Raw genomic sequence first — 71,648 nt, forward strand, 5'->3', positions numbered from 1 at the left:
TCCGCAAAGGCCTACATGTTTTGCAGTACGGGTTTGGTCAGCCATTTTGAAGACCGCATCCCGCGCGGGCCTGACCCGCCTTGACTCGCTCAAAGATGAGCCCGCTGCGGTACGGGACGGGATGGGACGGATCAACCTGTTTGACATTCCTACTCACAAGAAACACAAGGGTTGAACTAGTTATGTTGTTTTATGTTAGCCAAACTTTGAATAATTTTTGTAAGACTTAGTAAAACTAGCTTTGTCGTTTGTAAACTACAAAAGTAAAACCTAGTGAAACTTAGTAAGATTTTGCAAAACGAATCTAATGAAAACTTGTCTTTGTTTGTTTTGTAGTTATTGTTTGAATTTGAATCAAATTTGATGGCATTGAACGGACAATATATATTTACCATTTACCAATTTTCATCAAATAGCTAGATTTTCATTACAGTATGTATACTCTTGTGGCTTATTTCTTCGTATTACCCTTATGAAATGATCAATTTTTTATATTTCATGGAATTATTTATATTTTCACATGTTTACATGAAATGATCATAGCAAACTGAATGTAATTGGTATAACCATGATATAAATCCTTTGAGTCCAGTCAAAACTAAGAAAATTGTGAAACAAATCAAAGTGAAACTTTGAAGATATTTTTAAAACTTCAAACTTGGTACCTCTAGCACGAAAACTTTCTCCCAATTGCTTTGGGAGGAAAATGAAAAATTTTCTGTCAAAAATACAATTTACGATTCGACTCTCTCTCGCAATTTCATTTCATCCCCAATACATAACTCAAGTTCTCTCTCTCACACATCCATCTTTTCCCTTTTTCTTTGCTCTCTCTCAAATCCGAATCTCAAATTTCAGATCCTTACTACAACATGATGAAGGCAGACAAAAGGGAGTGTGACTAGCTCTATGCCGTGGCGGACACAAACTGTGGCATTCCAATGAAATGTGCTTGTGGGCAACCTATCAAAGTGAAGACTGGCGAGCAGGGAAGGCATTACTATGTATGCAAACACGAGTATAAGAACGACGCTCGTGACGAGGCGATCAACTGCACGAAGCTGGAATCTAAGATTGCGCAAATTATCTTGGAACTTAAAGAACTGAAGAAATTAGTCAACAGTTAAATTATTTGTTAAGCTTAGGTTTGTAAAATTCTAATCCTAAGTTCTATCTAACTCGAAACTGGAAAGTCTTCCAAATCGAAACTTATCGGAACAAGTCTATGTTTATCTGTTTGTTTTTTATATCGGAACTATACTGCTTCAATCATACGAAACTGTAAAAGTTGGACAACTTCTACCAAGTTTTCCAAAAGATAAAGTAAAACTTGGGTAACTTTTGCAAACGAAAATGTCAAATTTGGGAATTTTTGGCTAACTTTTGCAAACGAAAATGTAAAATTTGGGAAACTTTTCCCATCTCTTGCAAATGCAAATGTAAAACTTTGAAAACTTTTCCCATCTTTTGCAAACGAAAATATAAAAATTGGGAAACTTTTCCCATTTTTTGAAAACGAAAACGTTAAAGTGGAACTTTTTTCTCATCAGAACATCAAGTTTTAAAAAAGTTAATTTCCCATTCAAAGTTTAGATAGAAATTAACCCTACTTGCGATTCCCCTGCTTATCTTTCTTGGTCTTCTTCGGCTTCTCCTTCGTCTGCTTCTCCTTCTTGTCCTTCTTCTTCTTGGCTCTTGTCTGAATGGGATTCTTCAATCTAGGCTTTTTGGACGGTTCTTCTTGTCCGTAAAATGAAGTTGAAATGTGTCTTCTTTAAATATGAGTGGTTCGACCCTTTGTTAACAAAAATGTTCGTTATAACAAATTTTGGTTGTTAATTTCAATGTTGGAAGAAAATATAACAAATTCGAGCTTTTCATATTAGTTTTTCAAGCTTAGCAAATTAACTTCACTCTGTACCCTCAGATCAAAGCTTATGGAATAGCTTTGTTATATGCTATTTAGTTTAAAGAGTAATAAATAATTATTTATTGTTATTATTTGTATACCAACAAAGATTTTGAACGAAACTAATTTCTGTTGCAATTTATTCTCAGTCCTTAACTAGAATTCATAATCTAGAAAAATTATTGTTTATTGACTTTAATACATCTATACAAAAATATTTAAATCACTAAACTAATTAAAATTATGTTGAGATTTGTATTTTCTACAAAACAATATTAGATGCTTTGTAATTTTTATTTTAAGATAAAAATTTATCAAAAACTATATGATCAGATTTTAAGCTATTTTCATAAATGGCCAATTTTTTTTTAAAAAAAATTAGTTTGATGGTATATTTTATTTTAAAAATATTTAAAATATTTGTATTTGTATCTCAAATATCTTCTGTTGTGGCGTGCAATGACTAAAAAAGTTTATAGCTAACACATTGATTCCAAACTTATAATTTCTCTGTTTCAAAATAATATATGTTTTAAAGAAACAATTATTTCTAAAAATACATTTGTTACATTTTCAATGCATATATTAATGGTAAATTGTTAATTTTGAAGATATTAATTGTATTCACTGAATTTTGATTGCCTAAAAATTATAGAAAATAACTAATTACAAAAGATAATATGTTTATAATCAAAATTTAACATATTTTGTAATATATGTGAAAATTTTAACATGCATTATTTTGGAACAAAGGAAAACATACAGATAAAGGAAAAATATGTTTTTCTCCCAGTTCAGAGACCGAAACTTGTACAAAGTCCAGATCTACAAGCAACTAAGACTCTAGATAACTACCTCTTAACTTAAATAAAGTTAATTATTAACCAATGACTTAAATTTGGCCACGAGTCTACACATCTTAATTATTCGCAATTTTCTATCATATATTCTCGAATCCCAAGACTCAATTAACACCAGTTTGCCTGAACAAAAGTCAATAACATTAGATTAATATATTTTATTTATTTTACTCTAAACTTGATTTATATTCAGATCTAATTAGCCAAGAATTAAAAAAGGCGATTAGAATTAGAAATACATATTCTTATAATCACGTTATATTTTATTTTTTTGCACAAACAACAACTCGATCCATCAAATTTGAGTTCTGAGTTCTTCTTTAACAAAAAAAGAAAATTGAGTTTGGCTGGTAACACGACTGCAAAACTATTACAATAACATTAGATTAAGATATTTTATTTATTTTACTCTAAAATTGATTTATATTCAGATCTAATTAGCCAAGAATTAAAAAAGGCGATTAGAATTAGAAATACATATTCTTATAATCACGTTATATTTTATTTTTTTGCACAAACAACAACTTGATCCATCAAATTTGAGTTCTGAGTTCTTCTTTAACAAAAAAAGAAAATTGAGTTCGGCTGGTAACACGACTGCAAAACTATTACAAACGACAATTAATTTGGTCTTAAAATGGGCATTGGTATAAATATGATAAACTCTGATTTTATTTTGTTCTCCTGCGTAGTTTTTTATTTATTTCATACTTATGATTTTTTAGTTGGTCCAAGGAATTTGGGATCGCAATAGTGAACAATAAACTTAATATTATCTAATAGAGTTTACCAATATAAAATTTTTCCATAAATTTAGATAGCTTTAAGTTTATGAAAACTGTGTAACCAAATTTATTATTATTATTTATAATTAAATTAATTAATTCTAAATTATATTTTAGTAATACTTTTGACAAAAAGTTATTTTCTTAATATTTACACAGTGAGGTAAAATATCATATAATATGGAATAGAAGGAGTAGGTTTTTATTGGTCGTAATGTTTCCGAATCACCAAGATAATGTTGATATGCTAATAGCCTAGTACCATATAGCATGGGCAATTAGATTTTTAATTTCCCAATTAGGAAAGTAGCTAATATCCATTATCCAGTAAAACCACTCCGTACTTCACCGGTGGTCTGCTTCACATTTATCTTCTTGTACTGAATTTAAACATGAAATGTAGTTCAAAAATGATTTTTCCAGAAACATGTTGAGTGTGAAGACTAAGCATTTAATTTTCTAGCATTGAGTACATCCTACTATATAAAAGGGATTAAATTCAAGGCTTTTGGGACTATCCACCTCACCCAAAATATTCTCATAAAAAAAATTAGAGATAAACGTCATTTAGAAGATAATTAACTAACATACGACTTTTGATATTTCTAGAAATTTCAAATTTGTAACTGCTAATTTATTAATAGAATCATATATCTATATTGAATTATGTTCTATTTTTAATCGTTAGACTTCAAGGGTTAATAAATTATTAATTTATAATATATATAGTTTATAACTTTAGATTGTAGTTATAAATAAAGAGAAAATAACCGGGGAGGGTGAAGAAGCTCATGTAAAATTATGTAATTAAAATGGTAAAATGGTGAGTATGATGAGGTGAATCTAAGAAAATTTGTTGTACAAATTATGGTGCTTTCTTCGTCCACTATAATGATTTAAAATAAAATATATATTCACATAATTGTCAATATTTGTTGTTTTTTTTTGGTAAGATGGTAAGATTATCATTTTCTAAAAGGTTACACTGTTGTTTTTAAACAACTTATTACAACAAGGAAACAAAAACAACCAACAACAACTCAAGGTAAAAAAAGTCTTAAGGAGGTCTTATACAAGAAAGATAAAAAGAAGTAAAGAAAAGGAGAAAGAAGAACTTGCCGGGTAAGAGAGGAGACGGTCGCGCATCATACGATTGAGAGAGGCAAGGATGACTGATGAAGGTGAGGAGACAGCTGTGAACACACGAGCATTACGCTCTTTCCACAGCAGGTAGATGGCTGACTGAAAGTAGAGCTTGATGACTGGAGTAGCATGCGCATCTGCGTTGACGCGAGGTTGATTGATCCAGGCTGCAACAGAATATAGATCAGCGGGAGGAGAAATCCAAATTTCAGCAGCAAAAGGCTCCCATATCAAGCGAGAGAAAGAGCACTCAAAGAAGAGATGATGGTGAGTCTCTATTTCTAGATTACAAAGGACGCACGTTCCTGAGACATTTAACCCCCAACGCCTCAAGCGATCCTTGGTTGGCAGTCTTCTCCGCAAAGCCAGCCATGATATAAACACATTACGTGGAATATGTTCCTTGAACCAAATAGTCTTGTGCCAATATTTGTTGTTGATAGTGTTTATATTATTTTTTGACATTAGTATCCATATTTTTTAGTAAACTGATCCAAAGAGAATAGTTTGTGGAGCTAACCAAACGAGGATTATAGTGTTTACTTTGGAAAAAGTAATAGGTTGAATGATAGATGGCGTGCGTGCTTTTTCACATGGAAATCTGCACATAGATTAAAATTGTAAGATTTGAATCATAGAGAAAATATAGTGTATATGACTGAAGTTGGTCCATTCCGAAACTAAAGATGGCTAAAATTCGTCTTTGTCAAAATGCATAGATATGAATTTTATATGAATAGAGTTCTCCATTGATTATAGCAGTGTAATAAACTCTGTGTGTAAAGGAGAAAAAATGTTATATAAGTGAAAACAAAAATTATGATTTTTTTTCTTGTGCCTATAGGCTCTTCGCAATTTGAAGAAGAAAGAACATATTGTGTGAAAATCTTTGGCTCGGTCAAATTTTATCCAGTTGTTTATAAAACTGTTGTTATGTGATTCATGTAATTTTTAAGTGTTGATTTAAAAGCCCAAAAAACCCATCTATACTAACTTTTTGATATTTTTTTCTGTGATTTGAATTTAAAAAGAGATAAAACTTTCGATAAGTTATGTAAACTCAGAACAAGTATTTAGCTTTAGAAAGCATTTATATGTTTCAAACTTATAATATATATATAATGTTTAAAATTATGCATATAAAACTTATGTAAAATGTGTCTGAATATGTTTCTCTTCTTTAATGTGTTAATCGTACTATATATAATATTATTTTAAAATTTCAAAAAGTTTATGTCACACACAAAAAACCATTAATAAAAATATAATTCTTCATCTACAACAAGAAAAATGAAAAATTATAAACATATAAATTTAAATTAAGAAAAACTAACATTGGAAAAACAAGAAGTTAATGTAAAAGAAAAAAAACCGACAAATAATATTATAAATAAAATAAATTTATAAGACACAATCCGCGCGAAGCGAGGAAAAAATCTCTAGTCTATATAACAAATGTCTTTATAATTGTTCCAAAAACTACGAAAAAAATTTATTGTATTGCGCTTTTTAATTTGAGTAACAGTTAATAAACGAAAAGTATGACTGAGGCAGATATATAAGACAATTTTTTTTTTGTAAATGAAGCATATGCGTCTAGTGCTCAAACCACAGTCACACTCACAAACAAGTCAATTGTCATTATAATTTTCAAATGAAACAATATCATACGTATGAATATTTAGTTTTGTTTTTACATTAGTGATTTTGATCTAATTCAAATAGATGAGCAAACTCCTATACTATTCACACCCAAATGCTTAAAAAAACTTGGGTAAAATTCAAGGCATCGAGCGGTATTCATTCTATTGGTGCTGATTATTACTGCACTAAAATCAAGATCAAATCTCTTTTTTTTTTATTTTTTTTTTTTTGAACACCTATCAAATCTCTTTATGACTATCAACAATGGTTATAAGTATTCAACATCGTAATTTACATGTATTTAACAGTTCACGTCATATTCTCTTTCTTCCACTTATTAATTTAATATTCATACAAATTTTGTCTCTACAATTGTTTTGTTTAATAAAATTCAACATCATATCTCACCATTTATTTTCTTTTATATTTTCATCTTTATATACTAAGAAAAATAATAAATTGTAATTAAATCAAAATAATTGATACTTAAACAAATTTTTTAAAATACACTATGTTTTTATATTTTGCAAATAATAACTATGATCAAATATTAAAATATCTATTATTGAATATGTTTCAAAAAAAAGAAAATTTTAATGTCCAAATAAAATGAAAAAATATCTATTTGTAGAGTTTTTTAAATAATAAATTTTGATATAATATAAAAGTAAAATAAACATATTTACTATCAAATAATTATCTTTAAACAATTGGGGTGAAAAAAACTAATACCAAATATACATATAGCCAATAAATAAATACCATATATTTAATTTATATTTTAATTAAAACATAATACTTCAATATAGTGATATGTGTCAATGTGGACTCAGATGTTTTGTTTTTAACAGGTTAAAAGTTTTCAACACAACTGAATCCACACATCAGATTTTTTTCTTTCAACTAGGTCATTGTGAGCATTCAATTTTGAAATTTTAATTCAACAGGTCCAGTGCAATAGTCTAAGAGAATATTTATATATCTTTTATTTTAGGTGTTGCCAGTCTAAAAATCCGATTAAAAGAAAAGCTTCCTAAAGAACGAGTAAAAAGAAAGAAAAAAACGGGTGAAAACTATAAAGTAATTGAGATACAAGTAAACACTATAAAGTAAACAACCTTTCGAAAGACAAGTCACTTATGTTTTCTCTTTTAGTTTGTTGCTGAGACCTATCCATATGATAGTGATAACGACTTCCTCTAATCCTCTCATTACACGTAAAAGCTTTATCGCATTATCGTCTAATTAATATTGGGGTATATTATTTTATTTATTTCTTATGGCTTTCACATGAGTTCGAGAAAATGATATGTGTCAAGTTAACATATAAATCATATTTTTGCGACGTGAAACAATAGTAATGATATTGATGTATATGTCATTATGCATCCATCTTTTCGCATACCTGAGGAAGAGTATTTTTGTTTTCCCTCTGTAAAGGAACTGAGAGTTTGGTTTAAAAAAAGAAGGAATTGAGAGTATTAATATGCAAAATGGCAATTACGTAATTTGAAGAAAATCACAAAAGAACTAAATGTAATACAAAATAAGTGAAAAGGTATAATCAAACCATCCCTTGACACCTACTCTACCTTTATAAATGATAACTCCTCCTCTTCTCCCAACACATCTTCTTCTTGTTGCAAATCAATTGAGACAAAAAAACATCAATCTATTCATTCTAAGAGAGAAGCAAAATTTAGAGAGAGACCAAGAAACATGAATAACCAGAATGTAAATGATAATAATCTTCTTCTCATTTCTCGGATGTACCCGAATGTCTATGCTTCATCAGTACCACAACAAGGTTTGCCCATTCTACAGTTCTAATCATTTTTATATCATTGTAGTTATTTTAGTCTTTTCACAAACTTGTATGATACTAAGAGGGCTTAAAGAATTGAGACTATTTGTTAAGTTATAACATTAGTTTTGATGGGCTTGTCCATGGTCTAGCAGTAGATTCAAAACCAGTGCGTCCGAGGAGGAGGAGGAAGAGCAAGAATGTTGAGATGGCCCAGGAAGGTGGAGATGGAAGCAATGGGTGGTTTAGGAAGAGGAAATTGAGTGATGAGCAAGTAAGAATGCTGGAGATGAGTTTCGGGCTTGAGCATAAGCTTGAGTCTGAGAGGAAAAACCGTCTTGCTTCGGAGTTAGGGCTTGATTCTCGTCAAGTGGCCGTCTGGTTTCAGAACCGCCGTGCACGGTGGAAGAACAAGAGGCTTGAAGATGAATACACCAAACTCAAGAACGAACACGAAAACGTTGTCGTTCAGAAGTGTCATCTTGATTCTGAGGTGCGTGATAGTCTTCTCTTTCTAAGAGAAAACATTATTTTGTCATAAACTATTTAAAGATATATGCTAGAGTGTTTTCTTCTTCTTTTTTGGAAAAGGGTTAAGATATATGATAGAGTTGTAGGTTAATGAAATTCTGGTTATACTAACATATAACAAAGATTTAGATATTTTTTTTAAATGAAATTTATTTTAAAGATAAAGGAAATTAATACCAAATATAACCGAAACACATTGTAAGAAATTGTGTGAGAGAGAGAGAAAGAAACCAAAATTTTGATTGAGTTTCAGATTTGTTTTGTTACCTTTAGTCTATAAAGTAGTAAATAGTACAAATTAATAAAAATATATATTATTTTTTGTTATACAAAAGAAACAAAATAATAAAGAAGTGACTTGCAAAAACCTAAAGAATAAATAAAATAAAGTATCATTTTATGTAATTATCTTTCCGTACAACTTTCTTCGTTTTCTAATGGTCACTCACTGGCTTGTCTTAATCACTGGGCCTCTAATCACCAGGCCCACAAATAACACTCATCAAATCAAACTCATAAAACTTTTTTTTTTTTTGGTAACATTCAAACTCATAGAACATTATTAGCTATTTATGGTAAAGTATTTTAGTTAATCAAATCAACTAATTATTTCAGGTTCTTCACCTAAAGGAACAGCTTTATGACGCTGAAATAGAGATTCAACGGTTGGCACAAAGAGTCGAAGGAGCCTTAAGCAACAGTCCGATCTCAACTTCTATCTCCGTCGAAGCCAATCTGACTACGCCCTTTTTTGGAGATTACCAAATCGGAGACGACGGTGAAGGTTACGAGAACTTGTTCTACTCGCCGGAATATATCGATGGATTAGAATGGATGAGCCAACTTATGTGAAAACAACTAGTTAACTTAATTAGTATAAAGTTCGTAAAATGATAGGGGTTATTTGTGATAACTAGGTTATATATATGATTGGTCGATATCTATAACGAAGCAGATTAGCAGAATGTAGATAGATCAATGGGTCTGATTAGATTGTGTAATATTGTGCATATCTTTCTCTAAGCATAATTGCTTAGTTATTAATTAGGTTGAAAGCTGCTTTAATTAGTTTGACAGTATGGTCAATGTTGGACAAAAGATGTATTATTTGTTAATTACAAATAAATTATGATTTATCTTTCTTGTAAGATGTTTAATACATAAAATTACTTGCTATTCATGGTTGTCGGCAAATCTTTAATTTTCTTTCAAGATACTATCTTTGAGAAAATTATACTCAAATATATGTGCATTGTTTAATAAATCATATACACAGTATATACAAAGAAATCATCAAGAGAGTATAAACTAATCCCTGATTTCTTATCCAGGAAATAAGTATCCAACAACAAGTTATCTATAATCAGAACAATTTAACTACTAAAACTCAACCGTAACATACTATTAAATTAAAAGAGCAAATTACAATTAGCAACTAAAAGAGCAAATTACAATTAGCAACCAAAAATAATTTGCCAGAAGAACCATTAAAACTGTATGACGACATATTTGATGATGGTTACGAGCACTTGAAAACAATAAATAGTTTGTTGTCAATTAATGCATTTTAGTTCTGTATATAAGTATTATAGATAGAGAAAAAATCCAAAATAGCACTAAATCAAGTTTTTGTTCCCAAACTAGCACTCAAGGCCAAAAGTCACAAAAATAACACTTAAGTGGTGGGGTTTAGGGTTTAGAATTTAGGGTTTAGAGTTTAGGTTTTAGGGTTTAGAGTTGAGAAGTGAGGTTTTGGGGATAAGATTTTAAATTTTAAAAAATAAAAAAATTTAAATTTTTCAAAAGATAAAATGCTATTTTGGTCATTTTAGTTTTTGAGTGCTATTTTTATGATATAAACTTAGAAAGGTGCTATTTTGAAGATTTACCCTTATAGATACGTGATAAGTTTTAACTAAGTAGTGAAGATTGCTTTTTTTTTTTTTTGAAGATTGCGTTGCTCATTATTGTTTAGTCGCATGATATGAATTATTGTGTTTCAAAAAAAAAAAGAATTATTGTTTCAAGAAAAATAATTATTGATTAGGAGGATTTTATTTTCTTTCTGCAGTGCACGACTTGATTGGCAAATTTAATATTTACTTACTTTACACCAAAAAAAAATTAATACTTACTAAGAAAACTTGGTTAAAAAGAGTTATATCTACAAATCCTATGAGATAGTGTGATACGTAAGTACAAGAAACAAGCACGTAGATAATTTATTGACAAGAATACGGACACTGGTTGTCATAATAATAATAAAAAAAAGGAATACGAACCACTGGAATCTATAGCCTGATAGAGCTAAAGCATGTCTTATGGTCAGATTGGTACGTACGTGTTTCTATATGAACTGTGGACATATATATTTATAAGAAAAACTAATACTTAATTTTCAATAGAAAAACCTTATTAATAACACCAATAATTATACAACGTAATATAAATATATAATAGAACCTGTATAGATAATGAGTTTTCTTTAAGAACGTTTTAATCATCATCTACCACATTTAGTGGCATGACTTAGAAAACTAACGGCTAAAGGTATCGCATTCGCACATCATATACAAACAAAAACAAAACGACGATAAAAACTTTAATATTTTAAGGGTCGAAGATAATATTTGCCAAAATTTAGAAAAGATATTCGGATAAAATGGAACTCAATTAGGTAATAAAATAAATGTGGGTTCACCTCATGTGACCACAAAATTGGATAGCTTATGACATTAGGACGGTCCAATATTGACTCTAGCTAGAATATATCTTGATATTCATATCTTACTATTATCAGTTTCTTATTTGAATCAAAAAGATTCAGACAATATATGACGTCTGTCCATGTCTAGAAACATGCATAAATATAAGCGCAAATATAATATATAAAACCTTATCACTAGTTTTTTTCATACCAAGCTAAACTGTAAACCTAAGAACAATTAAAAAGGAACATTTTCTTTGAGAATATCTCTCAAATTGGCTAAATGAAAAAAAAGGGGTAATTTTCTTACAAGTTAAGATACTCAAAACACCTGTGGTTAATATGTTTATTATAATTAATCACTGTTAGAAATCTTAGAGATATTGTTATTGATATGGGTGTTCTAAGAAACAGCAACTTAGGATTCATGGTTCTAATTGTCCCATGTCCCTTATCTCCTCAGCAGATCAAAGTTTTGTACCTGCTTGGTGTCTCTCAAGTGTGTGAGCTAAATGGTTACATAAAGTTCAGATTCTGTCAAATTAACCATGAAGAAACTGACAACGACATGTTTATATATAGGGATATGTTATGTGCGTATATATGTGTCCAAAGTTTGCAATTTATTCTTAACAAAAAGTGGAATCGAGAAGTGATAAAACGCGATTGGTGCAATTTTAGGAAATACGGATTGATATTAAAGTTTAAAGAAGCCAGTGTCTACGGGTACTTTTCAAAGTTGAAGTCGACATTGGAGTATAGAATGATATGTGTCAAGATATCATGGATTGATGTGTTGAAAGTCGGTCATCTTTTCTGGTATTTTAATTAAATTTTACATTATCTTGATACTTTTATCTTGTACGTTTAGATGATATTTTCAAAACGATAACAAATGGAAACAAACATATATCACAGTAAACCATCTAGATTTAGCTCAAACAAAATATATGTTCGGTTTAATTTATGTGATTGTACCTAACTCATAACTAATAAATATGATATATTTCTGTTCACAAAAACATAGGATATATATATATATATATATATATAGCCATGTTCGAAAACACGGGCGATCCGTATAATCGCTAAACGCAGGTTCACCTGGCTAGTGAACCAATACAGTTGCATTATACTCTAGACCGAGTTATGCACGTCCAGTCCGTATTTTAACATTATGCAGACGTAGAATAGGTAAAACGTTTAGATTAAAAAAAATTGATCATATTATTTTTGTACACAATCTGGCCCAATAAAAAAAACTATTAGTAATAAAAAGGTTCAAACCATTATCTATCTTTTCCGGCAGTGAAATTGGGGATTTATGTTAACCTAGTGTCAATTGCTCTACCTCAATCCAGTGAATACAAAGTAATTCACTGTGCATCAAGATTGTCCACTTGTTACAAATTCTTCTTGTACCGGATTCAAGGTAATAAACTTCAAACCATTCACTTCTTTAGTTATTGAAGTTTTTACTCGTACTGTAAACTTTTCAGATTTTATAGTTCAGTTGAGAAGTTTTTTTAAAGGTTAATGGAGTTTGATTTTGCTGAATGTTGAGTTAATAATTTGTAGGATTTACTTGAATGGAAGTGGACATGTACTGATTTTTTTAATTTTATTTGTTAGCTTGACTTTGGAAGTTTAAAATTTTGTCGTGTGAAACTATGTTTTGTCGTGTTAAGCTGACAAGAAAAAGAATTGTCGTGTGAAAGAAATGGTCACGTACTGATAGGCTTCACACGACAAAAAAGAAGAATCTTTGGAAACATCCTTTGATATACTCACATTTTTCTTTGGAAGCATCCTTTGATATACTCACTTTTGATATACTCACATGTGAAATGGTCACATGTTTTGACATGTTAAGTCGCTTGTCAATGATGAGAACATATACAAAAAAGAAGGATATTGTGAGGCCAGGAGCAACAAGGTTTGCAACATACTTCCTCACACTACAAAGTATTTATGAGAAAAAGGGGCAATTAAAGAACATATTCAACAGTGATGAGTGGCATGATTTTAAGCATTTCAAGTTTGTGAAGGGTAAGACTGCATCTGATACTGTGATGAGTTATATATTTTGGAATAGTGTCATGGTTATTTTAAAAGTATTCAGCCTTATGGTGAAGGTTCTTCGGTTGGCTGATGGAGAGAAGATACCATCTCTTGGGTTTGTTTATGGTGAGTTTTGGGAAGCTAAGAAGTTTATTAAAGAAGCTACTGACCATTTGGAGAAGAAATATCAACGTGTATTCAAGATTATTGATGAAAAAATGAAAGGAGTCTTGATTATCCTTTGCATATGGCTGCTTACTTCCTCAACCCTTATTATTATATAGTGGTATGGAACCAAAATACACGTGATGCATTCACTTGCCTCGATCGTTTCGCACGTAGAATACATAAGAAAAACAATTAGAAATCTATATCATATAACCTGCATAGGCTATTCGACCAAAGATTTGTAGTTAGTAGTTAGTAACATTATCACATTATTACTTTTGTTCAAAGAGTTCGATATTTAGTTTCTGTTCGGTTCGGTCCATCCATGATCTATCCACTTCTAATTAAAGTGGAGCCTGAGATTTCAGGTCCCTACTCGAAACAAAAATATTTACAATTGAGTCCGTATATTTATAAATTATAAACCTACACTTTATTTTAATAGTTATCTATCTTATTAAAACTCAAGTACAAAATGGAAATGTTTGGAAACATGGATAGGAGTTTAAAATATAAATGTGTTTGGAAACAGGGTTTGCTTAAATTGTTGTGTATGCCCGTTTATCTAAAGCCCATCGAAATCCATTTATACTAAAACCCATCGATTTGAATTTTGTAAAAATTAGTTACCTTAAATATCTCATTCTTATCGTATAAGATCTTATTCAGTGTAACACATCGATGATTACCTTCTCCCCACGTAAAAGCATCACTAGGAACAAAAAGTATATACCCTAACGATTTATGATGAAAATATTTAAGAAATATCAATGATTGATTAGCAAGATACTATAAAAATACAAATCCAATTAAATAGAACTTCCTTAATTTGAGAAAATATTTCGCGTGAACAAGATCAAAAGTATCTAAGTTTGAATAACATATATTACAATATATATGATTTCATCAAAAACAAAAAGGAGAAAATATCGGTGATACATATATCCTCGCCATAAATACAGCTTAATCTATATTTCTTCACCCATCTATATATACTGAGACTACATTCAAATACTTTAACATCGAGGTCTCACAGCAAACATGTCAAACGTAAGAAAAATGTGTCTTATTAAGGATCTCAAACCGTTCCGAGATGAATGGCGTCTCACTCTGAAACTGCTTCATTCCTGGAAACAAACCACCAGCTATGGAGGAGATACTCTTGAGTGTGTCCTGGTTGACCAAACTGTAAAATACATTTCCTTTTACAGAATATATATATATATATCGATTCTCATCTAATAGTGACTCATATTCTATTATGTTATTTTAAAAGGGTGCTAAAATCCAAGCATGTTGCAAGAGATCTCAAATAAATCGTGTTTAACGTTACCTACGTGTTGGTGAATGGAAAGTCATTGACACCGTGAAAATAACTGGGGTAGGAGTGGGTCAATATCGACCTACAACGCAGCAGTACAAGATGATAATCATAGGAGACACATCAATAACCCCTTCTGATTATCGGAATGATAATCACTTCCTTAATCTGGCTAACTACGAGGAGATTGGTAATGAAAAGCTGAAACCCCATTTTCTAATTGGTATGTGTACACAACGATTTTTACCTTTTGTATATATATAGTTGTTAACTATTATAATAAAGTAAATCTTTATTTGTTATTGAAACAGATATCATGGGACATGTTACTGATCTTGGACCAGTAGCTATGGTCCAAACTAAGGGAAATGACACGAAAGAATATCTATTCTAAGGCGAAGGTTAGATAATGCCATGACTGCTCCAGGAATCTCAACTCGAGAGAGAAATACCATCAAAGAGAATCTCAATCGAGGTTACTTGGATGAGGAGATATATTGGAAACAAAAGAGTATGACCATGTGGTTGCTGTCGGATGATCGTAATAACACATATTTCCATGGTATAACACAAGGAAAGCGAAATCGTAAGACGATCACTGCCATACAAGATGAGAATGAGGTGGTGGGCAGAGGACATAAAGACATTGCTAGTGTGGCCGAGTCATATTTTCGAAAGCTCCTCACCTCAGAACAAGTTGACCAGAGACATCAGAGACAGTATGATGACATTTTTCAAGGTTTCCAGGGAAGGGTAACACCAGCTATGAATCAGGATTTCACAGGTAAAATAACAGAGGAGGAAGTACGTACAGCTCTATTTCAAATGAATCCAAATAAGGTGCCGGGCCTGATGGATTTACTGCTGTTTTCTATCAAAAATTCTGGGAGGACATTAAAGACGATTTAATGCAGGAGATGTATGAATTTTTCAATGAAGGAAGTATGGATCATCAACATAACCACACCAATATTTGCATGATTCCTAAAGTCTACCCTCCTACTGGTATGGCTGAATTTCGTCCTATTGCCTTATGCAATGTGTCATAAAGATCTTCTCTAAGGTGTTGGTTAATCGACTGAAGAGTCATTTTGGCAATATTATTACTGAAAATCAAACTGCTTTTATCCCCAGTATAGTGATTTTAGATAATATTATTGTAGCTCATGAGATCTTTCATAGCTTGAAGTCAAGGAAAAGGCAATCAACTTCTTACATGGCAGTAAAAACATATATTACGAAAGCTTATGATAGGTTGGAATGGAGTTTTCTCAATGAAACAATGAAGCATATGGGATTTGATGATCGTTGGATTCACTTGGTCATGATCCGCGTTACAACAGTCAACTTTTCAATCTTGATCAATAGCTCACCAGAGGGACATAAAGGCCAGAAAGGGGTATCAAACAGGGACACCCTTTGTCGCCTTATTTATTCATATTATGTGCGGAAGTCTTATCTCACATAATGACAAAGGCTATGGAAGATCAGTCTCTTTTGGAAGTCAAGATTGCCAATCAAGCGCCACCAGTTAATCATTTCATGTTTGCTGATGATTCTCTTTTCTTCTCTTTGGCAAATCAAAACGCTGCAAGGAATCTAAAGAGAATTTTTAAGTAGTATGAAGATATCTCAGGGCAAGCCATCAATCTCAACAAGTCATCAATCATTTTCGGGAAAAATGTAAGAGCTACAGCTAAAACAAATGTGAGGAATATTTTAGGGATTCACAATGAAAGTGGCCATGTCAAGTATCTTGGACTTTCAGAACAATTTACAAATAAGAAAAGTGATATGTTTGCTTACATTGTTGATAAAGTTAAAGCGGTGGTTCAGAGTTGGAAGCATAGACATCTATCGCCTGGTGGAAAGGAGGTTTTGCTTAACTAAATTGCGCTTGCTATGCCTAATTTTCCATGAATGTGTTTACGTTGCCAAAGGAAATTAGTGAAGAAATAAACAGTGTTTTAGCGCGGTTCTGGTGGGGATCGGGTGATAAAAAGGGATTACACTGGTATGCTTGGAAGCGGATTTCTATTACAAAAAGTGAAGGTGGACTAGGTTTCAGAGACCTTGAGAACTTCAACAGGCTTTACTAGGGAAGCAGGTATGGCGAATCATGCAACATCTTACATGTTTGATGGCTCGTGTTTTAAAAGCTAGGTATTTTCGTGATGATGATATTCTAACAGTTACATTGAAGAAGAAATCATCTTATGCTTGGAAATCTATACTATATGGAAGAGATCTAGTACGTCAAGGGATGATGTACATAGTGGGTGATGGTTCTTTAATTAATATGTGGACTGATCCGTGGCTTCCTGTACATCCTCCACGACCTCCACACGCAAGAGTCCAACCAATACATGATGCCAAACTTAATACATTTTTTAATGGGAGCAGGACTGATTGGGATTATCAGAGATTGAGAGAGGCTGTAACGGAGAAAGATTGAAGTATTATAGTAATTCTCAAACTCGGCGAAAAGGTAAAGCAAGATTTATTGGGATGGCACTACAATGAGAATGGTTTATACTATATTAAGTCAGGCTATTGGTTCAGTACTCATTTACCCACAAATTCGGTGATTTTGCCAACATTTGGTGATCCACAGCTTAAACAGAAAATATGGAGAACAAAAATGCCATCAAAGATTAAGCATTTTGTTTGGAAACTTTTGGCTAAGTCGCTGGCTACAGGGGAGAATCTACAAAGAAGACATGTCATGCAGCATCCAATCTGTAAACGTTGTTGCCATGATGTTGAAACAGAACTTCATCTTTTTTTATGCAAAGATGGTTTGGAGGGGATCAAGAATAGCAAATACGGTTCTTAATAGCTCAATTGCTACTTTGGAAGAAAGGTTAGAAGCTTGTTTTGCCTGCTGTTTTGCTGGAATGACTCATCTACAGGAACTACCTTTCTGAATATTATGGAGGTTATGAAAAATTAGAAATCATCTTATATTTCAACAAAAACAGATGCATTGAAAGACATTGATCCAATTGGCAAAAAGTGATGCAATGGAATGGACGAATAATACTTGTGACGTTTCAGAGTGCAATAATTTTAGGATATTTTCTCCTTACATTAGATCAGGTCATAAGTTTTGGAGAAAACCACCGGAGGGTTGGATCAAATGCAATGTGGATGGATCTTTTTTGAGAAATACGATTGAGAGTAGAGTTGATTGGATAATAAGGAATGATGCAGGAGGATATATGGGAGCAGTCCAATGTGTAGGAAGAAGGGTTCAAAGTCCGCTTGAGAGTAAAATGCATGCAATACTTATGACATTACAATATTGTTGGGGTAAAGGATATAAGAAGGTGATAATTGAAAGTGATTGCAAAAAGGCTATTGACATTATTCAGAACAGAGTGTTACATTTTGGTATATATAATTGGACACGGGAAATACATTGGTGGCAGACAAAAATGGATGATTCAAAGATGCAATGGATTCCTCGAGAAACAAATCGTGTGGCGGATAAGTTGGCAAAGGAACATTCAAGATCTTCTTTTATTTATCATTTTTATGTTCCAATGTTTATTACAACTCTGCTTCATTCTAATCATGTACACTCAAGTTAAGTTTAATAAAGTACGATGTTATAAAAAACAATCTATTTTGGTCATTTTATTCTTTGTGTGTTATTTTGGTATTAAAAAAATATTTTATTTTGAAGAAAAAAATGGAGAAACTACTGAAGATGGTCCTAACCATAAACCAATAATAATTTGAACCTACACCGTAGAAGCACAATAGTTTAATGGTTAAGGTTTAAAGTTTTCTACATCCAGGTTTGGGGTTCGAATCCCAAAATATGCAATTTATTGCAGAATACAGGAAATCCAGGTTTCAAATCCCGGAGAGAGCGATTTATTACTGCAGACTACGGAAGAAATGCTTACAATGGATATTCAATATGGTACAAGGTAAATCCAGTCAGACGTGGATTTTCATAGGACGGTTCAGGTGATGCAGTTAGGCGTAGATCCTCATAAGGCAGGTAGTATTGTCGGTTGTCAAATCGTCTATGTAATATTTCTCATAATTATAATGTCATACTAAATTAGCGCTAAGAAAAAAAATTGAACATATACCGAGTACGAGAAAGAGAGAAATAAAGAAGTCGAAAGTAGAGTAAGTAGATCTCCGGCGAACGGTCGGCGCGTGAGCGTGCGTGCCGTCACCGGAGACCGTCATCCTTCAGCAAAAAGTTCCCGATTGTGTCTCACCCTCGATTCTTACGGCATCCGCCTTGTCTGAGCTCTGGCCAGCCACCTAATGTGGTGTTACTGTAACTGGAGTGAAGACGCGGAGGTTTGAAAGAGCGGAGAGGTGAAGATGTTTGTGTCTTCGGTTCCGGGAGGTGGAGGCTAAGTTAGCTCCGCCGACGCCGGATTTAGTCGCTGAGAGGCGGAAGTTTCTTCAACTTCGCCGTTGTCAGCTCAAGTTTCCGGGAGGTGAAGGCTCCGTCAGCCTTACGTCGCCGGCTTCAGGTTCTCGAGGTTGTTTGTTTGCTCGAGTATGGACTCTGGTCATGGAGCGGAAGAGGTTCTCGGCTTGTGATATCTAGGGTTATGTAGCTTCGCCGTTGGATGAGCTCTCTACAGTGGGATGATGCTCTCCGACAAGGTTTCAGTAAGGTGAAGAAGAGATTTGGTTTCGGTGGAGGCCTGAAGGGATTAAGAGCTCCGACGAAACGAGGGTTTCAGCGGTTGGGTACGGCGGTTTGGTGAGGCGGAGACCGTTAGATCGAGGCGGAGCGACGCGTGGTGCACTGACGGTCAGGATCTCCACACGTGTCTTGCTTCAGCCTCGTCGACGCACGCATACCAGAGCATGTCGGTGTTGGGCTCGAGGGTTTGGGCTTTGGGTGTAGCCAATTTGGACTTCGGCTTTTGTTTGTTTTTGGTTGTCCGTTAATAGTGTGGATTTTTGTAATTGAGCTTCGGTCGTTGGGCTTGGCCCGTTTCTTTTTATTAAATCAAAATTTGATGGGAAAAAAAAAGAACCTACACCGAGTAGATCCATATCTGAACAGTGACATTTCGATGTAACGCATATATATTGTATTTTTAAATAAATATTTTATTTCCATGCTAAAATCAGAGATTATTTTAATGTATTCAAAATAATAATAAACCAACCAGCCAAATACTTCTATACCGCTATACCCAACCTCCCGGTTCATTTTTTAAAACCGCCAAGCTGACGTGGCAACCAAAGGCCTTCCATGCCAACAAAGCACTAACTCTCCCTGTCGTTTCGCCACGTGGAACCCTCTGACTTGCGCTTTCTCCACTAAACACTCAGCTTGAAAATCGACAAACTGGCTTAACGGAACCATCCTCATCCCCGCCGCACAAAACGCCTCCCGCCACGTCATCTCTCCACCACCCTGTCTCTTGTTAACCGCTGCTGCTTCAACCGCCGCCGCGATTTTAGGCCGCAGCACAAACCCTTCTATGATCTTCTTCACCAAATCACCGTTCGGAGCGGCAGCGTCGAGAGATTCCAACACCATCGTGTAGAACTCGAACCCACTAACAAACTCTCTTTGAAACGATCCAGCTCCGGATATTCCGTTCCATCCTTCGCTGTCCACGAAAACGACGACGTTCGGTGAAACTCGCCGTAAGTCGTTAACGAAACCGGAGATTCCGTTTAAACGGCGGAATATCACCGGAGAAATCAACACGACGGTTCTTTCTCCTTCCACGAATCTGATCGCTTTGAATGATAACATCTTGAACGTTCGCATCAGAACGAAATCAATCTGAAATCGGATTTTCAAATCGGCGGCGAACTGAACGAGATTCTCTTTGACGAGACGCGTCTCCACGGCGGATTCCTCCGGTACAACCGCCGTGACTCTCAGAAATCCGCCGGTTGCTGATGATTTCTCGGCGATCTCTCTCATGAGCGACGCGTACTGACCGCCGAATCCGATCTCGAAGTCGACGATGTGAGCGAACGGCGAGGAAGATTGGTGGAGAGAGTCGAGGATTGCTTGATTCGCCGTGAAGTGAGAGAAGAGAGGTATCGGAGATATACCGGAGAATTCTTTGATTGCTCGGATTCTCTCGACGATCTCGGTCCATGAAGTTAACCGGTTTTGATTCCGGTTCGAACCGGAAAGAAGCGAACCGAGAGCCTCCTTGAAGTAAAACGCTGCTCTCAGAAGCGGCCTACCCGCAGGAGATCTCAGCCGTTGATTGAGCCGTGACAATATCACCTGAGCGTGCTGCAACTCGTCCGAGTCGACACAGTCGACAACTCGGATGAGATCTTCAATGATATCAAATCCTCCTCCTCCTTCGTTGTTGTTGTCATACCCGTACTCCGCAGGATTAAGCTGATCGGGAAAGCCTGGAAGCGGTGGATCAACGACGGCGAAATGGGCAGGCGGAGGGAAATTGGGTTTCAAGTTAGGGGTAGAATCGTCATCTAATTCTAATTCTCTCATGATTGAATCCCAATCCATGGAACGCATCGCGTGATCGTCTGAGGGAAATTGATTATCACCACCACTCGCGGCCGAGACGAGTGGCTTCTCTTCCACCGTTGTGGGAGTTGGGCTTCTACGGAGGCCGAGCACGGAAGTGGGCTCGTCATAGACAACAAGATTCTTTCCTCCTGAGTTACTGTCCGATGAAGCAGGGACTCTCATGTCTTGTGAATGTAGAATTAGTATTGTTTTTTTTTTCTTTCTCGAAGTTTGCGTGGGGGAAGAAGAAAGGGAAAGAGAGGAGGCTTTTTGCAAGGAAAATGATTCTTTGCTTTTATGAAAATGAGGTTTTGATCACCAGATGTTCGAGCTCCACTATGTTGATGATCAGAAAGACAATTTTTCACATAAGAAAATCAAGTTGTAGTTGTATTATATAGGACTCTTCGAAAATCACTTTTAAAATTTGGTTCCTTTGGTTTAAATTTTTTTAGTTAGTTTGGTTAGAAATTTGAGTTAATTTGGTTTGTTTAGGTTAGAAATTTTGGTTAAAATTGGTATAATTTTATCATTTTTTTTAAATGAACAAATCAACTGAAAGGAATGGACGACCAAACTTTTCAAAATTGTCAAACTAAACCGAAATCATGACCAGACGAAAAACTAAATCAAACATTTTGGTTCGGTTCGGTTTAAATCTGCAAACCTATCTATCTGCATAGCTCCTATAAGCAAAGATTTGTTACGGGTTACGGTGTGCTGGAAAAAGAACACAGTAAACGACCAAGACAGTGAATCTGCCTAAGTCCTTGGTCCCACTTTGTAGTTAGTTTTGTCGGCGATTTGCGTTGAAGGCGTATGGACCGTTAGATTCACCGATTCATGAACCAATTGATATCAGCGCGTAGGTAACACGCTCACTCCCACCTCTCTTCGTCTTTTTTTTTCTTTGCCTTTGCTGCGATGAGTGAGACAGAGAATATATTCCCTTCACTGATTGGTTTGCAAATTTTTAGTCTCTGTTGAGAAGAGGACTAAACTCACAGTTTATGCATACGTAACACGGTTGGTTAAACATTGCAGGGTTTTAAAGATTACAATGGCTGCCTAAGAGTCGTTGAAAGTAGTCGTCACTGTTAATTAACATGATAGGAATGGTCATATTCCTCGCGAGCATTTCTTGATTTTGAGAACTTATTTCTTTGGTTTATTGGATTTTCTGAATAACTCATACATACCCGAAAACACTGGGTAATCAAATCTTATGTCTCGTGTGCCCTATTTCTTTTACATTCTTTTTTTTTGTGTGTATGAATCTGTTACATTCTTTAATCTTGAGCTGTCGATTTTAGAGAGAGAGGGCGAAGGCGTGTGTTGTTAGAACGATCAAGATCTTGTGTTGAAAAATAGTGTTAATGAAAACACTAGTTACTGAAGTTTTGACACTATAATTTCGTTATTTTAGGAGATAGAGTAACAGGTTTTGTTCTATCTCAATGGTTGTATATTATCATTTCCCAAGTTTCCTCATATCTTCCGTTAACAACAATCCTAATTCTGAAAATTTAATGAAGCTTTTACCCGGAAACTCATAATACTTTCGGTGGATTTGAATTTTGTTTCACCAACATCAACCCGCGGATATTCATGTAAACATATAAAATCACATGTTCTATTTGATTTGATGGATTCTCCAAACTAATTTGCAAAGGTAATTAATTTTCAGGTTCATGGACTTGAGTATAAAAATATTTATACGTACACACCACTATAAATACTTGTGCTGTTGTGCACAAGCCTAATTGTAATTAAATAACTAAAAGTAAACTACTGTTTACATGCAAGGACTTCATATTGCCTTCTACTTACACAGTTTGGGGAGACTATCACTATTTTCCCATAAAATATTAGCAGTATAAACCCGTTTTTAGCACATGTAGTCAGAGTTTAAACAAACCAATCAATCATTGATATATAATATTCCCATTATGCCATTATTTATTTCAACAGACCTAATAATATTTCTACGTTGGATTCCCTCGTCAGCTTAAACGTGACATTAATTATATTGGCAAAGTTTATTAGAGCCTATAAGGGTGTCACATAGAGTTGATCGTAATCAACTTTAGTTTAGGTTATATAGTTTTATTTTACACATCTTACATGTCTGAAAAACAAGACAAAATAATGGAAACCAGAGCTTATTTGATATTATTGATATATAAAGATTTGTTATATACATTTTAATTTATTCTTAATTGTTATTATATAAAAAGATAACATCTATTTCAGTACAATAAATTCAGAACTTGAAATAATTAAATAGATAATCTCACTCAAATATATATATTTTTAGTTTTTACAGTTTCCCTACACAATATTTTTAAATTTAGTTAGTTATACTATAGAACAAATATTTGTTTAGGATCTTTTTTTTTTGTTTCAACAAATATACTTTAGCAACTACAGTTTTAATATATAGTAGGATTTTATGAGTAAATTTTATACATGCTTTACAAATTTTAACCTGTTTTAATGGTAAATGATTTTTTAAATGATTTTTAAAATAAAATAAGTTAATTTATTAATTTAACATAATTTTATATTTAATTTATATCATACTTCTATTTTAATATTATATAGACTATAAATAGAACATTTATGAAAATAGCATACAATTATTTTATAATACAATCTTAATTAATGTTTTTTTAAATAATATTATACTTTTAATTACAAAATTAATTAATGTATTATCATATAAAAATATTTAATTTTTATTAAGATTTTGTTAGATTTTTTTAATAGATTTTTATAATTAAAAGTAATATTAAAACAATTTATAGGTAAAGTTGTTATATGTGTTGATTATATAAGATGTGATATCTTAATGATACCAAAATGTTAATTTGAAATAAATAAAATATAATTTTTTTAGTGAAGTCCATATTTTAAAAAATCACACATGAATAGAAGTTGTGACTTATATTTTAATAGAATAGATCTTAATTTTATTAAAACGGATTTCAAATGAAAACAAAAATGTATTAGACGGGTCTATATTACTTGTTCAGTAATATTAAAAAACCAATATTTCTATCCAAAAATAAAATTTTATATAAAAATTGTCCATTTATTTATAGGTTTTAGTGAAGGACACATTCTCAATGTTTTCTTTGTTTTCGTTCTTTTCATTATTTTTCTATGGGTGGGCGTTCGGGTATCCGTTCGGGTTCGGGTCGAGTATTTTGGATTTTCGGGTATTTCGGTATAGAGGTGTAGAACCCATTCGGGTATATCTGTACTTCGGGTCGGGTTCGGATATTTTTAGTTCGGGTTCGGTTATTTCGGATCGGATTCGGATATTTAGATTTTGAAAAAAAAATAATTAAATTTTTATTTCTCAAATTTCTTGTATTTAAAAATATAAATTTCACTTAACTATTTTTTTATTTTTAATAGATTGAATGGTTAATAGATTTTGACATAACAATTTGAAAGTAAAAAGACATTAATTTGGTTATTGTTTTTAAATTTTGGATGTAACTTTTTTTTAATTCTAGAAATAAAAATTTGACATGCATTTTAAGTGAGTAGCAAATCATTTTCTCTATAATTGTACGTATATTATATGAACTTAAAATATGTGTAATATCAATATAAATATTTTATATAAAATAAGAGATGTAAACTAGAAATATAGAGTTAATTATACATATGTTCGGTTATTTTCGGATATCCATTCGGGTTCGGATATCCAATCGCTGCTAATTCAATACCCGTTCGGATATTCTGCTACTTCGGTTCGGATTTCGGTTCGGGTTTTTCGGATATCGGGTAAAATGCCCACCCCTAATTTTTCCTGTCACCGGGAGTCTTTTAAGACATTTTTTTGGTAATTCATTGTTTTCTATTAAAGCTTTTATATACACTAGAGATTTTGCCCGGGCTACGCCCGGGGTTAGAAAAAATATCAATGTATTTAATATATATAATGCACAATTACATCCCTTGTTATTAAAATATAAACCAAATATTGAATTAGAAATGAGTAAAACTGAAAAATTATCATTTTTACAATCTAAAAATACATATGAAAAGATATAAGAAAATGTGAAATGAATAAAAAAAAGTTAAACCTAAGTTACGATCCCAAAAAAGGTTATGATCCTGATATGTTTGACCTTATATATGGGGTTATCATGAACACAAATTATTAATCAGAAGTAAACATGAGCAAATTCTGAAAACATGCCACATCATTTTTCTAACATAGTAGGTATTCACCTATTTATATTTTTTGCTTGTAATGCTTGCACTTTTGATTTAATTGAGTTCTAAATTACGGTATTGAAAATTCTTTATGGTATTTAGAATCTATATAAGTTGATGCCACTTACAATGATGTTTTGATGACTGCTGCCCATTGTAGAACAATACTAAAAATGTGCTAGAAAATCCTCAAAGTTGTCATCAACATTTGTTTAATGCTAGACTTTAAGTGTTTATAAATTTTTAAAAAATTATGATTAATAAGTAGAAATGTATAACATAACAGATTCTATAAACTTTTTGGGAAGAAAACAGTTTCTATTATTTATTTTCACATTTATTTTGGTTCATATTACCAGTGATTATTAATTCGATTATCTTCTTCAGGAGTCTGCTTCATAATTTTATTCATAAGTATCTTAAAATTGTTTTTTTATCAAGTATCACTTGACTTTGTATTTTCTATACTATTTCAAAAAAAAATGAAAGGATTTTTGTCCAAAAAGTCAGTAATAAAACTATTGGAGAATTTTATATCTAATTTATTAATTAAATATTTTTCTAATTCACTATATACGTTTATTTATTGTTTTTAGTGTGTAAATTTAAAATAAACTAAACCAAAGATGTAGCCCACAATGTTGTTAGCGGCTAAACGTACCAGGTCACTATAAGTTTGAACCCTAAATTTCTGTAGAATGTATTTCTGGTATATTTTCTTTAATTGGGAATATATCTATCATTCAATTGATCTGAAAGATATAAGGATGAGCTGTTAGTCGATATTTCTTGAGCAAATGGGTTTTCGGAGCAAATTTAGTTACATTGGTTAACAATAAAAGACATTGTTTACATTAATTTATTTTCAAAAATAAGAACAAAAATATTGAACTTTTATTTACATAATACAAATCCAGTTCGAAAAATCTAAAGACGGTTCATAGTTATGACACCATTTACACTACAAGAAAACACAAGTTTTACGAGGGCAGTTTTCCTCGTTACTTCGTCGTAAAAGCAGTGTTACGACGAATTAGCGAGGAAACGCGTTTCGTCGTTATACGTTTGTCGTAACGCATATATCCTCGCTAATTCGTCGTAAGTTAGCGAGGAAATAATTTCGTCGTAAAAGCGAAGGAGGATATTTCGTCGTAAAGACCACGTAAAGATTCCACGTAAGGACGTCGCTAAGTTTCCTCGTAAATACCACGAAAAGCTTTCCTCGTAAAACCCACGTAAATAAATACTCGTAAAATTAACGTAAATACCTTGAGAGCTTTCCACGTAAAGAAAACGTAAAAACCTTGATAGATTTCCACGTTATTTCCATGTAAATGTTTCCTCGTAAAAACCACGTTAAGCTTCCACGTAAAGAAGCCGCAAAATTAGCTACGAATTTACTTCGTTTCATTATTTTATAGAAATATAAAAAATTATAATTATAAATATAATTTAAATTATTTAAATTATTAATAAAATTAAAATTCTAAAAAAATCAAAACCAAAATATTTTATATATAAATAAGTTTTGAATTCATAATACAATAACCGAAATTAAAAAGAACTAAGGGTGGTCGTTAATTAATCGCCTCGTAGAATTCATCACTCCTCGCCTGAACATCCGCCTCGGCATGTGAGTCGTCGGTCGGTGACTGGCCTGGGATAGGATTTTGTTGTCGCATGGTCCTCAACAAAGTCGCCCATTCCGGATTTGTGGCCGCTACAACGTCCAAGAAGCCCTCGAGTCCACCCATACGAGATCGCAGCTGAGTAGACTCTATACGCAGCTGAGTAGACTCTCTACGCAGCTCTTCGGACTCCCTACGCAGCTGAGAGACTTCTCATCCCGTCGCTGAACATAAGACGATGTCGCTCTCGGAACATCGTTGACGGAACCAATCCCCAACGTCCGTCCCTTTTTTTTAGGGACAACCTTAAAAACAAAAAATAAATTTTGTTAGTAAAAATTTAAAGTTAAATTAAATGAATATTTAAAAAAATTAAAATTTTAGAAAATTTACCTCCTCGTAAAGCTTATCCACTTCAGGTGTGGATAAGGTGACGGGTAATCCATCGGTGGACTGTTGGGTCAGCTGGGTCTGGCGTTCTTCAACCCGAGCAGCCAAATCGTTGTAGATTTGCTCGGACTTGCCATCTATAAATCGGCCCGCCTTGTTCTTGTGGGTCCTCTCGTAAAGTTGCATAAGAGACGGGAATTCTCCCGTCTCTTTGGCCTAAAAAAACATTTAAGAAAGTTGTTAATTAGAATATATATAAAAATATACTAAAAATTTAATATAATTAAATTTTTAATTACCATTTCCAAACGGACACCGGCGTGGGGTTTTTGGCCCGTAGTGTGAAGCATCGGCCCGTTCCCGTGCTCATCGACTGTGTTACGGGAGTTAGAGCAAGACTGGGCGATTCTAATGGAATCAGGAAGACGCCAATATCGGATGAGGCCATCCCAGACATCCGTGGTGAGCTCAGCGGGTTTGCCACGCTCATACCCCTTCACGATCCAGTCACCCTTCCAGTTGGAGACCGTGTCCAACAAGCGAACTTTCGCCTTCGCTTCAAACTTCTTTCTCACCCTCTCAGTGATCCCCAAGGCCCAATTATATTTTTGCTGTTGGAAAAAATAATTTATAATTAGTTTTTCAGAAAAAAATATATATATAAATAATAAAAAAATTTAAAGATATATATTTAATTAATAGAACTTACAGCGTAAATTTTGAACCACGTCTTTCTGACGTAGTGGGGCGTCATTTTCCAGTTCGGATGTGCCATGGAGAAGTAACCTTTTATCGTGTCGGTTACGTCCGATGCAAGACATCCGTCAATCCCCCACCTGAAAAATACAAATTTAAAATATAAATTATTTTTTAAAGTTATAAAAGAATTTAAAAAGAATAAAAAAATAATGAAACATACCATAAAGTTCCGTCCGGTCGGTCGGGGTCGATGACTGGTAAACCTTCTCTGCCTGGCAGACGGAGAATGTCCTCTACGGTGTACTGCGAGTAAGGAGCACTCGGAGGCACCATCAAATCGGGATGAATCTCGCCCGCGGGCATCGGAGGTGCCGGCATCGTAGGAGGCACAGGAGGAGGAGGCATCTGGGGAGGCACGTGAAGAACCGATGGTGCACTAGAAGAAGGAGATCCAATGACTCTCTGAGTGTACTGAGTCTCGGGGACAGTCTCCTGACCCGAAGAACCGGGAGCTGAAGAAGACGACGGGTCTAAACGACTACCCGGCTCACCGAACATCTCTCTGTAATGGGCAGTAAGTCTACCTTTTCGAACCTGAGAAAAAAATTTAATTTTTTAAATTTTCGTGAACATATACTTCCCAACATTATCCACCTAATCAACACTAAATAACATAAGATCCGTAAACCTATCTAAATTCCCTATACTAACCACCTAATCTATCCTAAACTAATCAAACTAGAGAGGAATTAGAGAGACTTACCATTGCTACGAATTAGGGAGGAAGTGGAGAGGAAGTAGAGAGGAAAGACGGAGCGAGCTCGCTCGGGATATATATAAGATTACTTGTCCTCGTAATTCCTCGTAAACTTACGAGGAATTACAGAGGCCCGCGTTTTCAGTTACGACGAAATAGCGACGAAATACAAAGGCCCGCGTTTTCGTTAACGACGTTTTTACGACGAAAAGGGTTACGTGGAATTAACGAGTTAACCAGTTACGAGGAATTAGCGAGCCTTTATTTTCTATAAATACCCACAACTTTCCTTCTCAAACCACACACACAAACTCACAAAACACACCCTATCTCAAATCACACTCCTCACCAAAATACTTTTCAAATTAGAAATATTTGAAAAAAAAAAGAAGAAAAGAAGATATTAGAATTTATGTGGGTGAGACTTAAGTCTCGCCACATATAATTCCAGTATCTTTCTTTTTTTCTTTTTTTCTAGTTTTTATACTATGAGGAAGTAGCAAGTCCCGCTTTTCACCAATTTAGAAAATTTGGAAAAAAAAAGAAGAGAAGAAGATATTTGGAACTCATGTGGTCGAGACTTACGTAAGTCTCGCCAAATGTGATTCAAGCATCTTTCTTCTCTTCTTTTTTTTAGTATTTTTAATATTTTCGTCGTAATATCGTCGTTAGTTTACGACTCTTTTACGACGATTTTGGCTTACGTGGAATTAGCGTGCCCCGCTTTTTTAATTTCGTCGTAAAGTCCTCGTGGCCTTACGAGGTGTTTACGACGAAATCATCCTACGTGGAATTAAAGAGTGCCTCTTCGTCATTTACTTTACGTGGTATTTACGTCAATTTACCTTACGAGGTGTTTACGACGATTCTTCCTACGTGGAATAAACGAGTGCCTCCTTCGTCATTTACTTTACGTGGCATTTACGTCAATTTACATTACGAGGTCTTTACGACGATTCTGTCCTACGTGGAATAAACGAGGATTACGTCGTACATTCGACGTCAGGTTACGAGGAATTAACGAGCAGTACGTTTAAATCCCTAAAATCCGAAACCCCAAACCCCAAAACCCATATTCCTTATCTTCTACTTCATATATTCCAAACCCCATCTTTATTTTCATTCCAAACCACAATTCCCACATTTACTTATTTATAAAACAAACTCCCACAATTTCTTATTCATAAAACAAACTCCCACATTACCTTATTCATAAAACAAACTCTCACATTACCTTATTCATAAAACAAACTACACAAAATCAAATACATCAATCGGATACATCGACATTCTCGTCATCACTAGAAATATCATCATTTTCATTAAACTCGTCTTCTACAGCTTCGTCTGTGGCATCATCGGTAAGATCTTCGTATTCGTGATTATGCGGATCAATGAGAAGGATGTCATCAACTTCTTGTTCAGGTTCCTCGACTTCATTTATCTGTTCTTCTTGCAATGGTGGTTCTTCTCCACTGATGATTCGTCCTCGAGGTGTAACTTTGATCACTGCTAACCAATTTATACCCGAATCTCTCATCCGAGGGTATGGAAGGAAGCTAACTTGGTCTGCTTGTGAAGCTAAGATGAAAGGCTCGAATTTGTTGTACCGACGTCCACCGTTGACATCAACTACACCAAATTTGTTAGACCGAACACCTCTGTTGACGACGGGGTCGAACCATTCACATTTGAAGATGACGCATTTCAGCTTCAGTATCCCTGGAAATTCGACTTCAATAATCTCCGTCAAGATCCCGTAGAAATCTGTTTCCCCTTTCACACATATTCCATAGTTACTGGTCGCCCGCTGTCTACCATACTCATATGTGTGAAAAGTGTAGCCTCGTGTGAAATACATCTGTGATGTGGTGACCTTTACAAGTGGAGATTGAATTACTTCGTGTAACCACTTAGGATAATCTGCATCGTCGTCATAATCAACCTGCAAAAATAAAGAGAACATTAAAATACAAATCATGTATGAAAAAATAGTTTGAGTTATAATACCTGATTCCGCAACCACTTAATGAAGTGCTGATCTTTCCTTTTGTCTACGTCACTTGTGGATATACCAGGAAATGTTTCTTCGACTTGAGAAACAAATAGGCTGTAAAATTAATCACATTTCATAGGAATGAATCTCTTGCAATTATATAATTAATTATATGTGTTTTGAAGTGTCCATATATGTTACCTTTCAAAATAACGCATCAATGGATCCTCGCAATTGAGTAGAATATAGGTGTGTGCACTATGAGCGTCTTGTTCACTCGACCACCAAACCTCTTTAGACTTCCCACCGAGTCGTCCAATCTGGCTAAAGATGTCTGGAACACCAGCAACTGCATATGTTGGCGCAACTCCACCATCATCATATCTTCTTGGAGCTCTTCTACGGGTACGTACTTTTGACGCAAAGTAGTACGATGTGAAGTGAGAAACTTCTTCCGTCAAACTTCCAGCAATTATAGAACCTTCAACTTTGGCGAGGTTCTTTGCTTTTCCCTTCAAATATTTCATGGCTCGCTCATACTGATACATCCATCCGTAATGTACAGGTCCACGAAGCAATGCTTCATATGGGAGGTGGACAGCTAGATGCTCCATGACGTCAAAAAATCCAGGAGGAAATATCTTCTCCAAGTTGCACAATAAGATGGGAATGTTCTCCTGAAGCTGTTCTACAACTTCTTCTTTAAGAGTGCGTGTGCTCAGATCCCTGAAAAATGCTCCAATGCCTTTTATATTCCAAAAACAATTAAACACATTGTTAGTCGTATATTATTTTGCAAACTAGACCGTTATAAAATTATTGTGATATAAAACACTACGAACCTGCAAGTGCTTCATGTACGTTTGTTGGAAGTAGCTCCGCAAATGCAAAGGGCAGTAGTCGTTGCATAAAGACATGACAATCATGACTCTTCATCCCAGAGAACTTTTGACCCTTTTCAACACATCTAGAGAGATTTGAAACATACCCATCGGGGAACTTCACTTCTGATGCCACCCAGTTGAACAACACCGACTTTTTTTCTGAAGACAGTCTGAATATCGGAACGGGAACTTGTCCATTGCTTTTAATATGTAACTCGCTTCTTGAGCAAATATCCGGCAAGTCCAACCTCGATTTTATGTTGTCTTTTGTCTTCCCTGGGACATTCAATATTGTATTCATGATGTTCTCAAAGAAATTCTTCTCTATATGCATCACATCGAGGTTGTGGCGCAGAAGAAGATCCTTCCAATATGGCAACTCCCAAAATATACTCTTCTTGTGCCAGTTGTGATGAACACCGTAAGAATCAGGCATATTACGAGGGACATGCCAATTACCACCCCAACGAACTGTTTCGTTAGCTCCGTAGTAGTCGATTTGTGCTTCAATTTGTTCTCCAGTTAGATATGGTGGAGAAGTGTCTCTCACAACCCTTTTGTGCCTAAACAAATTCTTGTTTCTTCGGTAAGGATGGCCAATGGGAAGAAATCGACGATGACAATCAAACCAACTTGTCTTCCTACCATTCTTCAGTTGAAACGCATCTGTCGTTCCATTACAATATGGACAAGCTAATCTCCCATGTGTAGTCCATCCAGACAACATCCCATATGCAGGAAAGTCACTTATGGTCCACAAAAGCATAGCTCGCATCGTAAAATTCGTCTTCGTTGAACAGTCATACGTCCTCACCCCTGTTGACCACAAATCCTTCAACTCTTTTATCAGTGGTTGTAGGAAAACATCCAGGGACCTTTTTGGATGGTTCGGACCAGGTATCAATATCGTCAAGAATAGCAACTCCCGTTGCATGCACATCTCCGGTGGCAGGTTGTATGGCGTAAGAAAGACTGGCCACAATGAATATTGTCTCCCTGACATTCCGAACGGACTAAATCCATCTGTGCATAATCCGAGATACACATTCCGGCTATTGCTAGCAAAATCCGGATGTACTTTGTTGAAATGTTTCCAGGCTCTTGCATCTGATGGATGAGTCATCTCACCATCCGTCTGAGTATGCTCGGCATGCCATCTCATCTTTGCAGCAGTCTGCTCTGATTGATACAATCTTTTCAATCTGTCTGTAATTGGTAGGTACCACATCCTTTGGTACGGTACCCTATTACGTCCCCGTCCTTGCGGCTTGAATCGTGGCTTCTTGCAGAATCGACATACTTCTAGCTTCTCATCATCTCCCCAATAGATCATGCAGTTGTCGATGCAGACATCTATCATCTCCGAAGGCAACCCAAGACTATAAACTAATTTCTGAATCTCATAATAAGAATCAGCAGACACATTGTCTTCCGGCAAATACTCTTTAAACAAGTCCGCCCATTCGTTCATGCAACTTTCAGGTAGATTGTGATCAGTTTTAATATTCATCATTCTAGCAGCCAACGACAATTTAGAGAGACCTTCTCTACAACCACTGTAAAGTGGTTGATTCGCCGCGTTTAACATTCCGTAAAACTTTTTTGCATCTATATTAGGTTCTTCATCTTCATCATGAGCTACGAATGCATCAGCTACCATATCATGAACCCTATCATAATCTACCATCTCCTCCTGATGGTAACTATGTTCATTATGCAAATGATGATTAACCGGTTCTTCCTGAAAATTGCTATTACTACTACTAGCTTCATTCTGATCATAATTATAACCTTCCCCATGTTGAAACCAGATATAGTAATTTGGCGTGAAACCTCTATTTATTAAATGCTTCCAAACATTTTCACGGTTTGCCAATTTCGAATTGTTGCATTTCCGACAAGGACAGAACATCTTACCACTTTCTTGGGCGAGCGGTGTTGAATCTGCTTGGTGCATAAATGTCTCCAGCCCCGCAAGGTATTCTTTCGTCACTCTCCCGTTAGCATCTCTATGCATATACATCCAATTCCGCAACTCGTAAATAGTCCCAGAGCCAGCCATTTTTTTTTCTTTCACGTTTTTTGTTGTTGGTGTGTTTAAAATGATGTTCCAACATCCATATTTATAGAAAATTTCGAATCTGGTAGTTGTAATTTTACTATGAAATTACGACGAAAATTAATTGTATGGCCAAAAAAAAAACGTGAGCCACCTACCAAGTTGGTGGATTCAAAATTTCCTCGTTAAGTACACGTAAAATATTTCGTCGTAAAGCACTCGCGAAATTTACGTGGATTTTACGAGGAAAAACTATTTCCTCGTAAAAGCCACGTCAATTTACATCGTCTTTACGACGAATATTTTTTGTCGTTAACTTACGACGAAATAACGATGCTTTTCTTTCTCAACGTACTTTCCTCGCAAAATCAACGTTTTTTTACGAGGATTATTTTTCCTCGTTAAACTTCCTCGGTAAAGATACGTTTTCTTGTAGTGTTAAATTATAAACCATTTATAATTTGCGACAAATTCAAATCATATTCATAAATCTTGACCCATCAACCGACCATAACCACATCTCTATGCTTTGGCAACTATGAACAAATTTTTATATAGCCTACACACTCATTCAGCCTTCAAGCAAGTATAATGATTTCTCATATATAGATATATAGATAGGCATTTTTGTTTAGCCAAACTTTAAAACATGAAAAGAGATTAATAATAGATATTATTAGCAAAAGAGATCATAGCAAAGTTTGTTAAAACTGCAAACACAAATCCAGAAAAAAAAAACCAAGCTTAGCATTAAACAAAACAATTCCAGTAAAGACAACTTCATTAGCCACATTTGGCACGCTTCACACCTTCCGACTCAATCCCATCAGCACCCCTTTTCACCAACTTATCTGCATGATCCTCACTCACACTATCACCTTCCTTACCAACGTTCACTCCTACGTTGCCTTCGGGTTCTGGGGCTTCAAGTGGGAGCACTTTTGTCACAGTTAAAGTTTGGGTCTTGGCAGTCAGGTTGTGGGTTGATACCTTCACAATGAACTTCCGGGTCTGTCCGATGGTATCAATCATGGCTTGAGGCACTGGAACTATGTGATCCTCTCCCACACTATCATTGGCCTACAACACATTTAAACATTATCAGAATGCATGTATGTGTAAGAATATGTTCTTAAATCACGTAAGCATACAGGCTTCATATATACCTCGTAATATCGCTCCACCAACTCAGCAGCTTTCTTTCCAGTCAATTCCTCACCAGCATCACCAAGGACAACAAAAACGGCTTGATCGCTATGGTCATATACAGAGAGCTTCGATAGATACCTGTAACAGAGAGACATTAATAACATTGCAGTCAAATAATTTGTATAGCTATATATAAACCACTTACTGCGGCACACCGACGATCTCACTCTTCCCACATTTCTTACACATAAGCGTTGTAGGACCTTTTGTTGCCTTAGTATGGCACACACCGCAGCCTATATAATACCATCCAGAACCGTTCACGACATCATAAATTGTTGCTGTGCACTCAAACCAAGCAACCTGATAAATGTTTGAAAATTCAATGAGAAACTTAGATTATCTTATTGGATGTATCAGATATTGAGAATATAATACCTTAGCGGATGCCTGATTCATATAAGAGAAGAGGTCTCCCAGTGTCGCTAACTCAGGCTTAGTGACCACCTCTGCGTTAACTCTGCTGGCAACATCTAGGTTCGAGTCCAACCTAGAAAGAATGTAAACCAGACGTTCAATGGCGGAGTAATATAAGTTGCATTCCAACACATGAAACTTAAACATTACCAGCTGAGGTACAACAGCGTTTCTTGGACATCACCATCCAGAAATACCCGTGAAGACGCCATAGAAGATATAGATAGGACGCCTATAACATAAAATAATATCAGATATGACCCAACCATAGTTGACATCTTAAAACAGGAATGGAAGTTAGCAATACAAACCTCCAAACCATTTCGGGTTTAAGGTGGTGACCAAGATAACGCGTGCAGTGCCACCAGATGCTTTAAACTTTTCACAGAACTCAAACGCAACCTTGTCCCAGAGGTACAGCTTCAGCACGGGATCGCTGTAACAACACAAACTCATGTGGTAAATAAAACCATATGTGAATTTGAAGGAAGATATAGAATAACTTACTCATGTGTTTGAACGTGAAGCTCAACTCGGCGAGATTTTGCTATCTCTGACTCATCAAGCAGAAGACCGTCACCGGGGACCTTCCCATTCACAAGTTTGATGTGGCCAATATAATCTGCAAGAGAAGATAATAAAACTCAATATTTTTATCTTACCAACCCGGAAACAAAACCTAAATCTATGAGTCTATATGAAAACATAATCATACGCAAACACCACAGAACAAATAAAATCTATAATCAGATGATATCATACTATCTAAGTTTATATTAATCTAATACTAATGCAAACAGTGGAGAGTGTAATGAGGTGAGAACTTACCATAAAGATCACCTCTCAAGTCGGAGCCAGCTTCAAATTCTTTGTGTCCATGAATCCGGAACCGATCTACAGGAAAGCTGATCGAACTGTCCTCGAGTCCAGAGAGGACAGAGTTACTTGAGAAGCAAATAGTGACACTCGACTCAGCTACCCGGTAGATAGTCTTGCTCTTTGATCCGAAAAACTTGTTGAGTCGGTATGTAGCACCAGTTTTCATGTGGCGCAAATATGTGTCAATCCTTCCATAGGGGATGAAGCCCTGGATAACACTCTCCTGTCGATAAAAGAACATCAATTAAAAAAGCTAGCAAGGATAGATATCTTTAGTGAAATCAAAAGCAAGACTATATATTTAACCCGAAACGAACAACTCATATAATCCTCACGACGGTACTAACAACAAATAATTATATAATCTAATCAATCAATTCTGGTCATAAAATAATCTTAATATTAATTATCTAATCTCATCAAACTATATATTAACATAGCATTGCAATCAAACAATATCATAAACTAATCTCGTAAAAAGATATCGTTCTATACCTCTTCGTCGATGAGAAGCATTTCGATGCCGATAAGCACCTTCGTCTGAACATTCCAAGCCTCCCAAAAGTGGATCAACCGGAACCGCACCTCGTCTTCATGGGGCCCGAAAGTGATGTCTTTGAAGGTAATAACCTTTCCCACGTTCTCGGAGACGATAGCTTTGCCTTTATCGACGGATGAGACAGAGGCTCTGCCTCTAACACCGAGTTTGAGACCGGAGGAGGCACCAGTTTTGCCGTTTGGTTTGATCGAATTCTTCGCTTCCGCCGTTACGTCTTTTGACTTCATCGGAATGGCATCGCCGGAAGAGACATCGGTTTGAGCGACGGGTTTGACCAGACCGGAGGGGATCGGATTGACATCGCCGGAAGATACACCGGGTTGGGCGACGGGGTTGACCGAACTGGAGGGGATCGCCGCTTCGCCGTTCGTTTTCACTGTGTCGGAAACACCGGATAACTTCATCGCAATGAGCGGTTGAAAGGCTAGAAATTTTTTTGATGCAAATAAAACATCGATTAAGAGATGTATATAGAATCTCAGAGGAAGAAAGCGATAAATCATCCATTAATGAGATTAAAAGTCTAGAGGAGTGGGGAGAGAATTGATTGTTTGCGATGAAAGATCCGTGAAACGTAGGAAACTAATAAGACGAAGAGAAAGGAGATCGACGAAACGAAGAAGAGGAAGAGAAAGGGGATCGAGGATTGATTAAGCAAAATTAGGGTTTGTTCCTCGCGGAAATGGAAAGAGAACTTCACGCGAGGTGGGCTTCACGGGCTGTTTACTCCGAACGATTTAGGGCCTGTGAACGCGAAGCCCAAATGACATAAGTGAGCATCTGACGTGGCGAAAAGCTCTTCTCCTATTGGTTGATTATTACTGTCGACGTGGACACTCTAACTACTCAGGGTATTCCCCTTTTATTATTGTATGATTTTATTTTTGGCACACCAAGTTGTCTAACGAAAAGAGAGTCAAATACTTAGGAAGTAAGGAAACAAAGGAAAGGCCGATCGATGATACACAACACAGAGACGTTTCATTTAAAGTAGAGAAAGCTTGAAGCTCACAAAAGCAGTAAAAGTTACGGAAAGTTATTTTAAGTAGATTCTGATTTTATGTCATTCACACACTTAAAATATCGTTTTCATTAAAATACAACGCAGAAAGGGCAAGTAAGAAATAATAATAAGATCGAGAAAGTATGTTTGTTTTAAAGTTCATGCATAGCTGTGCATGTAGTATATCAATAATGTATACCCTATAATTGATAAACAGTGTACGTTACGTAATTTAGATGTTTTCATAACTGATTCAATGGTTTTCTTTTTAGTATTCAAACAATTAGAAACAGCAGTCCACTTGACATGAATTAACCTTTTTATTTGGTATGAAACATGAATTAAACCTGGCATCGAACCACAACTAGACTGGTCAGGTAACATCAACTTTGATCTTATGTTCAATTCATGTGATCTGTAATAGATGATGACCACGGTTTTTTATATTTTTTGCGGCCCTCTTCATCTCATCTGAATGAATAGCTTCATAGCAGATGAGATTGCAAGTTCTTGTAATCAAACATTCAGTAGTCATTACCAAGTTACATTCTAAGCAAATCAAAAATTCTTCGAAAATCTTGTTCACTTAGTTCTAAATCTAGATGGCACATGACTTTCACTCATGTGTTACATATTTTTCACTATAAAAATCTTTTGACCTTTGTAAAGTGATTTCTACGGTTTCTAAAATAAATTAAAGTGTTTGACGAAGTATGGCATCAAAGAGCAAGAAAAATGTTGTCTAATTTAGAAATGAAGTAGACCTATCAATTACATTTTAGTAGCTAACGATGGTACTAAGTGTCGTTAATTTAAGTGGAAGAAAATTCATATATAAAGTATAAAGCTTACACAAAGAGTACACTTGAAACAAAACAATATTACATAAATACAATTTCGTTTCTGAAAGATAAAGAACTTCGACCCAAAATTTTCTAGTAATTTAAAATAAAACTATGGATATTGAATTTTATCGTCCATATAGTAACTTTTATTTTGGAAAATTTATGTAAATCTATGAATCATATATATCATGGAGATAGGCTTATATGAAGTTCTCATGATCAGCGTGATCATAATTCATACCTTCTTGAAGTTAAAGTTGGCATAAGTCACATTGCCCAAATGTTCTCTTTTTATATCATATTATGGACTTGACCAGAAAAGAGGAAAAGAGATGGAGTATCTTCAATCTTTTACAATATGGTAAAGGAACATAATGAGTAGTCGCAGTCAGTGTTCCAAAAAAAAAGAGTAGTCGCAGTCATAATATGTTTTTTCTTAGACACTGGGAGAATCCCTTTGGAAGGTTGGATATGTTGTTTGGTATTTTGGCCTTCACTTTAGAATATATTATTTTGCCCATTTTCGTTCATTTAAATCACTACCTTTCGTTTTCTTTCACATTTCCACGCTATATAATATATCGTATAATTATTTACCGATAGTCAATTTATGTGTTCTAGTTATCTTTCATCCAAAAAGTCACATGTGAAATTTTAAACATAATTGGCAGTTAACGGTTTATGAACAAGCTCTGTGATCTGATGATCTGATGATCTGTCTATGTTTTTTTGGGGTATTCTCTATTCCTGATCCGGTCGACTTTGAGAAAAATACACTTAATAATACATAATGGATTGGATATCACAGATCTGAGTTTGTAATACCTTTTGACTAATGCCAGGAAATAGTCAAATCGTCTGTTACTAAACTACCATGTAAACTGTATGGGCCAAGCCAAAACTAGACAAGCTAAGTAACATTAACTTTGATCCCAACATAATCGAACCCAAGACAGATGGGTTTACACTATGCTCCAAGTCTTTTACCATAGTCATTTGAGCACTAATATCATGCTTAAGCGATAAAAAAAAATGTCCTCTTCATAAAAAAATGTCTTATAAGACCATTCACTTAAAAAACACTGAATCACAATTCTAAAATATAATATGTCTTTCTTTCTTATCTACGAACTCATTGATTAAACTTTCAAAAATCAATATTCTTTAAGATTTTTCTCTCAATAGATAAAATAGCCAAACACTCAATTTTTTTGTGACATACTCGAACGAATATAAGATTTATCAGCTTCAGCTTTGAAAACCTCCTCTCAGCAGATGCAACCGAAACTGGGATGCTCAAGAATATTCTACAAGCAATCCACTTGGATAAAAATCATGAACACTTTTCAAAAAGTCTAGTAGTTCAATAGGCGTCGTAACTCCTTCGGGTAAAGTTTCTCTTACAATTTTGAGTTCAGAAAAAAGATCAGTACCAACAATATCTTAATGATCACCATGAGTTAAAGAATCTTCAAGATTGACACAAAAAAACCATCAAAACTATCATCACCTGCTGATTGCAGTTTCTTTGAATCAAACAAAAAAATCAAATATTTTAATATTTCTGGAATTATTTAAATCTTGTCCCAAGTAAGTAGAGAGTTTGGTCTATGATCTGAATGAAATAGTCAACTCTAAATTTATCTTCGTGTAATAATCTCGCACTTCCCTGAATCTTCACCATACTGTCTTTTTCTTTTGATTACTGCACTCCTTGCTTGGGGAACACAACCTCAATATCCATAGAAGTTGCAATTAATTTAGCCGTTGATTTTGTTTTCTCAAAACCTGGATCTCTATATTTTTGAGAATAATGAACCAGCCCCTTAAACTGAGCAATATCAATATCAACATCAATATCCATGTCTTCTGTCTGGAAGCTCTTACTCAAAATGTTACCAACAAAGAAAAGATTGTACCAAATAACCAGAGAAACCAAGAATTCAAAACTTCTAATTTCATGTGTTTCACTTGTTGCAAGACATTTCATCTTCACACTGCTCTTGTGGATCAACACTAGTTTTAGCTATGTAATCTAAAATGTCCATGATTTTAAGAGTTTGAAATCGTATTGTCTTAACACTTTCAACATGGCTTTCCAAACGAGTATTCGACAAAGGCTTAAGTGTTAGACCATCTACCTATTCTTCAAATATTTTCCACCACTTACTTCTAGCTGAAAAAGCAATAAGTATGTGGATAATCCCAAAAACAAGAACACCATTGAAGAAGTCCTTACCAAGTGGAAGATTCAAACTATGAAAACTACATTGTGTATAAGATTCTCTGGGGTCACTTTGTTATTTACAAATATTAGGTAAATATATTATAACTAAATTGGCCATATTTCATTTGATGTTAATTGATTTAACTAAAGTAGACCAATTTATACAAATTTGAAACAATTTTGGAAGATGTAAACCATTTTGAACCGATTAAATCTGATTTTAATAAACTCGTTTTGGTGATTACCTATTTGCCGTCTAGGTGCCACCTAAACAAATTTGTAGAATATTGTCTATCAGCATTGATCAAAGAACAACTATATAGTATTCAAAACATAAATCATATTCGTATACATACACATATGTAGTGTATAAATCAAGATTCTTGTCAATATAAGTCTGTAAAGTTGTTGCCAAAAAAAAAGTAGATTACTCTCATTGGTTTCAGTGGCAACACAAAAACAACATAATAGTGTCTTAAATAAATTTTTAAAAAATACTTATATAATTAAATTGGCATAACTTACTATTTTAGGTGTTTTAATAAATGTTATTTGGTCATTTTCATCCTAGAGTGCTATCTTGTGATAAAAGATATTTTGTGTGTATTAAGAGAATTGCCCTTGATTTTTTTTCCTTTTTTGTTTATATATTGAATGGTGTTTGTGTTATTGATCGATTTCAGTAGCAACACCAAAAAACAGTCTTGTACCTTAGAAAGTCACAAAATAAATCCAAAACAATCATTTTGGAGATTTTTTTTACTTTGTTGGGTTTCAATTTGTAAGTTAGTTCATTCGAAATACAAAAATATTACGTATAAGTTAGCATAACCTACCGATACTAAAAACTAACCTATACGTTACACAGAAGCGTTCATGGACGGGCGATTCTCGCTTCTGAACCAGAGTCGGATACGGGAGTGGAAACGTCCGAAAGCTTGAGAGAAGCACGACTCTAGAATACCTGAGTTCGGAAGCGCATTTGAAGCGAATGCTTACAACTTAGAAGTGTGTTGTCGTAAAATTGGAAGCGTTAAAAGTCGGTCGAATGGAAAATAATTAAAGTGTTTCAATATTGACAGATGATATAACTGAAGAGACAAAGACAAAAATATTGTTGAAAAAAAAATCAAAGCTAAACGAAGTTTCAATGGTGGATGGATCTCTGCAACTCGGGGCAAGCTGGTGGAGATATTGAACGAGTTTTGATTTTCGTTTTATTTGGTTTGTTATGAGCTTTAACTAAATTCAAATATTTTAAAAGCTTTTAAATATTTAATTCGATTGTAACTAGATTTTATATTTTCATAATATACTAATACTACAAAGTAAACATAAAATAGTCTCTTTTAAAACTTATAAATACAATTATTTGAATCAATTAAGATTTTCTTTAACAATATATTTCATTTTATATATGGAATATATAATACATATATATATCTAATAAAGAACGTACCCAATTCCTTTTTTTTTTTTTTGAAAACTCGATTCAACGTTTTTTTACGCTTCCGCTTCCACGTACCCGCTTCTGATTCCATGCAACATAGCGACTAACCAACAACCTGATGAATATGTGACTCAAGATATTTTTCAGTGTCTACTATCTTTATAAGCATATGCATTATTTTCTACACTTTCTTGTCCAAACATTTTTCTGGTTTTGAGTGTTTATACAAATATAGATTACCTAATCTTGTAAAAAAATAGTATTGAAGATTTAAAGCTGGATAGAAATCTTTCTCTATGGATAATTTGGTATCTCTGAAAAGTTCGAAACGTTAAATTATTTAGAGGTATTGACATGGAACCATTAGAGTTGATTAAACATGCAGAAGGAAAATGGCAACCTTGGTTCGCAGCAAATGCATTAGCCATTATAGAGGCACAATCACCAAAAACAATTGTTCCACAAATTGTTTGTTTACAGATGGTATGTATAGTGTATTGCTCATGACCTTCTACATCGCTATATAGTAGTGTGAATGGGTTTGTAAAGATGTCTGGACAAATTTAATTTATGGGTACAAAGAACCAAATAAGACAAACCTCCTCTCCACATTCAGAGCTAAAGCATTAGGTTGGACAATAGAAAATATGCTGTCAGAATTTTGGAACGGACTGCAAAGATTCGATATCAATGACTGAGAAACCTCATGCATTACTAAACTTCTCAAACATAGTTGAAAGAAATAACAACGCCACAAAGAAAATATCAATCATTTCATGACTAAACTTCTCAAACATAGTTGAAAGAAATAACAACGCTACTACGAAAATATCAATCATTTCAAGATCTCTTACGCACCTCTGACACAAAATGAAATCTGTTGATTCATTAGCTAAAATTGCAAAGCTTTTTATAGTGATCTGATTCAAGACCACTTTTTGTGTGAGTTATAGAATAGTTTTTGGTGTTAAAAACAGAAACAAACCAACAGGACAAGATTAATGGGTCTAAAAGAAGAAGCCCATTAGTGATGCAAAACCCAATGAGAGTTCGTTCTGTGAGGTAGAAATATGGTAAACCTTTCTGAATCGGCGAGCGTAGATGACGACTCGAATAGCTCCTGGAGTCGGAGCTAATCTTCTGGGCCAACACTCCGCCGAGAGGAACCAAGAAGCCACTGTTTACGTCGGTGGTCTCGAACCCCAGGTACTCGAGGAGAAGTCATGTTAGGGCTTTGGATTGATTCATGAGTTTGTTTTGTGTGTGTGATTCAGCTTTCTGAAGAATTGCTTTGGGAACTGTTCGTACAAGCCGGCCCACTTGGTAAGCTCTCATCAATAGGCAATGCTCGGTTTCTTCGATAGCTAATGGTTTCTTGTTTAGTGGAACTTGATGAACATTCTCACATTAGGTCTTTGTGTTTTTTATTTTTGTTTTTGGGTTCAGTGAACGTCTACGTCCCGAAAGATAGGGTGACAGGTCTTCACCTAGGATATGAATTCATTGAGTTCCGTAGCGAGGAAGATGCTGACTATGTAAGCATTTACTTGTTCCCTTCTTTGGAAGAGTTTTAGACTTTTTTTTTTTTTTTGAATGAATGTTAAATTTTATTCAATCCAAAAAACCCCTTTGGTGTACATTTACAATGCATCATATGTAAGAAAAATTCCTGTACATTTTTGATCTATATTTCCCTATAAACTTGAGACTGGTCTTGTAGAGAACCAGTATCTAAGCCCCTCCTCCAGCTTTGTGTAACCCATAGTCTTGATTGATGAAAATCTGTTCCTGATGTTTCTCTCCATAATCTTGATCAGAGTTGTTGTAGGCAGAGGCTTCTCACCATGCCTCCGACCATTTCGCTCCATCCATAATCCATGTATACATGTCTGAAATATATACCGCAGCGTGAACTGCTGTGTAGTGTGTTGATCTTTAGATATCAACTCCACTATTTCCCTCCAATTTCTCGTGTACTCACTTCCCATGACCCCTCTTGCAAGATTCTCCCACACAGCTTCTGAGAACTTGCATTCGAAGAACAAATGGTTTCTAGTTTCCATAGGCTCATCACATAAGGAGCAGGCAGTGCTAATAGGTCCTCCCCACTTCATCATCCTATCTCCTGTGGACAGTCTATTGTGTATAGAAATTCAAGCGAGAAAAGCGAATCGTGAAGCTGCATACCTGAACCAAATCCCTTTGCTCCAATTACAATCAGTCCCCCCTTGCTCTTAATGATTCCCAAGTAGACTTCATTGTGCAGTTTTAGACTTTTTTCTGAAGCACAAATGGTAAATGTCCTTTTTGTGCAGGCAATTAAAGTTCTTAACATGATTAAGATCCATGGGAAGCCTATTCGTGTTAACAAGGTATCATCTTTGTTTCTGCAGCATCCTTTGTGAGTTTTGAGTTGCCCCGTTTTTTGTTTCTCTTGGTTGTAATTGTATTAGGTGTCTCAAGATAAGAAGAGCTTGGACGTTGGTGCTAACCTTTTCATTGGAAACCTTGACCCTGTAAGTCTATCTTGATGGTAACTATACTCTGGAACATTGCTACTTCAACTACAATGGTAATTTTACTCTGAAATGTTTGCTACTTTACAGGATGTGGATGAAAAGATTTTGTATGACACTTTCAGCGCATTTGGTGGGATCGCTTCTAATCCTAAGGTTGAATCCTTTATTACTGTTATGTCATATCTGTAATCATATGAGTAATATGCTCTCGACTTTTCATTTCAGATAATGCGAGATCCTGATACCGGGAACTCACGTGGTTTCGGTTTCATTAGCTATGACTCCTTTGATGCATCTGATGCTGCTATTGAGGTCATTCTCTTTATTTCTTTTGGCTATCACTTGGCTACGAGAAAGAGTCCCAAACTCCCAAAATATGTTTCACATAAATAGCTTCTCTATTCAACTAATCCTAGGAATGTATATTGCAGTCCATGACCGGACAGTATCTGTGTAATCGTCAGATAACAGTCTCTTACGCATACAAGAAAGACACCAAAGGAGAGCGCCACGGTACTCCAGCAGGTTAGGATCTTTATACTCATCTTAACTTGTTGGTTCAGTTGATTGAAGGAGCACTTATACTTAAGAATCTGTCTCTCTGTTAATGGAATAACAACAACAATACATTGCTTTTGTGAATGCAGAGAGGCTTTTGGCTGCCACAAATCCAATTTCCCAGAAAAGCAGACCTCATACTCTATTCGCAAGCGGCCCACCAACTGCTCCTCAAGCTAATGGTTTTCCACGTCCGTTTGCCAATGGCGGCATGCAACCTGTTCCGATCCCAGGTCCTCGTCCAACACCTCCACCACCACCTCCACAAGTCTACCAAACTCAGCCACAATCTTGGCAATCTCAGCCGCATCAACAACAACACGGCTTAGCTGTTCCACCGCCTATGCAGTATCATCCTCCTCAAGGAATGCCGCCGCCACCACCTCCCCAGTTTCTTCATCACCAACAAGGTTTCGGCGGTCCAAGACCACCACCACCACCTCAAGCCATGGGAATGCACCAACATGGGTGGCCCCCGCAACACATGCAGCAAGGTGGACCACCACCGCCACAACAACCAATGCACTACCATCATCCCATGTCTATGCCACCACCACCACCACACCAAGGCTGAGCTCTTTTGTAAACCCTTTATTTCATGACAAGTAATCTCAAGAATTTTTCAAACTTCACTTTTAAAATCTAAGAAATTATCCAAACCAAAAGCTAGAACAATATGCCATATTGTCTCATGTCTTGTCTCTGAATTTCTGCAAGAGAATCTCTTTATCTTTTGTTTAAGAGATAGAGGGAGAAAGAGAGGGTGGAACTTAGTGCGCATGTCTGGTTTTTAGTGTTCATGTTATGCTGCAGAATGTCTGATGCCGTGTGCTTTGGGTTTTACCAGAAATATGCTGTAAAAAGACTCAATTACTCACTCTCTGACCCTCGAGGTTGCTTTTTACACTAAACAAGAAAAATCAGACACGAGTGATTGAACAGAGGTAGCTTGCTGTTCTAGTTATGGACCCATTCTCTTTAGTCACTCTTCCAATAGTCTGTCTAACCCTTAAAGAACTGAAGATATGAGACACATCTGTATTGCGCTTCTGAGAGATGCCCAAAAGACGAATATTCAGATTTTTTTTTAAATGAACTCTTGTCTCTTTTGATTTCAATCATTTGTCACTTCGTTTGCCAAGTCAAAATAGTCCATATCGACCGTTCACGTGTCATTTACTAAGCATTTACGATATAAAAAATATAAAGTGAACACATCTGTTCTTTTTTCTCGTGTTGTATGGTAAGAAATTGTGAAACCTACAGTTCTTAGGTTGCTTGAACTCTTGTTTTGTTAACAAATAAACATCATTTATAATCCCTTATATTTTAATTAAAAATCATTTAATATGTGAACTATGATAATGTGTCAATGCTAGAATTATTCTCAGTCCTTAGATTTTTTTTTAATTATTAAAATAAATACAATACATGTTATTTATTATTTGGTCTATCTAAACATATATTATACTTCTTATTAAATTAACATACAATTAATTAGTAATCTATAAAAAAAATTCTTAAATAAAAACTACGGAATTACCTAATATGATTTAAAATATATATGAAAACTGATAATTTTAGATAATAAAGATTTAGTAACAATTTGTGTACCCTCTATCACTTTTGTTTTATTTCTATTATTAAAATAAATAAAAATTATATTAAGCATATAATAATATTTAGATTTTTTATATATGGTATATCTTGAATTTTTTTAAATGACTATAAATTACTAAAAATTTTAAAAGTCCTACATTGAAAATTTTGTGATCAATTGTTTATTTGTTTTGTTATAAATAATAAAAATAATCATAAATTACATGAGTTGGAAATCTCATTTTTTCGTGACGAAAAAAGGAAATCTCATTTAACAGATATCCAAATTAAAATTTATAATTATTTTAATATCATTTATATTAAGTATATACCGTATAAATAAATATTTCAGTTTCATAACTATAGAAATATGTATCATATTTGAATTGGTAAAAACTAAATATTTATGCAGTTTTAACTTAATCAAACCATTAAAATATATTTTACAATTTTTTTATTATTTAAAAATATTTTTTCTAAAACTATTTATTGACAAAATAACCAACATTCTCGATACATACAAAGAATTCTAAAGATGTAAGACGTTTTTCGGTTTCTTCACAATCACATTTGTACCAAGAATAAATAACTCAAAGGCGGGACAATTTGACATGGAATGCTTCTGACTTACCATCGACAACAAGTCAACAATGGTGCATGTGTGAGATGTACTGGTTTGCTTAACTAGACCGTTTTAGAGTCCAAAGTACATTTTAGTGTAGTATGTTGTTGCTGACAAAACAATTTTGGAGAAGGCACATAATGATTACAGTTTTAAATCATTGCACAGCCGCATAATCTACCCCTTACATCGACCACTTAATTAAAAATTAGAAAGATAATTTAGTTAAGAAATTACATAAACATTATGTTTTTTTTTCTAACATTCATCATAATCCGAGAGTCGAACACTGGACCTTCGGCTGCTGTTATTGCCACCGGAGAACAAAGCAACCCAAACCTCAGAAAACGCTTTGACAATCGCGCGGTGGTGGCGTTTCGCGTTTAGCGTCAAGAAGCAGCTTAGAAGCTGCTCAAGCTCAGCAACTTCAAACATGTTCTTCTCTACTATCATCTCCATCATTGATCCCTTGAAGTCTTCGTACGGATCCTCCGATCTCTTCACCACTGCCACTCCTTCCATCACAACCGGCGCCGCCGCCGTACACGGGATTAATCTCTGCACGAAGGACGACAGTCTTGCCGGAGACGGTGGAGGAGAAGGCGACTCGCTTTTCTCCTCAACAGCCAACGACGTGTTTTTCTTCCTCGGATGGTTTCTCCGTCGTCTGGTGACACGTGGCAAACCCGAAGAGGAACTTTCCGGTGAGAGGTTTGTGGAAGATGGTAAGAGACTCTCTCTCCCCGTCTCTTCTTCGTATTCCTCGGTGGAGGAAATGCTCCCTCGCCGCCGTGCGTATTTCTTCACTGAACGACGGCGATCATCACCGTCGTATATTTTCCGACGAGGCGTTTCGTATTCTCCCTCATCTACTTGAGCAATCACGTGCCATTTCCCCTCGCTTTCCCACTGAAACGTCGGCGTCTGCGGCGGCGACAACGACGGCGAATTCCTCCGGGAAACATCCAACAGTGCAGAAGAGCGTCTCCGACTTGAGCCGCAGCCAAAAGTGGTAAACACGTGTTGTCTTAAAGAAGAACGACGACGCTGTGGCACGGTGGTGACGGTGGTTATGGGGTTAGCCGGTGGAGGAGATGGGCGGGGAAATGAACGGACGGGATCGAAAGGGAGATCGGAAGGATCTTTTGAACGGCAAGACTTGAAGGAGAGGATTCTTGTTATCTTTAATTTGAAACGTTTCGTCATTACTTTTTCTTATTTTCTCTCCTCATGTTTCTATGTATTATGGAGAAGTGAAGAAGAGTATGGAGCATTAAATGAGAACTTAAAGTCATAATTGCCCTACAACTTAAAGTCAAACACAAAAATAACTTTTTTTTTTTGAAAATTGGTTTTGCCCTATTCACCCCACAAGTTCATATAATTTACGAAAATGCCCTCAATTTTTTTTTCTTTTCGAAAATGACATTTTTACTCTCTCACACTCATCATCTTCAAGTAATTACAAGATTGCCATTGTCATCAATACCACAACCACCATGAACAACCAATTTGAAGCTCTTAATGCTCCCAAAATCGATTTACCCTTCTTCTTTTTCCATTCTTGTGAACTAAACACAACATATCTCTCACTTTCCCTCCACAATGAGCTAAAAAAACCCAAGATTTTGATTATAAAATTTTTATGGTTCATAGAGTCATAGAAGCTAACGATTCTGGGTGGGTTACTTTCGTTTGTGATTCTGTGTGCTTGGAGAAGCCTTATGTATGCTAAGGAACTTATCTCACCAATTTAAGGTATGACATCGAGTTTTTTTCCAGATCTGTTCGTCAGAAGACTTACTTGGGAAGTCGTCTGGCTGTAGACGACTTACCTGGAAGTCGTCTGGTCAACGCAGAGGTTATTTTTGCAATTGACTTTGAAATATGTAATCTGAGACGACTGAAAGTTAAGTCGTCTGTTTTTGTTTGGTTTCAAAAAAATTTCCAAAGAACCTAGACGACTTACATTTCAGTCGTCATAGGTTAGTTTTGCATTTAACTGGATAATTTCAGAAGTTTGACTTCCCCAGACAACTTACATTTCAGTCGTCTGCCGAAAATTAAAATAATAATATTTTTTAAAAGTAAACGACTTACAATTAAGTAGTCGTAGGTTAGTTTTGCAATTGAAAAAAAAAACTTCAAGATTTAATTATACACAGACGACTTATAATTCAGTCGTCCACGAGACGACTTACTTGTAAGTCGTCCAGGATTTTTTTCCCAGATTCTGGTCAAACCTCGTGAATCCTGGACGACTTACATTTCAGTCGTCTCGTGGATGACTGAATTATAAGTCATCTGTATATAATTAAATCTTGAAGTTTTTTTTTTCAATTGCAAAACTAACCTATGACGACTTAACTGTAAGTCGTCTACTTTTAAAAACATTATTATTTTAATTTTCACTAGACGACTGAAATGTAAGTCATCCAAAAAAGTCAAACATCTGAAATAATCCAGTCAAATGCAAAACTAACCTATGACGACTGAAATGTAAGTCGTCTAGCTTTTTTGGAGTATTTTTTTTAACCAAACAATAGTAGATGACTTATTTTTCAGTCGTCCGAAATAACAGATTTTAAAGTCAATTGCAAAAATAACCTCTGCGTTGACCAGACGACGTATAGTTTAGTCGTCTGGACAACTTAGATTGAAGTCGTCCGCGTCTTCTCCGCTAGTTTTTAAGTCTTCTACGTTAGTTTTTGAATAACTTGTATTTTTAAGAGTGATAAGTAACTTCAAGATATGTAAAACTCATATTTACAAAATATGTTCTCTCCCTTAGTTTTACTAAATTTGACTAACTTTTTCAACGTAAACTTATAAAAAATATGATATGCTTTGACTAGTTACTATTGTTTGTTTCCATCTCTTAAGTATTATTGTTATAGACAATAATGATGACTATTGTTATGAGTTGGAAGAAGGGTTAAAATGCTTCTTAAAATGTTGTATCAATATGAAGCTACCAACATTCTTGTTTATTAAGATGAGAAAAAGGCCATTGGAGTTTATTATTGCATATGAGAGATCCAAAGATAAAAAAAGGCTACTGAAGTCTATTATTTCATTGATTTGTAAATGTGTAAACACATTGTTAGCACATTTAATACATCTTGGAAAATATTATTACTGATTTTACAAAAAATTCACAACTAAAAGAGTAGACATGCAATTCACAAAACAGACCACAAACAAAACTATTATAGATCATTCCTCTACAAAGACAAGCTTGGACTCCACTTGATATGGAAGAAAACTTTGTCAGAAGACTTTTAAGAAGTCCAGACGACTTCCAGGAAGTTCAGACGACTTTGTCAGAAGACTTTTAGGAAGTTCAGACGACTTCCAGACGACTTTACAGGAAGTCCAGACGACTTTTAGGAAGTCCAGACGACTTCTAGGAAGTCCAGACGACTTTGTCAGAAGACTTCCAAGAAGTCCAGACGACTTTCAGACGACTTCCAGATGACTAACAGGTAAGTCGTCCCAGAAGTCTTCTAGATCTGAAAAACCTGCATATTAAATCCAGATCTGAAAAACCTGCATATCCAAAAACGTTCAAATGGCTTAAAAACAGAAAAAATGAGTGGAAGATTAGATAAATCTACCTTTACAGAACACACAAAAATACATATCTAAAAATAGTAGATCTACCTTTAAATTAGTGGAAGATGAGTATCATCTAATTAAAAACCTGAAAAAAAGATAGATTAGTAAGAAAGACATGAGACAAAACTGAAAAATTCATATAAAGTTTGGTGTTTTCAAGTCAAAGAGATTACAGTGGGTTTGGAGAGTTTTAGTTTGGGAAAAAAATAAGAACTTTATACAACAAGAAGTTACCAAATGAAGAAAAATCAGACATAAGAACTTACCAAAACGCTCAGATCTATTATGAAAGGGAGACTTCGTCAGAAGACTTCCATGAAGTCCAGATGACTTCCAGGAAGTCCAGACGACTTCCTGGAAGTCCAGACGACTTCCTGGAAGTCCATACGACTTCCTGGAAGTCCATACGACTTCCTGGAAGTCCAGTCGACTTCCTGGAAGTCCAGACGACTTCCTGGAAGTCCAGACGACTTTGTCAGAAGACTTCCAAGAAGTCCAGACGACTTCCAAGAAGTCCAGACGACTTCCAGACGACTAACAGGTAAGTCGTCCTAGAAGTCTTCCAGATCTGAAAAACCTGCATATCAAATCCAGATCTGAAAAACCTGCATATCCAAAAACTTTCAAATGACTTAAAAATAGAGAAAATGAATGAAAGATTAGATAAATCTATATTTATAGAACACACAAAATACATATCTAAAATTAATAGATCTACCTTTAAATTAGTGGAAGATGAGTACCATTTGATTAAAAACCTGCAAAAGAGATAGATTAGTAAGAAATACATGAGACAAAACTGAAAAAATCATATAAAATTTGATGTTTTTAAGTCAAAGAGATTAGAGAGAGGTTGGAGAGTTTTAGAATGATGAACATTACATTTTTGTTGCAGCCATTTGAGAGAAGGAGAGAGAATGTGTAAATTTTTCTTTATATAGGGAGACAAAAAATCCAATTAGGTTAAATATTTTTGACTCAGACGACTTCCTGGACGACTTACATTTCAGTCGTCTGGTGAGAAATTAAAACAGACGACTTACATGTAAGTCGTCCAGAAGAGTTTAACATTTTTTGCGGGAAATTAAATATTTTTAGCGGGAAACTAAAATAGAAGACTTTCCAGACGACTTACAAGTAAGTCGTCTGGTTTAAATTATTTAAGCGGGAAAATAATTTTTTTAAAAAATTTTAGGCGGGAATATTTTGACGACTTACATGTAAGTCGTCTATTTTAATTTCTTCACCAGACGACTGAAATGTAAGTCGTCTAGACCCTAAACATAACCCCTAAACTAGCTTTTATATGTCCGGTAAATGATCCGGTTAGGTTAAAACGTACATTGGTAAAATTAAAGGTTTGGTACGATGTGGACGACTGAAATATACGTCGTTCGAGTAAATTATTCAACAAACGACTGAAATATAAGTCGTCCACACCCTAAACATAACCCCTAAACTTATATATATAATTAAACACTTCATAAAATCAAATCAAACTTGAAAAGTGTTTACTATACACAGAAATAAACACATATTGGTGAAATCTAATTTTTGAAAAAAAACATTTTAGTTTTCCAAAATCTAACCCTAACAATACATACAATACTACAACATATGTTTGCCAAACTCCTAAACCAAAGTATTTCATGATTCACTACTTCCACTCATCTATCTTCAAAACAAATCAATTTTATCATATCTTAATTTATATCACTTAAAACTGTTTATAATTACTTGATTTTTATTTTTCACGCATTAAAATATTTTTTTACAAGATTTATAAATTATTTTTAAAATAAACTGGTACCAGACGACTTACACTTCAGTCGTCCAGACGACTTCCAACATCTCAGACGACTCAGACAATTTACTGGGGCTATATTCGTAAAAATGGCTTCTGTTTTTTTGTTTGGTCACAAGGGGCTGAGCTGTAATTTCACTAGGCTTTTAGGTTAGTTTTGCATTTGATTCAAGTTTGGGTATAGGTTTCGGGTTAAAATCAAGTTGTGAGTTAGTTTTGACAAAAACCCCTATCTTTAAACCCTAAACCTCCCTCATCCTTACTAATGCATACTTTATCCCATGATTTCTAATGCATTCTCTTGTGTTACCGCCAGGGCTCCACCAAAATTGTGTACCGCACTAGTCAGTTTTTTTGCATAGCCTTTGGTAAGCGATAGCAAGACATCACATGATTTGGCAAAGCCGTAATCACTGAGTTATTTGGATTGTTATGGTAAATAAAATTAGGGATCCAAAATTTTATAATTTGAGATAAAAAATATCTTTTTATTATAAAGTGAAGATCGAATCGTCATGCCTAGATATTGTAAAATTATACATATATAAAACTTTTCAGGCTACCCCCAGATTTCTTTCCATATATTTTAATTAACTTAAGATATTTTTAAAAGATTGTATTTGAGTTTATATATATTTATGATGTAAATTATTAGAGTAATTGTAATTTTTATTATTTTTGGTGACTACAATTTTGTAATTATTAAAATTTATTTTTCTTCTTTTCAATACCAGAAAACCCATATAAACTGGTAATTAAGTTAAAATAGTATTAGTTAAAATTTAGTTAGTCTCTTATCTTGTTTATTTAATTTTGATGAATTATGGTTAAATTAACATAAAATTCAAATTTTTTTAATGTTAAAATCAACCAATATGAATTTTTAAATTTTAACTAATAAGCATTTATTACTTGGTTCTAAGAACTATATGAAAAGGCATAGGCGAAATGAAGAGCAACTAAAATCTAGTGATCACTAGTACATTAAAAACCCTAGTCAAGTACTTTTGTTTCCACGCAACAAAACAAATTTAAAATAAAATATCAAAACATAATAATATTTTCTAAGAGATATTTGTGTATTTTTCTCTATGAAAATCCAAATAATTTATTTGATTTTTAAAAAACTTGACAATTTATCCTCAGCCAAGTCAATCAAGCATATTATTAATGTGTTAGACTGAAAATATAATTTCTTAGTTCAAAGTTATTCATAAGGGAATACATAGTGATAGAGTCTATTGCTCACTTTCACACGTTCTTTTTCAAATACTTTTCCATTTCCAGTGAGGGCATCACTGGGTATCACTGGTGTAACTGCAGCGGTTGCAGGTGCGGTTGCAGGAGTTTGCGGATGTGGGTGGTTGCGATTTTAAGTCTTTTTTAGAGATTTGTACGACTGATATAGTGATTATAAATTAGTGCATTTGCGAGGATTTTATGACTGGTAAACTACCTAACCAAATGCAACAGTTGTTAAATAATAAATTAACAATATTTGCATTTTATATAATTATTAAAGCATTAAAAATCATAATACTATAATAAATATAAAAATAAAAATTATATTTATAAAATCATTCTATTGATTTTTTAAAGATTGTAGAAAAATATTTTTGTTTTAAAATTTTGTAATATAATATGTATACATTTTACAATTTGTATTATTTCAATTTAAAAGTTTTATTGAATATTTTTAGTTTTTTTTTTTAAATTACCCTCCGCAACCGCAAACGCTAGCTGAATCCATTTTTTGATTTTAGAAGGTTCAGAACGGTTTGAAACGATTTGTAGCATTTTTCGCGATTGCTTCAAAATGCCAACAACCGTTACCAATCGCAAAAACTGCGTTTCTAAGTGGAAGTGGGGAAACCAGTCATACTCTTAGTTGAAGCTAAAACCAGTCTCTTTAATATGAGGGCCTCAAAAGTCTTACCAAAAAAAAATTGTTCTTTTTTCTTTAAGAACTTTGTCTCTTATTCTTAGTTTGACATATACGTACCATCTCTATTTTTAAATTAATCTTGTTTTTATTAAAAATTTGTCAACAATTTCCATTTTTATGATATCTTTCTTATTAGGAAGATATATTTTCATTGTCAAAAATAAAAGAATAAATGTTCTCTCAAAAATATTAGGTTTATGTTATTATCACGTAATTTCTAATAGCAAATTTAGAACCAGTTCTGAGAACCAATGGAACAATTTATTTCTAAATTTTAAAGATATAATATATATAAGTTGTATGAGTTTCAAAATTGTCAAAAAATACTATCTAAATTAATTTTAAAACTCGGCTCTCTGATTAACTGAATTAATGATGTATTTCAAATTTATACGTCTAAATGACAAAAGTAATATCAGTTAAAAACACATGTTGAAGAAAATATAGTAACGAAAATACGTAATATACAAAAACGTAATCCACACTATTTATAATAGTAACTAGATCTTGACCCGTGCATCCGCACGGGTGTTTGCTTTAATTTGTAAAACATTACAAATTCATAACTAATTAGTAATTGTTGGATTTTAAAAATTATGGCCCGTTATATATTATTGTTTGACATTTATTGTATTTGTAATACAAATAAATGAATACTAATACATTCATATATTAATTTTTTTGTTTCATTGTTTATTTGATATTGTAATCCAAATATTATAGTTATTTATAGTATTGTATATCTAATTCTATTCCGGTGGTCCATTAAACAAAATTAAAATAAACATTAGTAAAAATCAATTTTTGAATACATGTATATTTTTGAATTTTTTTTTTTTGAATTTTGTTTAATGATTAATTTAGACAAAATATGTTTTTAGTTAATTAGATTGGACCCGTTGCACAAAACAAGTAATTAGATTGAGTCATTTTCGTATATATTTTTTAATTGCTATGTATGTTGCTAAACAAAAACTTAAAGTAATTCTACTTTAATAAGATATATATGCACGTGCTACATGTCAAAGCTCATCATCATACGTTTTTCTTTAAGAAGATGAACCGTTTATTTTCTTATTCGCAGTATTATAGCAAAAACAACAGTTATTTCACACCAGTGTTCAAATTGGCTAAAGAAATAGCAAGCAACATCAATTGGGTACATCCTCAACATCAAAGAACTGTATCATTGTAGCTACCTAATGAAAAATAGCTTATGCATAGGAAACATGCATAAGATAATATATCTCAACACATTCCTATCAAATTTGTTAACAGCTTTCAGTCAACCAACCAACACAAATGGATTGAAAACTAAAAAGGAAACATAAACAATTATATGTTGGTACAATAAATTACCCAAGATGTGAAGGAAGACTAAATCCACTTAAACGGACACACTTTAATGAGTGAACCTGGAGCAAGTAAAGTAAAAACAACTTTGTGCAGGCCGATAAGGTAGAACACCTGGAACATATAAAAGTATGTTTGATGAAAGACAAATATATTAGAGTGAAAGCAAAACAGTCCTCAAACCCATCATTTTTCATGGTTCCAACTTCCATTCTTGTGTGAGTCAGCTATATGACTCATATGATAAAATCTTATTAGCTTTATGGATAATACATTAGTTTATAGTTCTATGATGAATCTATCAAAATAAAACCAAAAGTAAGTAAAAAAATAAAATGACAATTTTTATTAATCACAACCTAAGAAAATTAAATCGTAGAAGAAATACACCAAAATTGTGTTAGATATTGAGACAAAGAGATCAGTAGATTTGTTTGTAACCTAGAACTGACCACCACCGCCGATAGCTTCATTTCGTGCCTCCTCCGCCGCCATTAATTTGAGAAGCGACGGCCATGGATACTTTCTCCAGATCGTCGATGGTGGTGTAGCTCTAATGCGTCAACTTCAGCATCCTTTTGATCTTCTTATCTCCTAGACGCATGCTTCCTCTTAGTGGAAGAAGCCGATCAGCCATGTTTCTGCTCTTAAGCGCGGCGAAGAGAGATTTACTCTCCGTGAAAGCAATATTGAGTTAGCCTTCCAGCGATTATTCCATGGCACCTAGTTCCTTGTATTTGCATCAGAAAAGTTTAGGCTCAGACCTTTAACATTAAAAAGTATTCAATCGAAAAGAGTTTTAGGCTTACATCAAGATTCACTCGTCGTAGTCTGTGGACTTTCCTCTGTCCCGGTGATCCAATACCACAATAGACGACCTCCACCGACAGAAAATGAGGAGGATACGGTGATATGGAAGAGGCATGAATTTGCCAGCAACTAAAATAGGTTCGAGAGTTTTTGTTTTGGAAAAAAAGATCATGAGGCAAATCGTAGCAGCTCTCTGGCTTCTGAAAGCAAAAAGTGAAATGGAAGAGTGGAAGGTGATTCTAATGTAATTTTGTTCTTTGAGTTATTCTTTTCACTTTTATATATAAGTTCCAAACCGTTCATCTTCGGCATGAATGTCACCGATCGAATTAAATACGTATGTTTAAGATATATCTTTCATTTATAGATCATAATTCATACGTTTTTTTATTTACTCTTAAGTTAGGAGTTAGGACTAATAGTGAAAAGGAAAAGAAATTCGCGGCATTAAGTTATAGAGAGAAAAATATTTACAGATCATATGAGAAAGCCCATATCATTCCAAAAAAAAACTTACACACTATTAATCTGTTATCGATCGATGACGGCATGACGTGGCATCAGACAACCTTATGATTGGTGGAATTAAACAGATGATGTGGACACTTTTAGAACTTTTAGTATTGTAAGATATAAATAACTAGGGATTTTGTCCGGGCTACGCCCGGGTTATTTGTTTATAATTATTTTGATTGTTTTAGTAACAAATTTCTTAAAAGTTATACATAATTTAAAATCAATAAATCGAAAAATGTCTACAACATTAGCAAATGAAGATAGATTTCTTATATTAATCTCTTGTTAAATTTAACATTTGATCTTCTATATTATTTTTGCATTTTCATACTGATTATATGTTGTTTATTTTGATGCATATGGTTTTTCTGAAGCTGCCAATAACATCAATAGTGGGGTTTAAGTAAAATATTATTCATAGTAAGTTGAGTCGTTAACTTTTCTACATTCTTTATAAAATTAATTACTATGGAATATTCACATACGTTGCTAAATGATGAGCTAATGAGGAAGGCCGTATTGAAACCTAAACCGGTGTTGGATCTAATTTTGTTTGGTGTTACAATTGATGATTAGCAACTTTTTACTGGTAGAAATTAGAATTCACGTGTGGCATAGTTAGGGATGCTTTAGAGCATCACCAACCCCTTTCTATTTTTTTCCAAAATGAAGTAAAAGTAAAAATGGAGTAAGTAATGTTCCAACTCAGTTTCATATTTTATTCCATAATAGAGTTTACTCCGTTTATGGGGTATTTTTTTTGGTTCATCATTCCATTAGAAATAAAGTTGGATTACAGCATTTTTAATCATGGACAGACGCAAACGTACGGGTACGGGGTCCTGTGCCCCCTACTCTTTTTTGTTTTCTCTTAAATAATTTCAGTGTATTTAATTAAATATTTTATAGATTAAGAGGAAAATATGAAAAGTGCCTCCAATCTAATTATATTTTTGATACTTTTAACATTGTGCCCCCAACTGTAAATGTGTCTAGATCCGCCCATGTTTTTACTCTATATCCACTTTTACTCTATTTTAAAGTAAAAAATAAAATTTTACATTGGAGATGGTCTTAAACAAAACTATGTACAATAGTAGTGATATACCTTTTATTAATTTTCTCTTTACATGATTTTAGTGTTTCTAGATTATTATCCTTTTTTTAATTGGTCCTCTTTCCATAGAATTAATCTATAGATCCAGTGATTTTTAAATAATTTTTTGTTTGTTAGTTTATTTAATTTTGTTTTTTGAAAATAGCAATTTTAAATTGTGGAAGCTGCCACTGCATCACAATGGTTTTCTGAAACAGTGAAAGCTGGAAATTATTCCGAGAGCATTAGAAGTGATCGACGTTTGTGAAAGGTACCATTGGTCTGTACCTTTCCATGTGGCTATGTGTAGCTCTCATAGTTTATTATGTTCCCATTGGCTAGAAGAGTTGTTGCTAGGAAGACCGATGTGAATTTGTAAATCCAACGAACTGGGGACATATAAACATATACTAACTTTAGATTACCAAATGTGAATTTTTTGAATTTTTTTTATCACACCATTAGTTATATATTTATTTTAATTTTTTTTTATTTAGCTGGGTATTTAGTAAATATTCATCATGTATTTGTTATATAATTTTGTGTACACATGTGTATATATAAAAGAGTATTGTTTAGCTATTTTAGATGTGTATATGGTAATATAATATTTCATTTTCGACCTATATACTAAATGTTTGATGAAATATAACTAATATTTAATATTTTTGTTAAATAATAGATACAGAAGATGAGTATAAAGAATTATGACTAAATATAATCTTAAGTATTTTATATAGTATTATAATTAATCAAATTAATTTACAAATTGTATTAATATTGTTTTATGGTAAGATCAGTAACGTTTGTTTACTTTTACAGTTTTACATGAAAGTCTATAATATTTGAAATATGTTACACATTTTGATAATATATTTTACTAATTGATTGCAAAAATTAGTAGATCTATTGCATAACATAGTTTGTTAATCAAACTTATTTATTGGTTATATTTAAATAATAGTATTAGAAAGTATTGTTACAATTTTATTTATTCCTACTATTATTTGTCTTTTCTATTTTTTCACATTTTAATTAAATTTTTTTCGTTATTTTACTTTATGTAGTAGTTTGTATAAAAAAATTTCATTGTATTTTCATAATGTTAAATTCAGCCAGTTCTATAAATTGTTTGGCTGCCTTTTTTTCTATACCAACTTTACCGTGAAACAAAGCTAAAATGAATTAGACGGCCATCACAGAAAGATTATGGCGTCTCATCCATGCAGATGTGGATCCAAGATTAAAGTCACCGCTTAGTGATGAAACTTACAGAAAATCATAAGTCAAGTTTCATACGGTTTCAAATTATGTGGTATTGAAAGGCTTACCTAAATTGATTTTAATGAGTTTAACCATGTGGTCCCATCGTTGAGACTCTTTTCGACAACTCACTTTTCACCTCATAGACTAAATCCTTTATTTATCTCCTGTTTTGTTGTAAAATTGCAAAATTTGTGCTCAATATACGAATAGCCTATAAGCTCTACATTGCCCCCATCTTCAGACAGTCTCTATAACCAACAATAAGCTAGTTTTATATATTTCATTTCAAGTGTTCTTTTATTAGCACATAAATAAACACACTAAATAAAGACAAAACATGACGAATGATACATGATTCTAACGTGAAGAACAATCCCATGCTTCAAGCAATTATCTCACCTAAACGGTTACCTCTTCTGTCTGATTTGAAAAACATAGAGTTAAAATATTTCATATTGTAAGTCTTTTGTTTTCCTTGTTTAGCAAATCTTGGAAAATATAGTTTAAGGTCCGAATTTAGATAACCACATACCATATATATGTTTGTTCACCAGTTTTTGGCGCTGATTTAGAGCTTTTTCTTATGCATTTTACTGATTTGTTCTCCCTTGATGTGATAACTGCGTTTGGTAATCTAAAGTTAGTATATGTTTATATGTCCCCAGTTCGTTGGTTTTGTCGAGTGTAAGATAACACGGGAAAATAATAAGTTCTCCAGCCGAACTTCTTTTGTTGATTTGTATACTCGCTTACGATTACGCTTAAATGAATATCAGGTACAAATAGCAAAATAATATGATCATGACTATATAATAGCAGTAGAACGATCAAGCATCCCCTCCCAAAGAAAGCTACAATTACCTTCTATGCTAAACTTCCAAACCTAAAGCTTCTCACCTTCCAATGAAAAAACAGATTAATAGATTACCTTCCAATTGGCTTTCTCCGCTGAATATGCATGCAGTTGCTTAATAGAAGCTTCTCATGTTTATGTACCTATTAGAAGAGTAGAGTCGATCTTAGTTTGTGGAGAACATAAAAATCTCTTAACATATCCTTATGTTTATAAATACGGGAGTGTGAGTAAACAGTGTTGCATGGGATTCCATCTTGTCCTTATCCCTCCCATGGAACTGTTTCAAGGCAAGCCCATCATTGACTTTTCTGGAAGCTAATTCATTATCAAACACAAACTTTACACAAACAAAATCGTGAATGCTACTCACCTGCCTGATTGCTGTGGAGAATTAGGCGGACTCTTAGAGTTTGTTTGACCTAAACCTGATGGAGAATGTAATTGTCATAACAGGAAGACACAATAAAAAATTACCGTCTTAAAGACTAATCATTATCTAGGTACATATGGAACTAAAGGTTTCATATACCTTTAACTGTAAATCCTTTGTGAGGCTCAGATGGAGAACATTCTTTCAGGTGAGTTGTTACATGAGCATCATTCCCCAAATCAAAGACGGATAACTCTGAAAAAAGTACAATGTCCATGGCTAAAATTCAGATAAGCGTATACAGTGAAAAGTGATGATGAATTCAGACCATAATGAAATATCCTACCTACTCTATGTACTAAAACAGGAAAACAGAACACATTAACCTTTCTAGTGCTAAGTTGTAATGATCACGTAAAGAAAACCTTTACAGTCATGATTCGTACGTCTGACATCCTTAGCTCTGATAATGATATAAAAAAGCTGCAGCAAATGGGTTTTAAAGCTTAAAATGAAGGAATCAAACTGTTCAATTTGATATGAGAAAACGTAAAATAAGAAAAGGCAAACCGAGATGTAAATCTTGGGCTATACGGTTTTAGGAGATGGACACTTGGATGACACAACCCTGTCGTTGATTAGTTTCAGTCAGTGATATTGAATCCTAAATAGCACAATTCTGGTCGTAGAAAGATGAGTTCATACCTGTTAATCAATAAGAAGGAGATCCAGACCAAAATGAATTGATCGAAACCGAAGTTCAGACTGCCCCAGACCAGAAACGACGTCACTGAAGAAGAAAGCTATGCGGACCTTGCTATATGATTTCGGCGTTTGGGTTGCAATTAATAGGTCTGATGTTTTGATTTATGTGACTATGGTAAAGGGGAGAAGGAAGAAAGTGATGAGGGATATATAAGGTGTAGAGGTGGTGGAATGGAAACCGACTCATGATGTTACCAAATTAAATATTTGAGCTTTATGAGGTTTACATGTTGAACGTATACGTTCATGCGGAAGGATGGGAAGCTGTAGTGACAAAGGTGTTGAAACAATAGATTGAAGAAAACCATGGCTATACGGCATTTACAGGTATTAGGTTGTCCAAAAAAAAAACGTTTAAGACAAAAATGGGCCCAATGATGGATTTATGTTATTTGCCAAATACACAGTTTCGTAAATGATTTTGAATGGGCTGGACGTGTTTATTTAGAATGGCATAAGATCAAATGTGACGTGGCAGAAATATTGTTTCTGAGTGGTTGATTTTTAGTGTCTACGTGGATAGGCTAAATGATGATCTTATTCTACTTTTAGTATAGTATAGATTATAACATGTACTAGATTTGTTTTTTGTTAAAGCATAACATGTACTAGATATTGTAAAATTATACAAATATTATTGTTACGTTTTTCGGATACTTGTTTGGTTCTTGGAAATACCAACAACCGAAATTTTGTTATACATCAGTTCAGAGCCGGTCCTTACTAATCCAGGACGAGAAACAAATTAAAAAAAATTCGCCACTTTTGAAGAGGTTTGAACCTTGGTTGGACTAAACAAGTCCAATACATTCGGATTTTGCCACTAGACTAAAGGAGAATATTTGAAAAATGTGGCCGAAATTATCTTTATATATAATAAAACGGCCGGAAGCAGTGGCTTGCTTGGCTTGGTCCAAGGGCCGGCTCTGCATAAATCTGTTTAGTTAATTTTAAGCTTATCAAAATCAAACCTAGCCTCTTGTTTTGTGCGACTCGGTTTGGTTCTCTTGTTTCTGTGTATTATGCCAAAGTCTAATTACGCCACACAATATATTATGAGGAATTTGTTTATCTTCCTCATATTGATGTTCCTCGTTAACAGTTCTATAAAAATACTTGTTTTGTTGTGGAATCAGTTGAACTGACGTTTTGTTTTTTACTTATCTATATTATTAAAACTAAAATATATTTTGGTATGTGAAAACATGAATACCAATATGAATGAAAATTGTTTGAAAATAAAGATATCAATATTTTTAATATTTTTTTATTTATACATTTAGCTATTGCATTTATAATAAATTAGATATTTTCTGTATCTATTTTTATTTACAGATTCTGCCACTACATTTAAAATCAATTTAAATATATATTATTAAAACAACGATACATTTTCGTACTGTTTGGAAACATGAATATCAGTATAAATGAGAATTGTTTGAAAACATAGATATCAGTATTTTTAGTATTTTTATTTACATATTTAGCCATTATATTTATAATAAATTAGGTACTTTCTTTTTGTATTTATAGATTCTACCACTATATTTCAAATAAATTTAAATTAATTAATTATAATTCCAAAGCTTATCAAACCAAATCGATATTCATGTATTGACCATTTTTAATATTGTACGAATATTAACTAAATCGCATGTATTAAAAGGAGATAATCTTTTTAGTATGGTCAATTTAGTTAATATTCATATAATATTAATAATGGGTGATGAAAAAACAATTTAGTATGTTGTTTCATTTTATAATAAATTAACAAAAAAAAAAACAGGTTAATATATAAATAGTATAAGTACATCAAATTGCATCAAGATATAAATTCTTTAATATAATATTATGTACAAATAAAAAAAATATTATCAAACATCTATATTATAAAATAATATATTTTAATCTATATGTAAATTACAAAACATAAAAAATATACATGAAATTTTTTTATAAAATCAGCGGTTTATGAGTTTACGTTGAACATAAGTTAAATCAAATATTGGCGTGGGGGCGGGGATCAAATTTTAGTTATCTATCAAGGAGCATCCACTTTGTAACTTTATAATTAAAGACGCAAGTAAGAAAGTAATCACTTTGTCTTGTTCCATTTATAGATAAAGAAGAAAAATATAAAGTTGAAACAAATAAATATGAAAAAGAATAGGAAGATGACTTTTGAGGCCTGAGTTGATTTGGATCCTCTTGTCGTTCGTTGCGGGGGGGGGGGGGGGGCTCATCAACCAAGAACGAACTTTTTGTCTCACTAGACATATACGTTTTTCTCATGAAATTAAGAATATTTTATTTTACCTTAGTAGTAGATAGTTAGAACGAGTTACTTTCTCTCGAGTGGTAACTTCTAAAGTATGATATATTTGACTAGTAAATAATGTATTTAAGTTATGATATGGCTGGTCTTTGTGATTCGAACTCTATACAGGTTAACTTTGTGATTTGAATTTGGATAGGATTGGGTTTTTTTTTAAAAGATTGTTAAATTTGCATAGAGCTATGTTATATATGTGTAGAGTTTTGTTAATTTGTAGAGAGTTTTGTATATTTAAAAAATTTATTAAATTTATGTTATAATTAACATAATACTATACATATCTCTTTTCTAATTCTAAAAAGATATGAATACTATTATAAAATTATATTCACTGAAATAAATAATTAAGAATTATTATCCCGAGAACAGTAGATTTCAACGTAACTAATAAAAACAAAACATTTGAATAAAATTTATAAACCATCAAACCGATAACAATAAAAAAATTAAAATATTAAAATTTATAGTCAGTAGGGTTTCTACTTTTTACAAAATTGTTAGAATGTATTTTTTTAAAAAAGAATTGTTAAAATGTATTAATCATTGACAATAGAATTCGAGTTGTATGAGAGCACCCGCAATGGTGTTACCCAAAAAAGAGTCTTTAGAAAAAGTGTATTTTGACTTTTTAAGTATTATTCTTTTTTCTTTTTCAGATTTAAAAAAAAAATATCAACCAATCGCGGTTTTCCACATGTCGTAGAGACCCGTAAATAGTATAAAGATTCACTAAGAAAGAATTCTTATTTAGAGATTTAAATGATTGAATCTTTAGTTTTTGGTGAAGTCTACTGATTATTTAATTATTATTTTAAGGACTCTCTCTTAAGGACTCCCATTGCAGATGTTCTGAACCTAGTCTATGTCCTTGTAACAGCATTTTTGTTCAATTCATCACCAGAAAGTCTGTCTCGATGTCAAAAAAAAAAGAAAACAATATAATTTGAGAACCATATTAAATGAATATCTAACTCCTAAAGGCTAAAACTAATAAAAGTTTAATGAAGCAATTGGTAATGGATTCCAAAACAAATTTTTGATGTACTATTGTTTATTTTAAATTATGAATCGACAGAGACCCTTTGGAACTAGACCCTGGATAATTTGGTATATTTGGAAGGCTCGTAATGATAAGCTATTCAGGGGAATAGACAGAGACCCTTTGGAACTAGTTTGATACGCAGAAAGTGAATGTCAAGCATGGTTTAATGCAAATGAGATGATACCACCGGTAGTACAGGCCAGCGATAATGAGGACATCCAAGTCTTAAGCTTGGGTAATATTTGCATGCTAGATGGGTCCTGGACAACTTCAGATCGCTTTAGTGGATGTGGATGGGTTTGGATGGATAGCGGGGAGAACATACAACTTATGGGAACACGGAATTTTACTCGATGTGAATCAGCATTGCATTCGGAGGTAGAAGCACTGCGATGGGCGATGGAGAATATGCTTCAACACTCGCCATGCCAGAGCTTTGGGACTGACTGCAAGGAACTGATTGCAATGATAAAGGAGCCCCAGGAGTGGCCAAGCTTCGCGACAGAGTTGGAGAAGATAGAGACGCTTCAGATTTGTTTCTCGGAATTCAAAATCACCCATGTGCCACGAGTGCGCAACTAGATGTCTGATTTTTTAGCTAAGACTGCTAGGACCTTTCACAGGGAGTTACTTTTCATTGGTTGTTCTATTCTGATCTGGTTACTCAGACCACCTCAAGCTTGAGTACGTTAGACGTCAAAAAAAAAAAATTATGAATCGATTTATGATTTTCAAATCTTAGGATTTCTAACTGATCTTCGAAAACAAGTGATAATTTTTTTTTCTTGTTTATATTTTTAATTGTTCTTCAAGTAGTACTCAGGAGATATAGACAGGTCAAACTAGTTTCATTCTCTTGGTTATACTTTCTGTTCATAATTTTCATGCACCGAGCAATGGGTTCATGTCCTGATTATATCTTCTCTCTAGAATGTATATTTGCGTTACAACATTTGAAATTATGGTGATGAATGATGATAAGCATTCTTATATCCACGTGATGAAATGCATATACATATCAAGAGCGCTATCACATTCAGACCAATGTTGTAAGCTTTGTCTATTATCCGTGAGTTGTTAGTGATCATGGCGCAGAAATCTATTCTTGAATCAATCAAAGAGTTTTCTAAAATAACTTTTTCTTTGATGAATTGAATCAAATCTCACAAAGAAATAAGAGAAAGCGCTATTGTCTTAAATTATCAAAGTATGGAAAACATAAGAACCTCAACTCTGCTTCCTTTCGAATAGACAAACCCCATAAGAAAAATGATAACATAAACTTATCTAAAAAAGGAAATAAAACTAAAGCCAAACCATATAAGCTAAAGGAAAAATATTTGAAAATATAAGCTTATATGTTGGCGCCAATGTCATAGATGCTGCTGCATCAGATCATAACGTATTATATTTAATCTTACAGATAGAAGTTTCTTGCTTCTCATAACGCTAATGAGGGTGCAAAGGATGATGGAGTAGATGAAACAAAAGAAGATTTATGAGTCCTGCTACTGAAAACAAAAGGAAAGACTGATCTTGAACAAGTGGAGCTAGATTGGAGATGGAAACCTCTCTGTTATTCCCGTCTCTGTATCCCCAGCTATTGTATTGCAAAATTAGGGTTTTTATTTTCTTCTTTTCATTCGAATTGGTCTTAGTCCATTACGATTCTTTTCGATTGATCTTACACTTTTTTCAAAATCCATACTCGATTTTGTACTGAAATTTATGGGCTTGATTCCTTTGAAGGCAAAGTGCTTAATGAACTGTTAAGTGTCTCTGATCCTTGAGCACAAACAACTTCAGCAAGTCTCCAAGGATCCTATGAATCAAGTTTCTCAGTTAAGTCTTTTTAAAAAGTTTTGTGCTTTGTAGAGATTCACTGCCAATTAGCAATCAATAAATTCAAGAGCCTTGGGTCTTGTAGACTATAGAATTGAAGAATGTACGGAGATTTTTGATATATGTCTGCACTGATGCATATTACTTTTAAATGCACGCTATTTTGTACTAGTAGTGTTTATGCCGGTTTCATTATCCTGAGGAAAGAAAATAGTACTTTATTGGTGATTGAATTTTGTTTACTCTTTGCAGAGTGTTTGAGAAGTACTTGCAGTATGTGAAGCGATTTAGTCGGTACAAGAATCCAGATGCTGTTCGACAAGTTCGAGAGTATCCTCTTTTTGTATGATTAGTTTATTCAGTAGACCTAGTATTACAAGAATGCATTGATTATGCTTTTATTAGTACTTAACCCATGAATGAGAGAGTTTAATGTCACTGGTTCAATTCTTTAGTTTTGTGAGAGTATATATGCGTTATGATTTTGACTGCAGCATGTGTGTTTACCTTAATTCAAGTAATCAAGTTTCACATAATCTTGAGCAGGCATCAGCTCACTGAGTTTGAGGTAAGATGTTCAAAACTTTTGAGATTGGATTTTTTGGTCATCAGCTAAGTTTTTTAGACAGAAGGTTATAAACCATTGTGGTGGTCGTTATTGAACAGCTCTGTGTTCTTGGCAATCTCTGTCCTGAAACTGCTGAAGAAGCAGTGGCAATGGTTCCTTCTCTCAAGGTAAAAAAAAAAAATATTATACTTTCTCTATTCCTAGAAAGAACAAATAGCCTTGTTATGTCTGTGGACTTTTGCGATGATGTAAGCTTCTGTTTTGTGTAGACAAAAGGAAGAGCTCATAGTGATGAAGCGATCGAGAAGATGCTTAATGATCTCTCCCTTGTCAAGAGATTCGAGTAGTTGCGGAAAGTTCTCAAGAGTCAAGATCTAAGATTATATACATATTCAGGGGACTACATTCTCCTTCTAGCTGTTGATGTCTGAGAGTTAGTTTTTCATGTCTAAAATTATAAAGCTTTCATGCTTAGAATCTCTGTAATGACATCTTTTTAATATGTTTTATGTCATATTTATTTAAATTTTTATGAAATCCAATAATTCAACTTCTAAAAAAAAAAATTTAAGAACCTCAAAGAGGTTCTCCCATTGGACCATGACAAATTTAATTACATTAACAAAAATTCTAAACTTTACAAATTACAAAATTAATTATTAAACTAATCATTAGAACCTATCATGGGTTCTAACCATTGGACATGCTCTGACATGCTTATTTGGGAGTTATTATTGCATCATGTCAAACTTTGCAAGCCTTATTCTTAGAGAATAGCCACTTGAGAGATAGTGGAAATGTATGTGGAAATGAAATCAGTTATGTGGAAGGTGCTGATGCTAATAAGCAAAAGGTCTATCTTATATGACACATAAGTTTTCTCCAATTGACGATAGCTAGGTACATGGTTTATACAGCATGTTTCATTTATAAAAGTTGGCACTTACTAACCTATCATTGGTTTTAAGAATATTTGAATCGTCAAGGAGCAACCATTTATGTCTTCATGAGTGTTTAGATGAGTGGGTATAGGGAAGGGTATTGACTATATATCGAAAACCCCTTGTCAACACTTTGCTTTACAAGAGTTTAAGGTTGCATTCAATTCGATAGGAGATGATGAAATGATTTTTAGTGCTGAAACTATATTAATATAGTGTGTTTTTGACACTATAATAGTACTATAGAATATTACATTGGTTGTTCTGTTTCGGTCTGGTTTCCCAGACCACATCAAATTTGAGTAATAGAACAGCCGTTTGAAGAAAAAAAATAAATAATAGTACTATAGGTTGGATATGCCATAAAAGAACAAAGTACTATAAAATACAGTTGAGTCATATTTTAATGAGAGAAGATAACAATTATCCGCCCAAGTACCGTACATTCAACCATATTCACAGCATAGATAATGAAAGGCTAAAAAGGAGAAACATGCATTTTATTTAGATAAATTAAATAAGTTGGGAAGCCACTAAACAAAAGAACTCCTAAGCAGGCTCTTTCTTTACCATCACAATGGTATGAAAGCTTCGCTGTCACTTACTCCATCGTCTCCAGTTTGATCTTCTTAGATCCACCATGTATATTGTTGCTTAGTTTGTGATATTTTTTTTTAATCCTTGCACGATACCTCTCATCTCTTTCTTTTTTCGTCTCATTCTTGTAATGCGATGACATATGTGCAGCAAATTTCTGTGAAGTGTTAAACACACCTTTGCACTTGGGACATGTATATGGACCATATTTCTCATATGGCAAACTATGTGTCCGACCATCATATTGAACATCTTCACTTATACCGTCTTCATCAGAATTGTAATTATCATGAGATTTGTTTGGTTTAGGGCTTTTCCTTGACGACTGACCTTCTTGGAGAACATGTAGGTCATGGTTGTACTTTGATGACGAAGAAAACATGTCCAGATGCTGACGATAAGGAGAGTCTTGGTGAGGAATGGCATAAACAGGTTTAGGGTTCAAGATCCCACAGTTTTTATCAAGAAAGGTTGGACGATAAGATGTAGGACGATTCCACATATTGGTTTTAAAATCCATGTCATGTTGGACACGTGCAATATCATTTTGGATATTGTAAATTTGATTGCTAGGAACAATTGCAGAAAACCTATTTGTAATTGTTTGGGTGAAAGAGACTTGAGAATATTGAGGATTATTTGTAATAGGAAAACAATTAGCACCAAGAACAGAATCACTTTCACTCCTCATATGATAATTCATATATGAATTGTTCAATCCAAAAGAAGATGAAGAGACATGTGAATTTTGGTAGCAAGAAAAAGAGGGAGAAGAAGAGAATAAACCTCTATGGTTCATGTGATCAGAGGTAGTGACCATCGATCGAGTTGTTTTGGAATTATGATTCCTGAAGTTGGGAGCAAAACCATGATAGTTTGTAGTATCATCCCCATAAGAGCTGAATCTGTTTGGGTTTGAAGACATTTTGAAAGATAGATAGTATTTTACATGGGTTGCTTATGCATCCTTTTATAAAGCCTCCATTAAAAAAAAAAAAGCTAAAAAAGATTCATAAGAAAATTTAGTTTAAAATATGAAAGGAAAAATATCTACTCTAAATTATAAGTCAAATAAAAATCCTGAATTTCTTATTTAGTTTTCCAAAAATGTCTCTATTTATATGATAATATATGGATACAATAAAAAGTTGATTTGTTGTCATTTACATAGATTCGATAGTTAGTCTAGAAGGTAGATGATATCCAATCTAGATTTTCTGTGTCAACATTTTAATGTTATTCTTTAGGATGGATATACATTCCGGTGCGTGATTGACGTTTTCTTATAAATTTTACTTTTTGTGGTATATATAGTGGCGATTCTGCTGACCAAAAAATATAATGGTGATTCTATAAAATGATTATATACATATATGATAATATACTTCTGAAAATATAATCACCATTATATATTCCATTAAATCTTTTTGTTAATGAAATTTCATATATGACCTAAAGTTTGTATGTTTTGTTTATATGAGATAATAGTTAAACATAGTATTACAATCTGGTGTTTTACATTGTGTAAATTTATAACACTTTTTTTTAATGTTTTGTTCGACGTAGTTCTTGTATAATGGTTTATGTTTCTTAAGTAATTTACTTTATCAGCATATAATGAATATCAATATTTTCTTCCATATTTGGTACACAAGCTTCATAATTTAAAATAATTAAACAGACAAACATCATTATTTTCAAAAACAAATTCAAGATAGTTTTAATTTCAACATTTATTCAGTATTCCTGATATTATGTAAATTTAATAAAAACTTAAACAAATCTTAAGTTTGTATTAAAATTATTTACAATAGTATTTACTAAATTCAAATGAATATGTATATATTTTAAGTTTATATTTTTTTTAATATCGAAAATATTAAATCCCAAATAATTAAAGAGAAATTCCCTAATATAGCACTAATTTTTTTTTATCACAAATAAAGCATACAAGGATTAAAA

General features: G+C 33.7%; 8 protein-coding genes and 1 long non-coding RNA gene across 12 annotated transcripts in view; 3 read left to right on the plus strand and 6 right to left on the minus strand.

Moving 5' to 3' along the window:
* The first annotated feature begins 6,019 nt into the window (after positions 1-6,019).
* Positions 6,020-9,854, plus strand: LOC103839970 (homeobox-leucine zipper protein ATHB-21). Of its 2 annotated transcripts, none has more exons than XM_009116448.3 (3): positions 6,020-8,148; positions 8,298-8,638; positions 9,292-9,854. In XM_009116448.3, the coding sequence occupies exons 1-3, from the start codon at positions 8,061-8,063 to the stop codon at positions 9,526-9,528; spliced, it is 666 nt and encodes a 221-aa protein (XP_009114696.1). In that variant the 5' UTR covers positions 6,020-8,060; the 3' UTR covers positions 9,529-9,854. The 2 variants fall into 2 exon arrangements, with proteins under 2 accessions (XP_009114696.1, XP_009114697.1); XM_009116449.3 differs by having other exon boundaries at positions 6,944-8,148; positions 8,301-8,638.
* Positions 9,855-10,624: 770 nt separating this feature from the next.
* Positions 10,625-23,917, minus strand: LOC103839968 (scarecrow-like protein 15). Of its 3 annotated transcripts, none has more exons than XM_033275419.1 (2): positions 14,950-23,917; positions 10,625-14,785 (listed from the first exon to the last, which is right to left on the minus strand). In XM_033275419.1, the coding sequence occupies exon 1, from the start codon at positions 21,610-21,612 to the stop codon at positions 20,137-20,139; it is 1,476 nt and encodes a 491-aa protein (XP_033131310.1). In that variant the 5' UTR covers positions 21,613-23,917; the 3' UTR covers positions 10,625-14,785; positions 14,950-20,136. The 3 variants fall into 3 exon arrangements, with proteins under 3 accessions (XP_033131310.1, XP_033131312.1, XP_033131311.1); XM_033275421.1 differs by having other exon boundaries at positions 10,625-14,798; XM_033275420.1 differs by having other exon boundaries at positions 10,625-14,798; positions 14,946-23,917.
* Positions 23,918-34,328: 10,411 nt separating this feature from the next.
* LOC117126707 (replication protein A 70 kDa DNA-binding subunit E-like) lies at positions 34,329-35,904 on the minus strand. The gene is made up of 4 exons (XM_033275569.1): positions 35,663-35,904; positions 35,430-35,587; positions 35,242-35,362; positions 34,329-35,155 (listed from the first exon to the last, which is right to left on the minus strand). The coding sequence occupies exons 1-4, from the start codon at positions 35,846-35,848 to the stop codon at positions 34,859-34,861; spliced, it is 762 nt and encodes a 253-aa protein (XP_033131460.1). The 5' UTR covers positions 35,849-35,904; the 3' UTR covers positions 34,329-34,858.
* A 530-nt stretch (positions 35,905-36,434) lies between these two features.
* Positions 36,435-37,694, minus strand: LOC117126706. Its single transcript, XM_033275568.1, has 2 exons — positions 37,076-37,694; positions 36,435-36,803 (listed from the first exon to the last, which is right to left on the minus strand). The coding sequence occupies exons 1-2, from the start codon at positions 37,640-37,642 to the stop codon at positions 36,489-36,491; spliced, it is 882 nt and encodes a 293-aa protein (XP_033131459.1). The 5' UTR covers positions 37,643-37,694; the 3' UTR covers positions 36,435-36,488.
* A 6,022-nt stretch (positions 37,695-43,716) lies between these two features.
* Positions 43,717-46,473, plus strand: LOC103828385 (splicing factor 3B subunit 4). Its single transcript, XM_009103991.3, has 9 exons — positions 43,717-43,870; positions 43,939-43,987; positions 44,111-44,199; positions 44,980-45,036; positions 45,118-45,180; positions 45,271-45,336; positions 45,409-45,495; positions 45,615-45,708; positions 45,831-46,473. The coding sequence occupies exons 1-9, from the start codon at positions 43,766-43,768 to the stop codon at positions 46,313-46,315; spliced, it is 1,095 nt and encodes a 364-aa protein (XP_009102239.1). The 5' UTR covers positions 43,717-43,765; the 3' UTR covers positions 46,316-46,473.
* Positions 46,474-48,077: 1,604 nt separating this feature from the next.
* Positions 48,078-49,411, minus strand: LOC103828386 (transcription repressor OFP7). Its single transcript, XM_009103992.3, has one exon. The coding sequence runs from the start codon at positions 49,166-49,168 to the stop codon at positions 48,221-48,223; it is 948 nt and encodes a 315-aa protein (XP_009102240.1). The 5' UTR covers positions 49,169-49,411; the 3' UTR covers positions 48,078-48,220.
* Positions 49,412-55,348: 5,937 nt separating this feature from the next.
* On the minus strand, positions 55,349-67,335 carry LOC117126516. The gene is made up of 2 exons (XR_004449127.1): positions 57,492-67,335; positions 55,349-57,412 (listed from the first exon to the last, which is right to left on the minus strand). It is a non-coding gene; the product is annotated as an uncharacterized LOC117126516 (long non-coding RNA).
* Positions 67,336-67,547: 212 nt separating this feature from the next.
* Positions 67,548-68,678, plus strand: LOC103828417 (DNA-directed RNA polymerase II subunit 4). Its single transcript, XM_033274754.1, has 5 exons — positions 67,548-67,579; positions 67,833-67,910; positions 68,115-68,148; positions 68,247-68,315; positions 68,418-68,678. Exons 1-5 carry the CDS (start codon positions 67,563-67,565, stop codon positions 68,493-68,495), a joined length of 276 nt encoding a protein of 91 aa, XP_033130645.1. The 5' UTR covers positions 67,548-67,562; the 3' UTR covers positions 68,496-68,678.
* A 774-nt stretch (positions 68,679-69,452) lies between these two features.
* LOC103828387 overlaps positions 69,453-71,648 on the minus strand; it is a 2,454-nt gene continuing 258 nt past the window's right edge. The window contains exon 1 of the mRNA XM_009103993.3: positions 69,453-71,648. This exon is cut by the window's right edge and continues 258 nt beyond it. Coding sequence (XP_009102241.2) covers positions 69,691-70,611 — 921 coding nt within the window. The 5' untranslated portion in view covers positions 70,612-71,648 and the 3' untranslated portion in view covers positions 69,453-69,690.

Source organism: Brassica rapa, chromosome A07, assembly GCF_000309985.2.
Source record: "Brassica rapa cultivar Chiifu-401-42 chromosome A07, CAAS_Brap_v3.01, whole genome shotgun sequence".
NCBI lineage: Eukaryota > Viridiplantae > Streptophyta > Magnoliopsida > Brassicales > Brassicaceae > Brassica > Brassica rapa.

Coding starts and splice junctions, on each gene's coding strand:
- LOC103839970 (XM_009116448.3), top strand. CDS start 8,061: ATGAATAACCAGAATGTAAATGATAATAATCTTCTTCTCATTTCTCGG. Junction 8,149..8,297: donor TTCATCAGTACCACAACAAG/GTTTGCCCATTC, acceptor TCCATGGTCTAG/CAGTAGATTCAAAACCAGTG. Junction 8,639..9,291: donor AGTGTCATCTTGATTCTGAG/GTGCGTGATAGT, acceptor TAATTATTTCAG/GTTCTTCACCTAAAGGAACA.
- LOC103839968 (XM_033275419.1), bottom strand. CDS start 21,612: ATGAGAGTCCCTGCTTCATCGGACAGTAACTCAGGAGGAAAGAATCTT.
- LOC117126707 (XM_033275569.1), bottom strand. CDS start 35,848: ATGTTTAAGTTTCATGTGTTGGAATGCAACTTATATTACTCCGCCATT. Junction 35,363..35,429: donor GAGATCGTCGGTGTGCCGCA/GTAAGTGGTTTA, acceptor TCTCTGTTACAG/GTATCTATCGAAGCTCTCTG. Junction 35,156..35,241: donor TGGTGGAGCGATATTACGAG/GTATATATGAAG, acceptor AATGTGTTGTAG/GCCAATGATAGTGTGGGAGA.
- LOC117126706 (XM_033275568.1), bottom strand. CDS start 37,642: ATGATTTATCGCTTTCTTCCTCTGAGATTCTATATACATCTCTTAATC. Junction 36,804..37,075: donor TGCTTCTCATCGACGAAGAG/GTATAGAACGAT, acceptor TTTTATCGACAG/GAGAGTGTTATCCAGGGCTT.
- LOC103828385 (XM_009103991.3), top strand. CDS start 43,766: ATGACGACTCGAATAGCTCCTGGAGTCGGAGCTAATCTTCTGGGCCAA. Junction 45,037..45,117: donor AGCCTATTCGTGTTAACAAG/GTATCATCTTTG, acceptor TAATTGTATTAG/GTGTCTCAAGATAAGAAGAG. Junction 45,496..45,614: donor CATCTGATGCTGCTATTGAG/GTCATTCTCTTT, acceptor TGTATATTGCAG/TCCATGACCGGACAGTATCT.
- LOC103828386 (XM_009103992.3), bottom strand. CDS start 49,168: ATGACGAAACGTTTCAAATTAAAGATAACAAGAATCCTCTCCTTCAAG.
- LOC103828417 (XM_033274754.1), top strand. Junction 67,911..68,114: donor GCTGTTCGACAAGTTCGAGA/GTATCCTCTTTT, acceptor CAAGTTTCACAT/AATCTTGAGCAGGCATCAGC. Junction 68,316..68,417: donor CAATGGTTCCTTCTCTCAAG/GTAAAAAAAAAA, acceptor TGTTTTGTGTAG/ACAAAAGGAAGAGCTCATAG.